Below are 72,089 nucleotides of genomic sequence, written 5' to 3' on the forward strand. Positions count from 1 at the left end.
ACCAAATCCTAAAAAATGATAAAAAAAATCCCAAATTATCCCCTCTCTCCACCACTCACCCATCTTGCTGATACAAGGATTTTTGTCGGTTCGGAATTTAACAAAATAATTTTGCTGTGAGCACAGCCCAAATCAACAATCGATCCTCAAATCAAAGTTTAGTTTTGGTTGTCACAAGTCCAACCCAATAAAAGTAATCGAGAGTATTAGTCCCGGGTCGTTCTCCCTAAAAATTACAATCGAGTACTCAATTATTGGTTATGAGGTTTCAAGGGTTGGGTTGATAAAAGTGCAAGAAATTAAAATAACAAGAAAATTAACTCAAACAACTAAAGAAAGCAAATAATAAAGAGAGACATTCATGGTAAGGATTGAGAATATAGGCTTTCTATCCTTGTCATTAATTATCATACAATGATTAATAAGAGCTAATCCTATTAAGTCATCTTCTACATCGGAAGAAGGTACCATATTATCTTCATCATAGGAAGAAAGTCAAATAGGACTAGTTAATCCCAATCCAAAAGTCCTAATAAACTTACTAATTGAATTAGCAAGATATTAGAGTCAATGGAAACAATATTAACTAACAACTCTAGATCACCAATCTAAATTTGACATTAATGACTAAAGATTGCCTAATTTCTCTTTCCAAGCCAAGAATGCTCAAAAAGCTACTCTAAACCTAAGCCAAGCATTTTGTCAAACACTTGGAAGGCATAAAAGGAAAACATCATAAAAGTGCAATAATAATAAAATCTACAACTACCCAATGCAAGAAATTAACACTAACAACTCAAGAAAGCAACATTAAACATAAAACATAAATTGCATTAAAGAAAAGCCAAATCAACAAGAGTGCATCAACATAAAAGAGGCATAAAATGGAAAATTAACAAGAGAACTAAGAAGAACAAGGATGTAAGAACAAGAAATTATAAAGAAAACAAGATGAAAACAAGAGTTAGACCTAGATATAAGAGGAAAATTAACCTAAGAACCCCAATTCTAGAGAGTAGAGGGAGCTTCTCTCTCTAGAAAACTACCTAAAGCATCATCCTAAGCTAATCTAATTGCTCCTCCCTTGTTCTCTCTTGAATTATGCATCAAATAGTTTCAAAAATGAGTTGGATTTGGGCCTGGAAAGCTCAAAAATCGCCCCCAGCGTATTGACTTTAATGAGGTCACGTGCTCAGCGTCACGCGTGTGCGTGGTCGACGCGTGCGCGTCGCCTTGCAAATTCCTCCTCACGCGTACGCGTGGGGGACGTGTGCACGTTGCCTTCAATCCTCCAAATGCTCATTTCTTCATGAATTCTCCACATTGCATGCTTTTCTCATCACTTCTTCCATCCAATGCTGCCTTATGAACCTGAAATCACTCAAAAATGTATAAAGCTATTGAATGGAATTAAAGTGAATTAAATGTAGCTATTTTTTAAGGGCTAAAAAGCATTTTTTCATTCTTAAGCACAAATTAGGGAGAATTACAAAAAACCATACTATTTTATTGAATAAATGTGAGATAAGTTGATAAAATTCTCTAAATTCAACACAAGATAAACTACAAAATTGGGGTTTATCAAACATCCCCACACTTAAACCAAGCATGTCCTCATGCTAAACTTAAGAAAGAGACAAAGGGTATCAACATTTATTCAATGCAAACTATCTATATGCACCCTATCTAAATGCAATCTATCTAAATGAATACAACTACTTGGTCAAAATAAATCAATTCCCAAGAATACATATATAAACATTAGGGCTAAAGGTATTAACAACCAAGTCAAATCCACAATTGAATTGAGTTATTGAAAAGAATTCATAAACTTGCAAGAAAAGAAATGATCGTAGGTGAAAACATGCAATTGAGCAATCGAACCCTCACCGGATGTGTATCCGCTCTAGTCGCTCAAGTGTATAAGGTTGATTCACTCAATTCTCCTCTAATCATGCTTTCTAAGATTTGTTTTTTATCTAACAATCAACAATTATTTAGTGCATGCATGCAAATATCATGAGGACTTATCTATAGCTTGTAATGGGGTTAGGGTCAAAGTAGGATTGTATTTGATTAAGTGAGCTTGAAATTTGAATCTTTGATTAACCTAAGCTATCACCTAACCTACAACCTATACAATTCAAAGCTAACCTAACTACCCATTCTTCTCTTTTTCACACACTATATTCTATTTTTTCTTTTTTTTCTTTTTCTATATTTTTTTTTCTTTTTCTCTTTCTTTTTGATGAATTATATACAAAGGTACCAATGCACATGGTTTAAACATTTAATGTATGAGTATGTACCCAATTCCCAAAATTTTCAATAAAAATACAAAAATACACTTTTATCTCACCCAATATTCCCAACTCTCCCACAATTAAATGATAAACACTCTCACTAGCCTAAGCTAATCAAAGATCCAAATTAAGGACATTTATTGTTTTTCGCTTTAAGGCTAGTAATATGCTAAAATTAAGAATAAAAGGGGTTTAGCATAGGCTCAAAATTGGCTAACAATGATAGATAAAAGGTAAGGTCATTTGGGTAAGTGAGCTATTTGAAGCGATGGCCTCAATCATATAAGTGCATTCATACACAAAATAATTGACATAAAGAATCAAACAAATCAAAGATTACAATCATAGAAAGAGAATAATACACATAAGAATGAAAATAGTGGTTATATGATGTAACCACACAATGAGGCTCAAAACTCACATGCTTTTGTGTTCTTAGCTCAAAAACATGTTCCACAATATATATAATTCAAGCAAGTTATAAAAAAAGCTTTTTTTTTTTCAAATCAATTGGGGTGCCCTATAGATAAAGTCCTTGGAAAATTTCATTATTTTGACTAAGCTTATTATACATATATATGCAAACTAATAAAATACAACTAAAAATCCTAAAAGACCTAAAAATGAAATGCAAAAGTGTTGGGATTAGAAATTTGTCACCCAAAAATGGCTAATCGGTCAGACGACCTCCCCACACTTAAAAGTTTGCAACGTCCTCGGTGCATTCGGAGATGAGTAAGGGGGTACGACGACTTTCCATATTGCCACCTTCAGCTGGTGGATGAACCGGCTGCTGCATGCTCTTTCTCCCGCTTCCGTTTCAGCTTATGATAACTCACAATGAAAAATGGAAAATAGTACAGTAAGATGAGAAAATGCAAGAGCAAGAAAGCATAAATTGTTGGAATGAGGTAATAATCACTAGAATGAAGTGAGTGAATTAGTGTGACATTGAAGAAAATGGTGTGTGGGTTCTAAGTTGCGCGCAGTTTAGAACACAGACACACTATCATAAAAAGCTATGTCACAATTACACAAAAGAAGTATGCACTTCACTCATCCTAGTGTGCTTGAAACACTTCAAAGAAAACTTGTAGGTTAAGACAACGAACAAGCAATAAAGAGGCATAAAAGTATTCAAGCAATTAATCAAGCAATTGTGAATTGGGTAATGAATGAACATTGATTGATGTGCAAGTAAACTTAGTGAACCAAATGAAATATAGAGCTCACACTTCAAACAATGACACATATTGAAGTTTGTTTGCAACATCTAAGTGATATAAAGGTGGAAGACATGGGTGCTATGGAACTTAGGAAAAAGAAGATATAAGTGAAAATCAATCACATAGCAAGCATGATCCACAAAGTTTAGAAAGCTCAAAAATATGTCACTAGGTAAGCTTACGATCCAATTTCACAATTTCACAATCTCAATGGATGAAGTAGATGATGTCAATAAAGGTCAATCATAAACAAGCGTCACCTAAAAAAAATTGCATCGATTATACACAATTGCCTCATCATAGATAATGAATCAAATCACATGGTGGCCAAAACATGAAATTTAGAAATCTAAAAACATTCTAGAAGGCAATGTTATTAGTACTTGGTGTTCAAAAACATTAAGCATGAAGAACTCAAAACCAAGCAACAAAAAGTAACCTCAATAAGAGAAACCCAACAATGAAAATTAACAATAATGATGTTAAAATAACATCCTATCTGTAATCAGTAGTAATAAACAGCAAACAAGATTAATAATCCAAAATTTATCATGAAAAATAGAAAATTAAACAGAAATTAAACTAACTAAGTAACTAACTAACTAATTAATTAAAGAAAATAATGGTTAATGGTGGTGGTTTATGATGGTTGAAGGATGGAAAGAAAAGAAGAGAAGAGAAGAAAAGAAAAGAAATTGAAAGAAGAGAAGACAAGAAGGTGGGTGAAACAGGGCAGTGAGTCACGCGGACGCGTCAGGTCAAGCATACGCGTGGGTCAAAATTGTGCTAGAGGCACAATTTCAGCACACTACGCGCACAACTCTCTGTTTTTTATACTGCGCCTAAAAATTTTGAGTGTCACGCATACGCGTGGACGAGGCGTATGCGTGAGGTGTTGGAAACTTGGGGATCACGCGTACGCGTGGCTTGGTGCTCTATTTTCAAAATTTTCTAATTTCTTGCACCAAACCAAGCATTCCAAACATCCAAACAGCTACCAAAACACTATCAAACCTTATTTAACACCCTAGACTACTAAATAAACTCAACTAACCAAACAAAACATGAAATTAAACTTATTTTACCAATATATACAAAAGAGAAAAATAAAAATAGTTTACCATGGTGGGGTGTCTCCCACCTAGTACTTTTATTCATTGTCCTTAATTTGGACTTATGGGAAGCTCTCATCAAGGTGGCTTGTGCTTGAAGTCATCTTTGAACTTCTACTAATGCTTGGATCTTCAATAAGCTCCAACATTCCAAATAATTTGCATCAAGGTTTGGTGGAGTTCTTCACCAGCTTGGAGTTCCCAAAGTTGGTCCACGTATTGTAATCCGGGATCTCAAACCTTGCTTTCACACCCATCTTCAAGTTGAGCACTAGTCCAACCCTTGCATCCAATTCTTGAAGCCTCAACCATAATGAGCCTAGACTTACAACGCCAACCACTAAACATTCTTCTCTTACGCTTCATTCCACAAAGCACCCTAAGTTGGCCATCCATTTCAAGCAAACCAAATTCAAGTGGGATAATAAAGGTGAGAGTGATAAGTTTTACCCACTCAAATGAAGGATTAGATGGCGGCCTAGGTAGAGAAGTTTCTAACGGTCTTGATAAAGCACATTCCACTCCCGTCCATCCTCTTCTAGGGGCTTCCACCACCTGACAAGATTCTTCAAGCTCTACCTCTTGCCAAGCTTTCTCAAGTTTACATGCTTCTTTACCAATGTCCTCTAGCTCTTTCCCATCACTCAAATCATATCTTGGAGGTTGAGTGAAATCTACCTCAACATCAATCTCAAATTCAACGGGGAAGGATTCATCAAACTCAAAAGGATCATATGTTGATGTGGAATCATCATAGATAGGAGGATTTGTTGCTTGCTACACTTCTTCCAATTCTTCAATCACATTGTGCCTTGGAGGTTGTGCACTACCCTCCTTAACATCACCTTTAAACTCTATGGAAGAAGGTTTTTCAACTTGAGATTCCTCTCTGCATCCAACATCTCCTAAATCTTCAACCACTTCCTTTGGTTCAATTATCTCTACTTCCTCCTCTTGTTGCACTTCTTGCCTCAACTCCTCTTCTTCACCTTAAAGCTCCAAATTCTCCTTCTCATTGTGCTCCTCAACTAATCCTCCACATTTAACAATAAGGGTGTCTTGGATAGTTGAGCACAATGATGCCAACTAGCTCATCACTTCGGTTAAGCTAGCCATGATTTCCCCTTGATTTTGGCAACGAGTTAGAAGTTCTTGTTGTTCTTGCATTAGGGGTTGGAGAGATTAGTCCAATGAAGGTGGTGGTCGAAGAGAGGGTTCATTGTTTGAGAGAAAGGTATTATAGTTGGAAGGTGGTTCATATTGGTGAAAGTCTTGAGGTGGTGTATATAGAATTGGTGGTTCTTGGGAGTATTGGTGTTGGAATGGTGGTGGCTCTAAGTATGGTTCATATGGTGGTTGGAATGCTGGATATGGATTAGGATCATATGGTGGTGAATGGTGGTATGAGACTTGTGAGTAGGGTTGTTGGGAGTTAGGTTGAGGGAAAGGGTCATATGCATATGGTGATTGTGGTTGACAACCACAATGAGGGTCACCACATCCATTAGGTTGATATGCATTAGGAGTTGGATTGTACCCATAAGAAACCGGAGGAGGTTGTTGCCATGAAGGTTGTCTATATGCTTGAGGCTTCTCCCACCTTTGATTCCCAAATCCTTGATACACATCCTCATTGAAGCTTCCATTTCCTACAACATAGTTTGAACCAAACTCATAGCCAAAAAGGTGAGAATTCATGGTGAAAGGGAAAACAAAAGAAAAAACTAACAAGAAACAAAGAAAGCAAAGTCCTACAACTAGAAAAACTAGCAAACAAATCAAAAATCAAGGTATTCACAATATTGACATATATACAATAACCAATAACGGCGTCAAAAACTTGATATGAGGACTTTTACCGGTTCGGAATTTAACAAAATAATTTCGTTGTAAGCGTAGCCCCAATCGGCAATCGATCCTCAATCAAAGTTTAGTTTTGGTTGACACAAGTCCAACCCAATAAAAGTAACTGAGAGTATTAGTCCCGGGTCGTTCTCCCTAGGAATTGTAATCGAGTGCTCAATTATTGGTTATGAGGTTTCAAGGGTTGGGTTGATAAAAGTGCAAAAAATTAAAATAACAAGAAAAGTAACTCAAACAACTAAAGAAAGCAAATAATAAAGAGAGACATTCATGGCAAGGATTGAGAATATAGGCTTTCTATCCTTGTCATTAATTATCATACAATGATTAACAAGAGCTAATCCTATTAAGTCATCTTCTACATCGGAAGAAGGTACCATATTATCTTCAACATAGGAAGAAAATCAAATAGGACTAGTTAATCTCAATCCAAAAGTCCTAATCAACTTACTAATTGAATTAGCAAGAGATTAGAGTCAATGGAAACAATATTAACTAACTTCTCTAGATCACCAATCTAAATTGGGCATTAATGACTCAAGATTGCCTAATTTCTCTTTCCAAGCCAAGAATGCTCAAAAAGCTACTCTAAACCTAAGCTAAGCATTTTGTCAAACACTTGGAAGGCATAAAAAGAAAGCATCATAAAAGTGTAATAATAATAAAATCTACAATTATCCAATGCAAGAAATTAACACTAACAACTCAAGAAAGCAACATTAAACACGAAACATAAATTGCATTAAAGAAAAGCCAAATCCAACAAGAGTGCATCAACATAAAAGAGGCATAAAAAGGGAAATTAACAAGAGAACTAAGAAGAACAAGGATGTAAGAATAAGAAATTATAAAGAAAACAAGATGAAAACAAGAATTAAACCTAGATCTAAGAGGAAAATTAACCTAAGAACCCTAATTCTATAGAGAAGAGGGAGTTTCTCTCTCTAGAAAACTACCTAAAGCATCATTCTAAGCTAATTTAATTGCTCCCCCTTGTTCTCTCTTGAATTCTGCATCAAATAGCTTCAGAAATGAGTTAGATTTGGGCCTGGAAAGCTTAGAAATCGCCCCCAGCATATTCACTTTAATGAGGTCACGTGCTCAGCGTCATGCGTGCTCGTAGTCGACTCGTGCGCGTCGCCTTGCAAATTCCTCCTCACGCATACGCGTGGGTGACGCGTGCACGTGGCCTTCAATCCTCCAAATACTCATTTCTTCATGAATTCTCCACTTTGCATGCTTTTCTCTTCACTTCTTTCATCCAATACATGCCTTATGAACCTGAAATCACTTAACAAACATATCAAAGCATCGAATGGAATTAAAGTGAATTAAATTTAGGTATTTTAAGGGCTAAAAAGTATGTTTTCACTCTTAAGCACAAATTAGGAAGAATTACAAAAACCATGCTATTTCATTGAATAAATGTGAGATAAGTTGATAAAATCCCCTAAATTCCACACAAGATAAACCACAAAATTGGGGTTTATCACCTACCATCAACATCATCATCATATTATTCTATTTTTCTCTGTAAATCTCACTCACGTTGCATAATCTCCTCCTTGCTTCTTCCCACCTAACCAATGGTATGATAAAGAATCCTGTTAGTTCCATAGTCATTGGAGTTATGTCCACCAACTATATATGCATATCAATGTAAGTTCTCACTGTAAGCTCCAGCTATGGCATTTATCACACTAAGCCCTCCAACAGTGTACGTAACAACGCATACGCTAACTCCACGCGACCACGCATAGTCATCTGCGGCGTACTCTACGTTGAGCTCGTTGCATCAACTAAGAAGGTAGAGGCTTGGCTCGGCTGTGAGGTGAGAAGAGTGAGACTGAAGTCACTGGGGACGAAGCAGACGTCGGTGATGCCAATTTGAACGAGGCAGCGGGCTAGGTGGCGGCCAAGTATGGCTTCTGATAAGGCGATGACGGTGGCGGAGATGGTGGTGGAGTTGTTGTTGGCACAGGAGATGATATCGTTGCTTGGGGGTTTGTGCGAGTCCACAGATCCAATCTTTGTGTCTATGGCGGTGGTTAAAGACGGTGGCAGTTTGGTAAGATGGAATGAGAATTGGAAAGAGAATAATGTGATGATGATGCTGATGTTTTGATGGGTGAGTGGTGGAGAGAGAGGGGATTTTTTGAGATTTTTTTTATCGTTTTTTAGGGTTTGATCATTTTTGTAGAAAAAAATATATCTTGTATGAATAAAACTTTTGTTTTAATTTTTCATAGTCAATTTTGTCAGCATTCGAATCTTTCTTGGATAGAAATGGTTATTTACTCATTTTATTTATATACTGAAATCGAATGTTATTGGCTATTCAATATGCAAATTGTTTGTGTCAATATCAATGGTAAAACAACATTGAATCAACTTAAAACTTTTTTGGGATTGAAATAAAATGTTTGAAAGTTTTTGAAATTGAAATAGGATATTTGAAACGTTAAAAACCAAATTAAGTAGGCCGGTTAAAACGAACTCAATAATTTTGTGCATATTAGATGCGCCACTTTTTATGAACCATTAGATTTTATTGAATGAAAATCAAAGAATGTTTTAGAAGGAAAATATTGATAGACTTTATAAAAATAGAACATATTAATGCATACATATATAAATATATTTTAATATATAATATATTAAAAATGGCAAGTGTAATTTTTTTTAAAATAAATAAATATAAAGTATATAAATGCATACAAAAATATTTTTATTTGTTAAGATTAATTGTTATGAAGTTTTATTTTTAATTACATTTACTTGTTAATAAGAGTGGCAATGGGTATGATAGGATAGGGTTTGGAGCCAACCTTAACTTTACCTGCGAATTGGAATTTTTATATAAACTCAACCCTATCTTATCCGTGGGTTATAAAAAAGATGCAACATTATTATATGACTTGATGATAATTTAAAATAGAACTGATTTTTATGAAAAAGAAAAAGTATTAAATTATCAATTAATATTTTTTTAATAATTAAGGATCTTTTGCATTTAATGAGAGGTCCTTTATTTAACATCCACTTGAAACATATATAAGTATATAATATATACATATATAGGGTGCGGGTTAGTCGGATAGGGTTGAATCTCAACTTGTACCCTACCTGACCTGCACAAAAACTCTACCTGTTACAAATTGGTTGGCAACCCTATCCAACTTAATGGAGTCAGATTGGATACCCACAGATAAAATCCATATTGCCACCCTTACTTGTTAATCTATTCTAACTTACATAATCCATCATTATAAACGTTAAAATAAAGTGGCGAGTATTTCAATGTCGGATCCAATACTAATACCAGTGAATCACTGATTAATTGATTATAGACTAATTAAATTTAAAATTCACATAACTATTTAAAATAATAATATATCATCTTGAATCATCTTTCTAACTTTAAAATAAAAACTACTACATATATCTGGGTCCTGCACAGAATAATAAACTATGATATATAAAATATTTTTTTAAAAAAATTTAAAAGAAAAATACGCACAATATTTTTGTTAAAAAATTATAAAATTAATTAAATTTAAAATTTAGCTATTTTTAACATTAAAAATAATAAAATAAATGAATAATATTTTTGTTATTTTAGTTATTCTTATATCTATGTATATTATATTTTTTAAAATTTTAAAAATTATTGTTCTTCTGCTTATTGGAAAAATTTTTATTTATTTTTAGTTTAATTTACCTAATTTAAGTGCTACAACTTTTGAAAAAATATATTTTCTAAAAGTCCAATTTAATAAATTATTTTCAATAATTAAAAATTTTAACAAATTGATAATTAACAAATTTCAATAATATTTGATTGGAATTCCTATTCAAGTATGAAAATAATCATTGAATTTAAAAAGTAATATAATTATTAAATTATATATTTTATAATATATTATTTTAATATAAAATAAAGATAGTAAAAATAAACTAATATTAGAGTTAGAGGTGATAAAAGGGCTAAACCTGCTGGGTCAATCCGTTAAAACTGCCAAAAAAGATGGATTAGGGTGAGATTTTGAATTCACCAATCTAAAAAAGCCTGTCAAATTTGCACTATTAAATTTGCTGGTTTTGACAGGACAGGCTTTCAATCCTATTTTTTAAAGATATTTTGATAATTTTATCAATAATATACCTAAAAAAAAGATTAGGATATCAGTTTTCTTCCCTCATAGCGATACACACCCACACTCTCTTTGTCTCTCTCACAAGAAAGGAGAAGAAAAAAGGAGCAGGGAGTGGAGTGTGAGAGAGACGGAGAGAGTGTGTAAGAACTGTGAATTAATTAACCGATTATTTAACTTTAAATAATAATAATTTAATTGCCCGAATCAGGCTAAAAATTTAGAATATTAATTAGAAAAAAATAAATACGATATTTGGACTGAATAGATTTTTTTGAGTCGGAAAATGTAATTTTCTGCGAAAAATTGCATAAAAATATGTACCGGTAAATTAACAAGCAGTACCGGCTTAAATCTGTCCGGTACTATGCGAGAGTAAGTAAAAACAGTAGAAAAACTTAGGAAAATAATTAAAATTAAAAACCGGATATTAATTTTAAAGTTTAGCCCGAAATTAGATCAAATGGGCCAAAAACGCTAACGGGTTGGACTGGGCCCAAGCCCAACATTATATAAGTGCATTAAGTAGCCATTTCAGCCACTTTCAAACACAACAAGCAGCAACAACGTTGAGTGAGAGAAGAGAGGTGAGGGTTACAAGAAGCACTATTCACATTCATCTTCTTCCTCTTGTAACTTGAGCTACGGTGTTCCGATTCGCATGCCGTCAGTGGCTACGCGAAGCTCTCGTCAAGCTCTTCGATTTTATCTAAACAAAGTGGTAAGAAACTTTCAATTTCTTGCCCAATTCTTCCTTCCATAACAGATTTGGTTTTGGCTATGGTGCATGAGTGGTTCTTGTGATTTTGATTAATTAGGTACACTCTAGCACTTGATTATTATTGGATTTTGTCCTAATCAACTGTGGGTAAGGCAAGTTTACTTTTAACCCTTGTAAACTTGTGATTATAATGAAACCTAGGTTAATTAGTTATGAATTATGTGTATATATAGCTTGAAGTTGTGATTATTGGCATTTACATGGAGCTTTGGAGTTGAATTGGTGGCTTGGTTGTGTTTGGAAGCTTGGTTGAACTCAAATTGGTTTTAGTGCATATTAGAAATCGGCCAAGGTATGGTTTCGGTTTCTTCTATGTAATATATAATATTTTTGGACACTTAGGCTAGTGACCCATAAGATAGGTTTGGATTATATTGGTTGTTGACTTGTTGAATGATGATGTGATGATTTTGGCTATTTAAGAATTATGGTGTGGATGTTAATAAAATAATGTTAAAGCTTGAGATTGGGGTTGAATGAGGTTAATAATGATGATTATTGGTGATATAATGATGATGGATGATTGTGTTGGTTGAGAAAAGGGTTTTAGTGTGATACATTTGATAATTGAAGTTGAGGATTATGTAATGTGAGTGGAAATTTGTATGAATGGTGAGTTTGTGGTACAAAGGGGTAAGTTATGGGGTAAATTGGAGTTTTCTATGGTTTTGATGTGATTTTGATTATGAATTTTAAGAAATTGAGAAAGTAATGAACTTTGGTAAAAATATATTTTTGTGAACTTTGACAGATCATAACTTGAGTCTCAAAGTTTAAAATTGAATGAAACTTATTTTAAATTAAAGATGGCTTTGAGATCTTTAAATTGATATAAAATTTGTAGAAAATAGATTTTTGTAAGGGAAGTTATGATCATTCAAAGTTTGGTGTCAAAATTTAAATTCTGTGATGTTGTAGAATTTTTATGATTTCTGGTTCGTGTGTGCACGCACAGCCCTGTGCACCCGCATACCCTATGTATTTTTTAAACTGTGTGCACGCACACTCTTGTGCGCATACACACATGGGGATGTGGCTGCTGTGCGCATGCACACGTTGGAAGGTGCAATCTGTTGAGGGCGTTCGCACTCATTGTGCAAGCGAACAGAATTGGAAAATTTTACCCTGTGTGTATGCACATCTCTATGCGTACGCACACATCTTGAAAACCTCCTGGGTGTTGGTGCACGAAATTGTGATCATCAACAATGGCGCCAAAGACTTGGAGCTCTCAAACGTGAATCACACTTTGTCACAATTCCGCACAACTAACCAGCAAGTGCACTGAGTCATCCAAGTAATACCTTACGTGAGTAAGGGTCGATCCCATGGAGACTGTCGGCTTGAAGCAAGCTATGGTCACCTTGTAAATATCAGTCAGGTAGATTCAAATGGTTATGGAGAATTGATAATTAAAAGATGAATAAAACATAAAATAAGATAGAGATACTTATGTAATTCATTGGTAGGAATTTCAGATAAGCGTATGAAGATGCTTTGTTCCTCTTGAACCTCTGCTTTCCTATTGCCTTCTTCCAATCATTCATACTCCTTTCCATGGCAAGCTTTATGTTGGGCATCACCGTTGTCAATGGCTACTTCCCATCCTCTCAGTAAAAATGTTCCAAATGTGCTGTCACCGCACGGCTAATCATCTGTCGGTTCTCGATCATGTTGGAATAGGATCCATTGATCCTTTTGCGTCTGTCACACGCCCAACACTCGCGAGTTTGAAGCTCATCACAGTCATCCCTTCCCAGATTCTACTCGGAATACTACAGACAAGGTTTAGACTTTCCGGATCTCAAGAATAACCACCAATAATTCAAGCCTATACCACGATGGTTCCAATCTTAGATTAGAAACCCAAGAGATACGCATTCAAGCCATTGCTAGTAGAACAGAGGTGGTTATCAGGCATATATTCATAGGTGAGAATGGTGATGAGTGTCACAGATCATCACATTCATCAAGTTGAAGAATGAATGAATATCTTAGAGAAGAAGTATGCATGAATTGAATAGAAGAACAATAGTAATTGTATTAATTCATGAAGAACAGGAGAGCTCCACACCTTAATTTATGGTATGTAGAAAATCCACCGTTGAAAATACATAAGAACAAAAAGTCCAGGCATGGCCGAATGGCCAGCCCCCGAACATGAACATAAAGATCAAAAGGTATCAAAAGTCCATAAATACAATAGCAAAAGGTCCTATTTATAGAAAACTAGTGGCCTAGGGTTACAGAAATAGGTAATTAATGCAGAAATCTTCTTCTGGGCCCACTTGGTGTGTGCTTGGGCTGAGCATTGAAGCTTCCATGTGTAGAGACTTTTCTTGGAGTTAAACGCCAGCTTTTGTGCCAGTTTGGGCGTTTAACTCCAGCTTTTATGCCAGTTCTGGCGTTTTGATGCCAGAATTTCTATGCTGTCTTGGAACGCCGGTTTGGGCCATCAAATCTTGGGCAAAGTATGGACTATTATATATTGCTGGAAAGCCCAGGATGTCTACTTTTTAACGCAGTTGAGAGTGTGCCGATTGGGCTTCTATAGCTCCAGATAATCCACTTCGAGTGCAGGGAGATCAGAATCCAACAGCATCTGCAGTCCTTTTTCAGCCTCTGAATCAGATTTTTGCTCAGGTCCCTCAATTTCAGCCAGAAAATACTTGAAATCACAAAAAAAAAAAACACAAACTCATAGTAAAGTCCAGAATTTTTATTTAAAAACTAATAAAAACATAATAAAAACTAACTAAAATATACTAAAAATATACTAAAAACAATGCCAAAAAGTGTATAAATTATCCGCTCATCACAACAGCAAACTTAAATTGTTGCTTGTCCCCAAGCAACTGAAAATCAAATTAGGATAAAAAGAAGAGAATATACAATGAATTCCAAAAACATCTATGAAGATCAGTCTTAATTAGATGAGCGGGGCTATTAGCTTTTTTGCTTCTGAACAGTTTTGGCATCTCACTCTATCCTTTGAAGTTCAGAATGATTGGCTTCTATAGGAACTCAGAATCCAGATAGTGTTATTGATTCTCCTAGTTAAGTATGTTGATTCTTGAACACAGCTACTTTATGAGTCTTGGCCGTGACCCAAAGCATTTTGTTTTCCAGTATTACCACCGGATACATAAATGCCACAGACACATAACTGGGTGAACCTTTTCAGATTGTGACTCAGCTTTGCTAGAGTTCCCAATTAGAGGTGTCCAGAGCTCTTAAGCACACTCTTTTTGCTTTTGGACCACGACTTTAATTGTTCAGTCTCAAGTTTTCACTTGACACCTTCACGCCACAAGCACATGGTTAGGGATAGCTTGGTTTAGCCGCTTAGGCTAGGATTTTATTCCTGTTGGCCTTCCTATCCACTGATGCTCAAAGCCTTGGATCCTTTTTATTTTACCCTTGCCTTTTGGTTTAAAGGGCTATTGGCTTTTTCTACTTGCTTTTTTTCTTTTTCTTTCTTTTTCTTTTTTTTTTTCGCACTTTTTTTTGCATATTTTTTCCTGTAAGCTTTTCACTGCTTTTTCTTGCTTCAAGAATCAATTTTATGATTTTTCAGATTATCAAATAACATTTCTCCTTTTCCATCATTCTTTCAAGAGCCAACAATTTTAACATTCATGAACAATAAATTCAAAAAATGTGCACTGTTCAAGCATTCATTCAGAAAGACAAAAGTATTGCCACCACATCAAAATAATTAAACTGTTTTAAAAGTTCAAAATTCATGTACTTCTTTTTCTTTTTCAATTAAAAACATTTTTCATTTAAGAAAGGTGATGGACTCATTTTCATAGCTTTAAGGCATAGACACTTAGACACTAGTGATCATGTAATAAAGACACAAACATAAATAAACATGAAGCATAAAAATTCGAAAAATAGAAAATAAAGAACAAGGAAATTAAAGAACGGGTCCACCTTAGTGATGGCGGCTTGTTCTTCCTCTTGAAGATCTAATGGAGTGCTTGAGCTCCTCAATATCTCTTCCTTGCCTTTGTTGCTCCTCTCTCATAACCCTTTGATCTTTTCTAATTTCATGGAGGAGGATGGAATGCTCTTGGTGCTCCACCCTTAGTTGTCCCATATTGGAACTTAATTCTCCTAGGGAGGTGTTAATTTGCTCCCAATAGTTTTGTGGAGGAAAATGCATCCCTTGAGGCATCTCAGGGATTTTATGATGAGTAATTTCCTCACGCTCTTGTCCATTAGTGGGATCTCTTGTCTGCTCCATCCTTTTCTTAGTGATGGGTTTGTCCTCATCAATAAGGATGTCTTCCTCTATGTCAATTTCAGCTGAATTGCAAAGGTGACAAATGAGATGAGGGAAGGCTAACCTTGCCAAAGTAGAGGACTTGTCCACCACCTTGTAGAGTTCTTGGGATATAACCTCATGAACTTCTACTTCCTCTCCAATCATGATGCTATGGATCATGATAGCCCGGTCTATAGTAACTTCAGATCAGTTGCTAATGGGAATGATTGAGTGTTGGATGAACTCCAACCATCCCCTAGCCACGGGCTTGAGGTCATGCCTTCTTAGTTGAACCGGCTTCCCTCTTGAATCTCTCTTCCATTGAGTGCCCTCTTCACAAATGTCTATGAGGACTTGGTCCAACTTTTGATCAAAGTTGACCCTTCTAGTGTAGGGGTGTGCATCTCCTTGCATCATGGGCAAGTTGAATGCCAACCTTACATTTTCTGGACTGAAATCTAAGTATTTCTCTCGAACCATTGTAAGCCAATTCTTTGGATCCGGGTTCACACTTTGATCATGGTTCTTGGTGATCCATGCATTGGCATAGAACTCTTGAACCATTAAGATTCTGACTTGTTGAATGGGGTTGGTAAGAACTTCCCAACCTCTTCTTCGAATCTCATGTCAGATCTCCGGATATTCACCCTTTTTGAGTTTGAAAGGGACCTCGGGGATCACCTTCTTCTTGGCCACAACTTCATAGAAGTGGTCTTGATGCACCTTTGAGATGAATCTCTCCATCTCCCATGACTCGGAGGTGGAAGCTTTTGCCTTCCCTTTCCTCTTTCTAGAGGTTTCTCCGGTCTTTGGTGCCATAAATGGTAATGGAGAAACAAAAAGCAATGCTTTTACCACACCAAACTTAGAAGATTTGCTCGTCCTCGAGCAAAAGAAGAAAGAAGAGAGTAGAAGAAGAAGAAATAGAGGAGATAGAGGAAGGTTGGTGTTTCGGCCAAGGGGGAGAAGTAGGGTTTATTATTTGTGAAAATGAAGGAGTGAAGATGGGTTTATATAGGGGTAGAGAGAGGGTTAGGGTTCGGCCATATAGGGTGGGTTTGGGAGGAAAAGTGGTTTGAATTTGAATGGTGAAGTAGGTGGGGTTTTATGATGGATGGATGTGGATTGGTGAAGGGTTTATGGAGAAGAGGGTAGGATTTGATAGGTGAGGGGTTTTTTGGGGAAGAGGTAATGAGGTGATTGGTGAATGGGTGAAGAAGAGAGAGAGAGAGGTGGGATAGGTGGGGATCCTGTGGGGTCCACAGATCCTGAGGTGTCAAGAATTTTTCATCCCTGCACCAAGTGGAGTACAAAACACCCTTTTCTACCAATCCTGGCGTTAAACGCCAGCTTTGTGCCCCTTTCTGGCGTTAAATGCCCAGAATGGTGCCAGACTGGGCGTTTAACGCCCATTCTGCTACCCTTACTGGCGTTTAAATGCCAGTAAGTTTCTCCTCCAGGGTGGTCTATTTTTAATACTATTTTTCATTCTGTTTTTACTTTTTCAGTTGTTTTTGTGACTTCACATGATCATCAACCTACAGAAAACATAAAATAACAATAGAAAATAGAAATTTAACATAGATAAGTAAAAATTGGGTTGCCTCCCAACAAGCACTTTAGCTTGACAATGGGCTCTCATGGAGCCTCACAGATACTCAGAGCATGGCCTCCTAACACCAAACTTAGAGTTTGAATGTGGGGGCTCTGTTTGACTCTGCATTGAGAGAAATTTTTCATGCTTCTTCTCCATGATTATAGAGGGAGATCCTTGAGCTTTAAACACAAGGGAGTCCTCATTCACTTGAAGGACCAATTCTCCTCTGTCAACATCAATCATAGCTTTTGTTGTGGCTAGGAAGGGTCTGCCAAGGATGATGGATTCATCCATACACTTCTCAGTCTTTAGGATTATGAAATTAGCAGGGATGTAATGGTCTTCAACCTTTACCAAGACATCCTCTACAAGTCCATAAGCCTGTTTCCTTGAATTGTCTGCCATCTCTAATGAGATTCTTGCAGCTTGTACCTCAATGATCCCTAGCTTCTCCATTACAGAGAGAGGCATGAGGTTTATGCTTGACCCTAGGTCACACAGAGCCTTCTCAAAGGTCATGGTGCCTATGGTACAAGGTATTGAGAACTTTTCAGGATCTTGTCTCTTTAGAGGTAACTTTTGCCTAGTCAAGTCATCCAGTTCTTTGGTGAACAAGGGGAGGTTCATCCTCCCAAGTCTCATTAGCAAATAGCTTGGCATTTAACTTCATGATTGCTCCAAGGTACTTAGCAACTTGCTCTTCAGTAACATCTTCATCCTCTTCAGAGGAAGAATACTCATCAGAGCTCATGAATGGCAAAAGTAAATTCAATGAAATCTCAATGGTCTCTGTATGAGCCTCATATTCCCATGGTTCCTCTTTAGGGAACTCCATGGAGAACAGTGGACGTCTATTGAGGTCTTCCTCAGTGGAAATCACTGCCTCTTCCTCCTCTCCGGGTTCGGCCGTGTGGGGTATGTTGATAGCCTTGCACTCTCCTTTTGGATTCTCTTCTGTATTGCTTGGAAGAGTACTAGGAGGAAGTTCAGTAACTTTCTTGCTCAACTGACCCACTTGTGCCTCCAAATTTCTAATGGAGGACCTTGTTTCAGTCATAAAGCTTTGAGTGATTTTAATTAGATCAGAGACTATGGTTGCTAAGTCAGAATGACTTTGCTTAGAATTCTCTGTCTGTTGCTGAGAAGATGATGGAAAAGGCTTACTATTGCTAAACCTATTTCTTCCACCATTATTGTTGTTGAAACCTTGTTGAGGCCTCTGTTGATCCTTCCATGAGAGGTTTGGATGATTCCTCCATGAAGGATTATAGGTGTTTCTATAGGGTTCTCCCATGTAATTCACCTCTTCCATTGCTGGGTTCTCAGGATCATAAGCTTCTTCTTCAGATGAAGCTTCTTTGGTACTGCCTGTTGCTGCTTGCATTCCAGACAGACTCTGAGAAATCATATTGACTTGTTGAGTCAATATTTTATTCTGAGCCAGTATGGCATTCAGAGTATCAATCTCAAGAACTCCGTTCTTCTGATTTGTCCTATTATTCACAGGATTTCTTTCAGAGGTGTACATGAATTGGTTATTTGCAACCATTTCAATGAGTTCCTGAGCTTCTGCAGACTTCTTCTTCAGATGAAGAGATCCTCCAGCAGAGCTATCCAATGACATCTTGGACAGTTCAGATAGACCATCATAGAAGATACCTATGATGCTCCATTCTGAAAGCATGCCAGAAGGACACCTTCTGATCAATTGCTTGTATCTTTTCCAAGCTTCATAGAGGGATTCACCTTCCTTCTGTCTGAAGGTTTGGAATTCCACTCTAAGCTTGCTCAATTTTTGAGGTGGAAAGAACTTTGCCAAGAAGGCATTGACTAGCTTTTCCCAAGAGTTCAGGCTTTCTTTAGGTTGTGAATCCAACCATGTTCTAGCTCTGTCTCTTACAGCAAAGGGAAAAAGCATAAGCTTGTAGACCTCGGGATCAATCCCATTGGTCTTGACAGTATCACAGATTTGCAAGAATTCAGCTAAGAACTGATGAGGATCTTCTAATGGAATCCATGAAACTTGCAATTCTGTTGCATCAGAGAGACTAATTGAGGCTTAAGCTCAAAGTTGTTTGCTCCAATGGCAGGGATTGAGATGCTTCTCCCATAGAAGTCAGGAGTAGGTGCAGTAAAGTCACCAAGCACTTTCTTTGTGTTGCTGGCATTGTTGTTGTTTTTGGCTGCCATGGCTTCTTCTTGTTTGAAAAGTTCTGTTAGGTCCTCTATAGAGATTTGTACTTTAGCTTCTCTTAGCTTTCTCTTCAAGGGCCTTTCAGGTTCAGGATCAGCTTCATCAAAAATGCCCTTGTCCTTACTCCTGCTCATATGAAAAGAGAGAAGAAGAAAATATGGAATCCTCTATGTCATAGTATAGAGATTCCTTGAGATGTCAAAGGAAAAGAAGAATGGAAGGAGGAGGTAGAGAAGAGAGAATTCGAACTTATCAAGGGAGATAGAGTTCGAATTGCATATTGAGGAGGAGTGTTAGTCCTTAAATAGAAGGGTGTGAGAAGAGGGGAAGAATTTTCGAAATTAAATTAAAAGATTTTGAAATAATTAAAAGAAATTTTGAAAATTTGGTAAAGGATTTTCGAAAATTAAGATTGGGAAAGAAATTAAGTGATTTTTGAAAAAAATTTTGAAATTAGAAATCAAAAAGATATGATTGAAAATTAAGTTTGAAAAAGATGTGATTGAAAAGATATGATTGAGAAGATATGATTGAAAATCAAATAAAAAAAGGAAAGTTTTAAAATTAAAGTTGATTACTTGACTAACAAGAAATTAGAAGATATGCTTCTAGAATTAAAACTTTTTCTCCTTTCTTAATAGGCAAGTAATAACTTGAAAATCACTAATTGTAGCAAGGATTTTCGAAAATAGTAATAAATAAAAAAAATTGAAAAGAAATTGATTTTGAAAAGATATGATTGAAATGATATGATTTGAAAAAAAAATTGATTTTGAAAAATTATGAAAACTTGAAAAAGATTTGAATTAAAAACAAAATCTTCCCTCTAGTGTCATCCTGGCGTTAAACGCCCAGAATGGCATCCATTCTGGCGTTTAACGCCCAAAATCCTATCTTTTTGGGCGTTTAAACGCCAGTTTTCCTTCTTCACTGGGCGTTTTGAACGCCCAGCTTTTTCTGTGTAATTCTTCTGCTGAATGTTCTGAATCTTCAATTCTCTGTGTTATTGACTTGAAAAGACACAATTTTGAAATTTTTTGAATTTTTAATGATGAGAAACAATAGAAATGCAACTAAGATCAAATAAACAATGCATGCAAGACACCAAACTTAGAAGTTTGTATACTAAGGACTATAACAATTTGAAAATGCATGTAAGAAACATCAAAAGACACAAAATAAGAGAAATTAAAGATCAGAGCACTGAAATCATCAAGAACAACTTGAAGATCAATGAAGAACATAATGCATATATTCAAAAAATGCAAGAAGAATAAAGACATGCAATTGACACCAAACTTAAAAATTGATATTAGACTCAAACATAAAATATTTTTTATTTTTATGGTTTTATAAATTTTTTTTTGTGATTTTTCGAAAATTGAGTGGAAAAGAAAATAAAGGGATTCAAAATTTTTAATAAGAGTTCCAGGAATCATTGCAATGCTAGTCTAAGACTCCGGTCCGAGAATTAGACATGGCTTACTAGCCAGCCAAGCTTTCAATGAAAGCTCCGGTCCAAAACACTAGACATGGCCAATGGCCAGCCAAACTTTAGCAGATCATTGCTAACAACAGCGAAATTGATAGAAATCAACAAGTTCTTGTGATGATAAGCTGAAACCTCGGTCCAATAAGATTACACATGGCTTCACAGCCAGCCAAACTTCAACAGATCATCATGAAACTCTAGAATTCATTCTTAAAAACTCTGAAGAACAAAATAGAAAATTTTTTTTGTATTAAAAAAAATTTTCGAAAATAAAAAGTAAAATTACCTAATCTAAGCAACAAGATGAACCGTCAGTTGTCCGAACTCGAACAGTCCCCGGCAACGGCGCTAAAAACTTGGTGCACGAAATTGTGATCATCAACAATGGCGCCAAAGACTTGGAGCTCTCAAACGTGAATCACACTTTGTCACAATTCCGCACAACTAACCAGCAAGTGCACTGGGTCGTCCAAGTAATACCTTACGTGAGTAAGGGTCGATCCCACGGAGACTATCGGCTTGAAGCAAGCTATGGTCACCTTGTAAATCTCAGTCAGGCAGATTCAAATGATTATGGAGAATTGATAATTAAAAGATGAATAAAACATAAAATAAGATAGAAATACTTATGTAATTCATTGGTAGGAATTTCAGATAAGCGTATGAAGATGCTTTGTTCCTCTTGAACCTCTGCTTTCCTATTGCCTTCTTCCAATCATTCATACTCCTTTCCATGGCAAGCTTTATGTTGGGCATCACCGTTGTCAATGGCTATTTCCCGTCCTCTCAGTGAAAATGTTCCAAATGTGCTGTCACCGCACGGCTAATCATCTGTCGGTTCTCGATCATGTTGGAATAGGATCCTTTGATCCTTTTGCGTCTGTCACACACCCAACACTCGTGAGTTTGAAGCTCGTCACAATCATCCCTTCCCAGATCCTACTCGGAATATCACAGACAAGGTTTAGACTTTCCGGATCTCAAGAATGCCCGCTAATAATTCTAGCCTATACCACGAAGGTTCCAATCTTAGATTATAAACCCAAGAGATACGCATTCAAGCCATTGCTAGTAGAACAGAGGTGGTTGTCAGGCACATATTCATAGGTGAGAATGATGATGAGTGTCACGGATCATCACATTCATCAAGTTGAAGAATAAATGAATATCTTAGAGAAGAAGTAGGCGTGAATTGAATAGAAGAACAATAGTAATTGTATTAATTCATGAAGAACAGGAGAGCTCCACACCTTAATCTATGGTGTGTAGAAACTCCATCATTGAAAATACATAAGAACAAAAGGTCCAGGCATGGCGGAATGGCCAGCCCCCGAACGTGAACATAAAGATCAAAAGGTATCAAAAGTCCATAAATACAATAGCTAAAGGTCCTATTTATAGAAAACTAGTGGCCTAGGGTTACAGAAATAGGTAATTAATGCAGAAATCTTTTTCCGGGCCCACTTGGTGTGTGCTTGGGCTGAGCATTGAAGCTTCCATATGTAGAGACTTTTCTTGGAGTTAAACGCCAGCTTTTGTACCAGTTTGGGCGTTTAACTCCAGCTTTTATGCCAGTTCTGGCGTTTTGACGCTATAATTTCTATGCTGTCTTGGAACGCCAGTTTGGGCCATCAAATCTTGAGCAAAGTATGGACTATTATATATTGCTGGAAATCCCAGGATGTCTACTTTCCAACGCATTTGAGAGCGCACCAATTGGGCCTCTGTAACTCCAGAAAATCCACTTCGAGTGCAGGGAGGTCAGAATCCAACAGCATCTGCAGTCCTTTTTCAGCCTCTGAATTAGATTTTTGCTTAGGTCCCTCAATTTCAGCCAGAAAATACCTGAAATCCCAAAAAAAATACACAAACTCATAGTAAAGTTCAGAAATGTGATTTTTATTTAAAAACTAATAAAAACATAATAAAAACTAACTAAAATATACTAAAAACATACTAAAAATAATGCCAAAAATCGTATAAATTATCCGCTCATCAGGCATGCGCACACACACCCCTGTGCATATGCACACTGCCCTGTTTTTCAATAAAAATCTTGTTTTTTAACTGTTTCAGCATTCTGGCAAGCTTGTAAACTTCTGTGACACCTATCTAAGTATTTTTGGCTTGTTTTTGGATGTTAAAACATAGAGAAGGTCCTAGGTGAATCCAATTCGGTAATTCTGGTAAAAAATTAGTGAATGGAGGCTTAGGTTTCTGGAGTACTGAGGATGATTTTGGTTGAGTAAGAAAACGTCGTATGGTATTGGTGATTATTGATAAGGAATTGTGAAAGTGGTGAACTGATGAGTTCAGAATGAATTGTGAAAGAGGTGAACTAATAAGTTCGGAATGGAAATTATGAATTGACAGTGGTTGAGATGAGTTTGGGACTCGGAATACAATGATGAATTTTTGATATACTGAAAAATGATTTATCTGAAAACCACAGGATTACTGTTATATGCTGAGAATTATGAGACGCTATGCGCCTGGCAGGGATGGTGGTTAATTGATGGAGTAAGGCGTAAGTCGGCTAATTAAGAAATCAAATTAGAAATTATGTTGCGAGTATAGCTCTTAACCAGCTAAAATCCACCTCATCAATTTAGAAAGGTTGTCACAAAATTTAGAATAAAAATACTGGGAGTATGAGTCCCAGGTCGTCTCCCAACAAGTTGCTAAAAAGGGTGCTAATGTATTAATCAGGAGTTTCCAAGAGAATCTGAGTCGGGCAATGAACAATTAAACAATTGTAAATTAAAGCAATAAAAACTAAAAGAGGTTTATAATATTCTAAATAAAAAGCCTTGACTGGGGGAATGATAAATTGGAAGTTCTATCCTTGTTGGGATCTCTTAAGTGTAGTATAAAAAGGTTGTTGTTTTCACTTAGTTAACCCTTACTAAATAAAGGAAAGTCAAGTGATTGAGCTAACTCTTATTCGCAAATCCTAGTCCTCTCCCTTAGGAAGGTCTAGCATTAGTAAATACAGAACTAGCCAACTACTTCCAGTTTAACCATCACTTAGGCCTTCTAACTCAAGTGTCTCTTCTTAATCAACTCCCATGTCAAGTAGGGGATCTACTCCATTGACATGAATATAACGCTCATAGAAATATAAGAAGAAGACATGATAAATTAAATAAAATAGGGATTGAAAATTAATTAAAAATAAAAGTAATTCTTTGCATTAATAAATCCAAAATAATCCAATTACCACTCTAAACAATAATTAAGAACATGGAACAAATAAATAGGAAGTAGGAAAACAAACTAGAATAGTATCTTTAACGGAGGCGATGACTCTTCATTATCCAAAGCAAAAGTATAAAACTAATAAACTATGAATGTAAAGAAAACTAGAGGAAGAGTAATTCCTCTCTAGATTCAGATCTAAACCTAAAAACTATCCTAATAAGAATGTGTGTTGAGTCTCTGCTTGTTTCCTGGCTTTAGTCTGTGTTTCTGGGCCAAAAACTGGGTCAAAACGCGGCCCAAAATCACCCCCAGCATTTTCTATTAATTCTGCAGATCGCGTATGTCAGCTTATGTGTCGCTGGTCATTTTGGCGTGTCAAGCGTTTGCGTCAAGCATGCGTACGCGTCAGGCATGCGCACGCGTCACTGCAAATTTCTTCATATCGCGCGCACGCGTGAGCCAGGCATGCGCGTCGATACTCGCTGGTCATCTCCTTAGTTTCTTGTGTTCCTTCCATTTTTTCAAGCTTTCTCTCTATTTTCTAAGCCATTCCTGCCCTATAAAGCCTGAAACACTTAACACACGGATCACGACATTGAATGGTATAAAGGAGAATTAAATTACACAAATTAAAGATCTCTAGGAAGCAAGTTTTCAACCATAAAACAAAACTAGGAAGGAATTGTAAAATCATGCAATTCATGTGAATAAGTGGGTAAATACTTGATGAAACCACTCAATTAAACACAAGATAAACCATAAAATAGTGGTTTATCAACTTCCCCACACTTAAACATTAGCATGTCCTCATGCTTAGCTTAAAGAGATAAAATAAATGAGTAGGGAAAAGTAAGACTCATGCAATGCAATACAACCTATGTATATGAATGCAACTATATGCTAAAATTATTTTTCCTACTTGGTTAAAATTAAATAAGTTCTTCCAACATGAATCAAATTCCACTAATTCAAATTATACAGTAAAAACAAGTAAACTTGTAGGAAGACAGCTCATGAAAGCAAGGAACATAGAATTAAGCATTGAACCCTCACTAATGGTGTATATGCACTCTAGTCACTCTAGTGTATAGGGTAATCACTCTACTCTTTTCTAATCATGCTTTCTAAACCTTGTTCTTCACCTAACCAATCAACAAGTATTTAATGTACCAATGCAAACTTCATGAGGTCTTTTCAAGGTTGTAATGGGGCCAAGGTAAATGTGAGGGTATATATATGGCTAAGTGAGCCATAAATTGAATCCTTGATTAACCTATGCTCTTACCTATACATACTCTATATTCTTCTTAAATCATGCCTAGTTACCAAAAATTTTTCCACTTTTGTATTACATACTCATGCATCAACTTTTCTCTTAACTTGTATCACATATGCATTGATTTTTCATTAAACTTAACATTGGGGTAATTTTATCCCTTTATTCATTTATTTAATTACTTAATTATTTGAATATTTTTGGATTTTTTTTTCAAAAGTCAAAGTAAAAATAACTTTATCAATGCACCTGAATTTTTTAATTTTTCTAGTTTCACATGACTAGGTACCCAAATTTCCAATATCTTATCAGTTGTAAAAACATAACACATTCCCTTGTTAACCCATGTTTTCACAGCTTTCCCACACTTTATTGACACACAATTTCTATCTTAAGTTAACCAAAGATTCAATTTGGGGTAGTTAATTTGTTTTTCCGCTTAAGGCTAGTGATGTGGTAAAATATAGAACAAATGGGATTAAAAGGCTCAAAGTGGCTAACAAAGGTAAATGAAAGGGTAGGCTATTTGGGATAAGTGAGTTAATAATTAATTAATGGCCTCAATCATATGCATGCATATAACACATTAAATATTGGACATATAGGATGGAACAAAATATAGATTACAATAATAGAGAAGTAAACACACAAGAATGAAATATTATGGTTAAATACTGTAACCATGTAATTAAGCTCAAGTCTCACAGGTTGTATGTTCTAGCTTTTGAACCATATTCCAATTTACAATCTTCAAACAAGTTTAACAAAAAAAGTTTTGATTTAAATTAGTGAAATTATTTTTTTTCAAAAATAGGGTCTTAAAAAGAAACTTATTATTTTTCAACCAAATAGAACATGCATGCAAATAACCTATTACTATGCAATCTATCCTATCCTAACAAAAGCAAAATAAATAAATAATTTTTTGGTGCTAAGAAGAGAAATTAACTCCGGAAGTCAGGTACTGACCGACCTCCCCACACTTAAAGCTTGGAACCGTCCTCGGTGCCATCAGTCAGGAATAAAGGGGGGCTGGTAGCAGCATCTCCACAATCGGGACCGTCATGGCTCCCTGTGCTGGTAAATGAAGTGGAGTCTGGGGTGTCTGGTTTGTCTTCAGGTGGGTGGTTACCAACAAGCAGCTCCTTGAGGTATTTAAATCGGCGCTTGTTACTGTGCTCCCTTTGCTTTCCTTTCCAGTTAAACCGGTCCAACCTCTCAAGTATCTGATGGAGCAGTTGGTTTGTTGAAGGTGCTTGTGATATGGAAGGAAAAGGAATATCTTCGGCCGGTTCTGCAGGCTGGCTAGTAGTGGCTGCTGGAGGTCTGATATACTTCCCGTTAGGGACGATCTAATCATCCCGCGAAATCATGGCCTTGGTGTCCCCAGCTCTGTAGGATACTCCGGCTGCTGAGACTACATCTGAAACCAAGGCGGAAAAAGGTAAGTTGCCCGCAATCTGTACGTGTCCCATAGCATGCTGAATGTGTCTTGGTAAATTGAGAGGCTTGTCTGTAAGGATACACCAGAGTAGAACAGCCATGTCTGCGATGAAGGAGGACTCGTGAGTGCTCAGAAAGACGTAATGAGACATAATCTGGGCCCATACTCGAGCCTCCAAGGTGAGTGCTGAAGCCAATATGCCTTTACGTCTGGATCGATGGTATCCATAGATCCATCTGCTGCCAGCTTGTGCTATAACTCTGAGAACGGCGTCCCAGTCAAATTGGTATGTCTGGAGCTTGAATGAGGCTTTTTGGAATGCGTCCAATCCTTCTGGAGTAGGGGAAAGATCTAAAGCTCGCTGAATGGCCTCTTTAGTTATGGGAACTTGCTTCTGACGGACATAGACAGACTGCATGGTTGGCATGTAAAAATTAGAGTAGAATTCAACTACCCATGAAAGGTTAACCTGCCGTGGCTATCTCCGTAGAAATCCTCATTGTCTTCGCTCAATGCGGGGCTCAACAAATTCAATAATTTGGGTCGGGAGGATGAGTAGGTACTCATTGTTATAGTTTCTCTCAGTCAGGATGGGGAACATCTGCTCACAGTAGCGGTTAGTGAATCGCGTAGTGTCCTTTGCTGGAAAGGCTTTCTCTTTTTCATCGACCTTGATGATCCTCTTGATTCGTTTTGTTGAGGGCTTTACTGCTGTTGAAGATGGCTCTGCCACTAGTGCTCTTTTTATTCCTTTCCTTGCCGGTGGTTTGGGAGTAGCTTTCTCTTTACCCTTCTTGGTGGCCATCCTGAAAAGGGAAAAGGTAAGTATATGTAAAGCTAAAGGTTAGAGCAAGGAAGAGAACGGGGCAAGTGATAATCAATGCCAAGGTAAAGAAGGATGACTTTTATCACATGGTCATGACTACATGTGATCAGTTCATCACAAGAAATATAGCAAGTGCATGTTATGGCAAGTAGATGTAAGATGTTTATTGGCATGCCGGCAAGGGCATGAGTAGCATAGATCAAGCATTAAATGCCCAATTTGATTATCAAGTCTTTCAAACGAACAATCTGTTTGTATTGACAATTATATTCAATCAATAATATATAAAAAGGGTTTTGTGAAAAAACAGGTATTAGAGTAGTAGAATAGAATAATTTACAAATAATGCACAATGTCATATGGGCTTTTTCACAAACACTTAGTATGCATGATAAATATGTTATTAAAAGTAGTAAATTGAACATGTAAGCAACCCTTTAAGAAGTAATATTAATTGTCAAACAATTCCTTAATAACTCACAAGCAAAAATATAGAAGAAAACAATCACCAAATTAAATTTCTAACACCAATTAGAAGAATAAAAAGGAAAAGAAAGAAAAAGGAAACACAGATAATGAAAGTAAAAAGAAAAAAGAAGAAGAAAATATTAATAAAAAATAATAAAAAGTAAAGAGGGAAGAAAAACAGAAAATAACCTTGATGATGAATGTGAAAAAGAAGGAGGGAGAAAGTAAAAAATGAGAAAGAATAAAGAAGAAAGAAGGAAGAAGAAAGAATTAAGAAGGGAAAAGAAAAAATTAGGATTGGGGAAGAAAAGATAAGAATTCTGGCATAGGTATAGTAAAACTATGCGTCACATGCGACACGTGCGCGTGGAGCACGCGTTCGCGTGGTTGGCGCTATTTTCAAGTGACGCGTGTGCGTGACCTGAATTGTGCTATTGGCGTGAGAGCAGCCTTGCGTACGCACAACTCTCTGTTTCGTTCGCATATTGCAAAAATTTTCGGTGACGCGTGCACGTAAGTGACGCGTACGCGTGAATGGCCTCTTTTTTAAAAATGACGAGGACGCGTGGGGCACACATTTGTGTGATAGGGCTTGTGTTTCCAGCACCATTCCAGCCCCACTCCATCATAACTCTCTGCCATACACCTATTTACGTCGAGTTCACAGGGTCACGCGTGCGCGTGGATGATGCGCATGCGTGGATGATGCGTGTGCGTGTTTATGCCTATGGCACGCCTTCAGCCACGCTCCTGCGTAACTCTCTGCTTCTTTTCTTCTTGTTTCGAAAGCACCTATGACACGGACGCGTCAGCGACGCTTGCGCGTCGTGTGCCTTCTTTTTTTTTTATGCAGAATGTAAAAGCAAATACAGACTATATGCAGAGATTATGAGAAGAGTCATTAAGAAAAATAAGTAAGGTAAAATAAAACAAAATTAAGACTGAAACGGAACGATCATACCATGGTGGGTTGTCTCCTACCTAACACTTTGCTTTTACGTCCTTAAGTTGGACGGTCTTCAGGCTCATTCTGCTTTTGTTGGTGGGTCTTCCAGGAGGAAAACCTCTAGTTCTTTATGATCCTTCATCTTTTCTCCATGATAAAGCTTTAGGCGATGTCCATTGACCTTTATAAATTTGGAGCTAGAAGGATGACGCAGGTGAAAAACTCCGTATGGCTCTGTCTTTTCTACTCTGTAGGGACCTTTCCATCTTGATCTTAGTTTGCCTGGCATAAGCCTCAGTCTGGAGTTATAAAGAAGAACTAATTCTCCTGGTCTGAACTCTCTCTTTTTATGTGCTTGTCATGGACAGCCTTCATCTTCTCTTTGTATCGCCTGGAGTTGTCATATACTTCTAGGCGAAGGTTTTCTAATTCTGCTAGTTGCATATTCCTTTCAGCACCAGCTTTTTCAAAATTCATGTTGCATTCCCTCACAGCCCAGAAAGCCTTATGTTCCACCTCTACTGGAAGGTGGCAAGCCTTTCTGTACACTAGGCAGAAGGAGCTCATCCCAATGGGTGTCTTGTACGCTGTTCTATATGCCCAGAGTGCATCTTATAGCCTGGCACTCCAGTCCTTCCTATGAGGCTTCACTATCTTCTCCAGAATACACTTTATTTCTCTATTAGACACTTCTTCTTGTCCATTGGTCTGGGGATGATAAGTTGTTGCTACTTTGTGAACTATCCCATGCTTCTTCAGTAATCCTGTTAGTCTTCTGTTACAAAAGTGAGTGCCTTCATCACTCACGATTGCTCATGGTGATCCAAAGTGACAAATAATATGGTAGGAGTTGCTTCCACCCGTTTAGAAACATAATCTATAGCTAACAGTATATAAAGGTAACCATTAGAGTTTGGAAATGGACCTATGAAGTCAATGCCCCAAACATCAAAAATTTCACAGAAAGGCATAATCTGTTGAGGCATCTCATCCCTCTTGGATATATTACCAAACCTTTGGCATGGGGAAAAAGATTTACAAAATTCAGCAGCATCTTTAAAAAGAGTAGGCCACTAGAATCCATAGTCTAAGATTTTTCTAGCTGTTCTTTGAGGGCCAAAATGTCCTCCACTCTCAGAAGAGTGGTAGGCCTCTAAAATGGACTAGAATTCTATTTGAGGTACACACCTTCTAATTACCTGCTCAGCACCACACCTCCATAAATATGGATCATCCTATATATAATATTTGGACTCACTTTTCAGCTTGTTTCTCTGATACTTAGTAAAATTGAGAGGGAAAGTATGACTAACTAGATAATTAGCTACAGGTGCATACCAAGGAACTACTTCAGATACTGCATGCAAGCTATCATTGATAGGAGCGGAGTCATCCTTAATGTGCTCAAGGCTACTCAAGTGGTCTGCCACTAAATTCTGGTTACCACTCCTATCCTTAATTTCTAAATCAAATTCTTGCAGCAGCAGTATCCAACGTATCAACCTTGGTTTGGACTCTTTTTTAGCTAATAAATATTTTAGAGCTGCATGGTCTGAGTACACTACCACCTTAGTACCAAGTAAATAGGCTCGGAATTTATCCAGAGCAAAAACAATAGCAATAAGCTCTTTTTCAGTAGTAGTGTAATTAGACTGAGCAGCGTCTAAGGTCTTAGATGCATAAGCAATTACGAAAGGATCCTTACCTTCACGCTGAGCCAGCGCCGTTCCTACTGCATGGTTGGAGGCATCACACATAATCTCAAATGGCTGGCTCCATTCTGGTCCTCTTACAATTGGAGCTTGAGTCAGGGCGATCTTCAGCTTATCAAATGCTTGCATGCAATCCTCACTGAACTCGAACTCAATATCTTTCTGCAGCAGTCTGGATAAAGGTAATGCTACCTTACTGAAGTCCTTAATGAATCTCCTGTATAAACCTGCATGGCCGAGGAACGAATGGACTTTCCTCACGGAGGAGGGGTAAGGTAAACTAGAAATGACATCTACCTTTACTAGATCTACGGAAATACCAGTTTTGGAGACAACATGTCCTAGAACAATCCCTTGTTTTACCATAAAATGACACTTTTCAAAATTCAATACAAGGTTTGAACTAATACACCTGTCTAATACTCTAGCTAAACTATCCAAGCAAAGGCTAAATGAATCACCATAAACGCTAAAATCATCCATAAATACTTCCATACAGTTCTTAATAAGATCTAAAAAGATACTCATCATGCATCTTTGGAAAGTAGCAGGTGCATTACATAAGCCAAAAGGCATTCTCTTATATGCATACGTTCCAAAGGGAGATGTAAAAGTAGTCTTCTCCTGATCTTCAGGAACTATATGAATTTGAAAGTAACCTGTATAACCATCTAAAAAGCAATAATGGGATTTGGTGCACAAAATTGTGATATCAATGGCGCCAAAAACTTGGTACGCACTATCATAATCTCAATTCTTCTTCAGAACTTCGCACAACTAACCAGCAAGTGCACTGGGTAGTCCAAGTAATAAACCTTACGTGAGTAAGGGTCGATCCCACGGAGATTGTCGGATTGAAGCAAGCTATGATCATCCTTGTAAATCTCAGTCAGGTGGATTCAAATAGTTATGGGATTTTGATAATTAAAATATAAATAAAATATAAAATAAGATAGAGATACTTATGCAATTCATTGGTAAGAATTTCAGATAAGCACATGGAGATGCTTTGTTCCTTATGAATCTCTGCTTTCTTACTGCCTTCATCCAATCATTCATACTCCTTTCCATGGCAAGCTGTATGTTGGGCATCACCGTCGTCAATGGCTACCTCCCGTCCTCTCAGTGAAAATGGTCCAAATGCACTGTCACCGCACGGCTAATCATCTGTCGGTTCTCACTCATATTGGAATAGGATCCGTTGATCCTTTTACGTCTGTCACTACGCCCAGCACTCGTGAGTTTGATGCCATCACAGTCATCCCATCCTGGATCCTACTTGGAATACCACAGACAAGGTTTATACTTTTCGGATCTCAAGAATGGCCACCAATAATTCTAGCTTATACCATGAAGACTCTGATCTGAACCAGGAGCCAAAGAGATAAACGCTCAAGCTATTGCAGATAGAATAGAAGTGGTTGTCAGGCACACGTTCATAGGCGAGAATGATGATGAGTGTCACGGATCATCACATTCATCAGGTTGAAGTACGAGTGAATATCTTGGAATAAGAATAAGCTTAAATTGAATAGAAAAATAATAGTACTTTGCATTAATTCATGAGGAACAGTAGAGCTCCACACCTTAATCTATGGGGTGTAGAAACTCCACCGTTGAAACTACATAAGTGAAAAAGGTCTAGGCATGGCCGTGAGGCCAGCCTCCAAACATGTACAATGGTCTCAGTTTCGAAATATGAAAACTGGATCTCAAAATAAATCTCTGAAAGTAGTTTTTATACTAAACTAGTAGCTAGGGTTACAGAAAATAAGTAACTAAGTGCAGATAGTGCAGAAATCCACTTTCGGGGCCCACTTGATGTGTGCATGGGCTGAGCATTGAAGCTTTCACGTGTAGAGACTCTTCTTGGAGTTAAACGCCAGGTTGTAGCCTGTTTCTGGCGTTTAACTCTGATTTCTAACCTATTTTTGGCGTTTAACTCCAGAATAGGGCAGGAAGTTGGCGTTTAAACGCTAGTTTGCGTCATCAAAACTCGGCAAAGTATGGACTATTATATATTGCTGGAAAGCCCTAGATGTCTACTTTCCAACGCAATTAAGAGCGTGCCAATTGGGTTTTTGTAGCTCCAGAAAATCCATTTCGAGTGCAGGGAGGTCAGAATCCAACAGCATCTGCAGTCCTTCTTCAGCCTCTGAATCAGATTTTTGCTCAAGTCCCTCAATTTCAGCCAGAAATTACCTGAAATCATAGAAAAACAAACAAACTCATAGTGAAGTCCAGAAATATGATTTTTATTTAAAAACTAATAAAAATATACTAAAAACTAACTAAATCATACTAAAAACTATGTAAAAACAATGCCAAAAAGCGTATAAATTATCCGCTCATCACAACACCAAACTTAAATTGTTGCTTGTCCTCAAGCAACTGAAAATCAAATAGGATAAAAAGAAGAGAATATACTATAAATTCCAAAATATCAATGAAACTCAGCTCCAATTTAGATGAGCGGGGCTAGTAGCTTTTTGCCTCTGAACAGTTTTGGCATCTCACTTTATCCTTTGAAGTTCAGAATGATTGGCATTTATAAGAACTTAGAATTCAGATAGTGTTATTGATTTTCCTAGTTCAGTATGTTGATTCTTGAACACAGCTACTTTATGAGTCTTGGCCGTGGCCCTAAGCACTTTGTTTTCCAGTATTACCACCGGATACATAAATGCCACAGACACATAACTGGGTGAACCTTTTCAGATTGTGACTCAGCTTTGCTAAAGTCCCCAATCAGAGGTGTCCAGGGTTCTTAAGCACACTCTTTTTTTGCTTTGGACCTCGACTTTAACTGCTCAGTCTCAAGCTTTTCACTTGACACCTTCACGCCATAAGCACATGGTTAGGGACAGCTTGGTTTAGCCGTTTAGACCAGGATTTTATTCCTTGGGGCCCTCCTATCCATTAATGCTCAAAGCCTTGGATCTTTTTTACCCTTTCCTTTTGGTTTAAAGGGTTACTGGCTTTTTGCTCTTGCCTTTTGGTTTAAGGAGCTATTGGCTTTTTCTACTTGCTTTTTCTTTTTCTTTCTTTTTCTTTTATTTTCGCCATTTCATTTTTTTTCGCAAGCCTTGTTATTCACTGCTTTTTCTTGCTTCAAGAATCAATTTTTTGATTTTTTAGATTATCAATAACATTTTTCCTTTTCATCATTCTTTCAAGAGCCAACAAATTTAACATTCATAAACAACAAATTCAAAAAAATATGCACTGTTCAAGCATTCATTCAGAAAACAAAAAGTGTTGCCACCACATCAAAATAATTAAACTAAGCTCAATGATGAATTCGAAATCATGTACTTCTTGTTCTTTTATTTTTAGAACATTTTTCATTTAAGAAAGGTGATGGATTCATAGGACATTCATAGCTTTAAGCCATAGACACTAGACACTAATGATCATGTAATAAGACACAAACATAAATAAAAATAAAGCATAGAGAACGAAAACAGAAAAAATTAACTAGATAAGGAGATTAAGGAATGGGTCCACCTTAGTGAGGGTGGCGTCTTTTTCCTCTTGAAGAACCAATGGTGTTCTTGAGCTCCTCTATGTCTCTTCCTTGCCTTTGTTGCTCCTCCCTCATAGCTCTTTGATCTTCTCTAATCTCATAGAGGATGATGGAGTGCTCTTGGTGCTCCATCCTTAGTTGTCCCATGTTGGAACTTAATTCTCCTAGGGAGGTGTTGATTTTCTCCCAATATTTTTGTGGAGAAAAGTGCATCCCTTAAGGCATCTCAGGGATTTCATGATGAGAAATTTCCTCATGCTCTTGTTGAGGTCCATGAGTGGGCTCTCTTGTTTGCTCCATCCTTTTCTTAGTGATGGGCTTGTCCTCATCAATGAGGATGTCTCCCTCTATGTCAATTCCAGCTGAATTGCAGAGGTGACAAATGAGGTGAGGAAAGGCTAACCTTGCCAAAGTGGAGGACTTGTCAGCCACCTTGTAGAGTTCTTGAGGTATAATCTCATGAACTTCCACTTCGGATCATGATGGCCCGATCCACAGTTACTTCGGATCGGTTGCTAGTAGGAATGATAGAGCGTTGGATGAACTCCAACCATATGTCCATGAGGACTTGGTCCAACCTTTGATCAAAGTTGACACTTCTAGTGTAAGGGCGTGAATTTTCTTGCATCATTGGCAAGTTGAATACCAACCTTACATTTCCCGGACTGAAATCTAAGTATTTCCCCTGAACCATGTAAGCCAATTCTTTGGATTCGGGTTCATACTTTGATCATGGTTCCTAGTGATCCATGCGTTTGCATAGAACTCTTGAACCATTAGGATTCCGACTTGTTGTATAGGATTGGAGAGTACTTCCCATCCTCTTCTTCTAATCTCTTGTCGGATCTTCGGGTATTCGCCCTTTTTGAGCTTAAAAGGGACCTCAGGGATCACCTTTTTCTTGGTCACAACTTCATAGAAGTAGTCTTGATGGACCTTTGAGATGAATCTCTCCATCTCCCATGACTCAGAGGTGGAAGCAATTGCCTTCCCTTTCCTCTTTCTTGAGGTTTCTCTGGCCTTAGGTGCCATTAATGGTTATGGAAAAATAAAAAGCAACACTTTTACCACACCAAACTTAAAATGTTTGCTCATCCTCGAGCAAAAGAAGAAGGAAAATAGTAGAAGAAGAAGAAAATGGAGGAGATGGAGGGGAAGAGTGTATTCGACCAAGGGAGGAAGAAGTGTTTGTAATGTGTGAAAATGAGGTAGTGTTGAGGGGTATATATAGGGGTGGGGGAAGGGTTAGGTTTCGTGTATTAGGGTTGGGTTTGTGAGGAAAAGGATTTTGAATTTGGAGGTAGGTGGGGTTTTGGGGAAGAGTTGATTGATGTGAGTGGTGAATAGTATTTGGGGAAGAGGTATGGAGGTGATTGGTGAAGGGTATTTAGGGAAGAGTGTTATGAAAGGGTGTGAAGAGGAGAGAAGAAGAGGTAGGGTAGGTGGAGATCCTGTGGGGTCCACAGATCCTGAGGGGTCAAGGATTTAGCATTCTTGCTCCATTTAGGCGTGCGAAATGCCCTTAGAGTGCACTTCTGGCATTAAACGCCAGGTTGCTGCTTGTTTTTGGCGTTTAACGCCAGCTTTTCTCCCATTCTTGGCATTAAACGCCAATTAGATGCTCTGTTCTGGCGTTAAATGCCGGTCTGGTGCCTGTTTCTGGCGTTAAACGCCCAGAATGGTGCCAGACTGGGCGTTTAACGCCCATTCTGCTACTCTTACTGGCGTTTAAACTCCAGTAAGCTCTTCCTCCAGGGTGAGCTATTTGGTAAAAAAATAGAAAAGATTACTTGAGAGATGTAAAAAAGAATAGGAAAAACATCTTTAAAATAATGAATCTTTTTCCTATTTTTTTTTACTAAACTAAAAAGAATCTTTGTTTTCAATTTTTTTCAATAACTTTTTGGTTTAACCATGATTGCAAATAAATGAGTTCAATAAAGAACTTAGAAATCCAACTTTGAAAAAAGAAAAGGGGAAAAAAGGGAAACGGGGTGTTAAAGGGAGTTCCGCGGTTACTCATTTTCGATATATAACTTTGGTAAGAGCCAGTTCATCTAAATAGAAATCTTAGGAAGAATTAGGTTGGAATAGGAAAAAATTTCCTATCTTTTTTTCATCCCCTTAACAAGAATAAGGTAATAATTTCACTATTTGGGTGATTGACAGAGTATTTTGTATTTATTATGCATAGAATACCTTACACCACTCAAATAAAATAGACTTCCGAAATGCGGATATATTTGAATTAAAGAAATTGGTATGGTATTAATTAAAAGGAAATGAAATAAAAAATATTTAATAGAAAAATTTAATAACCCAGCTAGAAAACAATTGATACAGTTGGATCCCCCACCCCAATTAGTCGTACTTTTAAAGTCCACTTCTTCCCCATACTACGAGAGAAAGGGAAAATGTAAAAACTACCATTAAAGCAGCCCAAGCAAGATTTACTATATCCATGTGAATTTTTTCTCCTATCTCTATAAAAAATATCACTATGAAGGAATTATTTTACTATTGTTCACTAATTCTTGTTGTTTTTTTTGGTATTAATCTAATCACTGAGAATACTAGAAACTATAATAACTATATATATTTATTTAAATCGCTGGTACAAAGTCAAAGGGGGGATTCGATTTTGCACTAAAACTATTATATTAACACGAAACAATTCAATAAATTCTATTAGAACATCAAACAAGTTTTGATCAGATTTCTAGTAGAGTCGAAAAACATTACAGATAAATTCTTTTTTTCTCTCATTTTTTAATTAAAAAGTCAAAATTCAATTCTCTTGTCGATCAGGCGACACCCGGATTTGAACTGGGGAAAAAGGATTTGCAGTCCCCCGCCTTACCGCTCGGCCATGCCGCCAAAACGATATATATATGAGAATACCCTTTTTTTATTGAAAAAGAGATATGCACTTTGATCGACAAACGCAATAATGGAAGGACAAAATGGAACCGTTAACTATACAATTCCTGAACAATTCTTGAAATCGAAATGAGAAGATGGTTTTGTCGTTATGAGAAAAAAAGAAATGAAATTTGATACATAATTTATCAATATTGCTTTTTTTATTCAAAAAACCTTCTCCATTTTAATTATAACAGTAACTGTCAGTATATTTAAACCCTAGAATATAACTAGAAATTGTTACAGAGATAATATCTATCGGGTATCTTATCCGTATTCTGCATATGATACGTATATACCAGAATTTGAAATAAGATTCTCGTGCTTCCATAATTGAAAGAAGTTTTCCTTGAAAAAATAAATTCAATAGAAATTGAAAATTGACTACGACATGCTCTGTACCGAATAAATAGGACTGCTATAAAAGGAATTCGTTAACGGAATTAACCAGACAAATCGCTCCACCAACTAAGAACGGCCATGCACCACCACCTATAGAATCAAGAAAGAGTTCTCAGTCTGTCAATCCTTACTATGTCTGGACCTGGTATGTTTCCCCGTGTTGAGTCAAATTAAGCCGCAGGCTCCACTCTTGGTGGTGCCCTTCCGTCAATTCCTTTAAGTTTTAGCCTTGCGACCATACTCCCCCCGGAACCGAAAGACTTTGATTTCTCATAAGGTGCCAGCGGAGTCCTAAAAGCAACATCCGCTGATCCCTGGTCGGCATCGTTTATGGTTGAGACTAGGACGGTATCTGATCGTCTTCGAGCCCCAAACTTTCGTTCTTAATTAATGAAAACATCCTTGGCAAATGCTTTTGCAGTTGTTCGTCTTTCATAAATCCAAGAATTTCACCTCTGACTATGAAATACGAATGCCCCCGACTGTCCCTCTTAATCATTACTCCGATCCCGAAGGCCAACACAATAGGATCGGAATCCTATGATGTTATCCCATGCTAATGTATACAGAGCGTAGGCTTGCTTTGAGCACTCTAATTTCTTTAAAGTAACAGCACCAGAGGCACGACCCGGGCAGTTAAGGCCAGGAGTGCATCACTGGCAGAAGGGACGAGCCGACCGGTGCACACCGATGGCGGACCGATTGGCCCAACCCAATTTTTTCATTCTGTTTTTCATTCTGTTTTTGATTTTTCAGTTATTTTTATGATTTCACATGATCATCAACCTAAAAAGAACATAAAATAACAATGGAAAATAGATAGATATAATTAAATAACATTGGGTTGCCTCCCAATAAGCGCTTCTTTAATATCAATAGCTTGACAGTGAGCTCTCATGGAGCCTCACAGATAATCAGAGCAGGGTTGGGGTCTCTCATCACCAAACTTAGAGTTTGGTTGTGGCCTCCCAACACCAAACTTAGAGTTTGAATGTGGGGGTTTTGTTTGACTCTGTATTGAGAGAAGCTTTTCATGCTTCCTCTCCATGGTTACAGAAGGAGACCCTTGAGTCTTAAATACAAGGTAGTCCTCATTCAACTGAAGGACCAACTCTCCTCTGTCAACATCAATCACAGCTTTTTCTGTGGCTAGGAAGGGTTTGCGAAGGATGATGGATTCATCCTCATCCTTCCCAGTGTCGAGGATTATGAAATCAGCAGGGATGTAAAGGCCTTCAACCTTTACCAGCACGTCCTCTACTAGTTCATAAGCCTGTTTCATTGATTTGTCTGCCATCTCTAGTGAGATTCTTGCAGCTTGTACCTCAAAGATTCCCAGTTTCTCCATTACAGAGAGTGGCATGAGGTTTATCCCTGACCCCAGGTCACACAGAGCCTTCTCAAAGGTCATGGTGCCTATGGTACAAGGTATGAAGAATTTTCCGGGATCCGGTTTCTTCTGAGGTAATGTCTGCCTCATTAATGCACTCAGTTCATTGGTGAACAAGAGGGGTTCATCCTCCCAAGTCTCATTACCAAATAACTTGGCATTCAGCTTCATGATTGCTCCTAGATACTTAGCAACTTGCTCTTCAATGATGTCTTCATCCTCTTCAGAGGAAGAATATTCATCAGAGCTCATGAATGGCAGAAGGAAGTTCAATGGAATCTCTATGGTCTCTGTTTGAGCCTCTGATTCCTTTGGTTCCTCAAAGGGAAATTTCTTTCTGTCCAGAGGACGTCCCATGAGGCTTTTCTCACTGGGACTTACATCCTCCTCACTCTCTCCAGGTTCGACCATATTGGTCATGGTTATGGCCTTGCACTCTCTCTTGGGGTTTTCTTTTGTATTGCTTGGGAGAGTACTGGGAGGAGTTTCAGTAATCTTCTTACTCAGCTGACCCACCTGTGCCTCCAAATTTCTAATGGAGGACCTTATTTCATTCATGAAACTTAGTGTGGTCTTGGATAGATCAGAGACTATGGTTGCCAGGCCAGAATAGCTCTGTTCAGAATTCTCTGTTTGTTGCTGAGAAGATGTTGGAAAAGGCTTGCTATTGCTAAACCTATTTCTTCCACCATTATTATTGAAGCCTTGTTGAGGCTTCTGTTGGTCCTTCCATGAGAAATTTGGATGATTTCTCCATGAAGGATTATAGGTGTTTCCATAGGGTTCTCCCATGTAATTCACCTCTGCCATTGCAGGATTCTCAGGATCATAAGCTTCTTCTTCAGAAGATGCTTCTTCAATACTGTTGGATGCAGCTTGCAATCCATTCAGACTCTGAGAAATCATATTGACTTGCTGAGTCAATATTTTGTTCTGAGCCAATATGGCATTTAGAGTATCAATTTCAAGAACTCCCTTCTTCTGAGGTGTCCCATTGTTCACAGGATTCCTCTCAGAGGTGTACATGAACTGGTTATTTGCAACTATTTCAATGAGTTCCTGAGCTTCTGCAGGGGTTTTTAGATGAAGAGATCCTCCTGTAGAATGGTCCAATGACATTTTTGACAACTCAGACAGAGCATCATAGAATATACTTATGATGCTCCATTTTGGACGCATGTCAGTAGGACACCTTTTGATCAGTTGCTTGTATCTTTCCCAAGCTTCATAGAGGGATTCTCCTTCCTTCTGTCTGAAGGTTTGGATTTCCACTCTAAGCTTGCTCATCTTTTGAGGTGGAAAGAATTTAGCCAGGAAAGCACTGACCAGCTTGTCCCAAGAGTTCAGGCTATCCTTAGGTTGTGAATCCAACCATGTTCTAGCTCTGTCTCTTACAGCAAAAGGGAAAAGCATAAGCCTGTAGACCTTGGAATCAACTCCATTGGTCTTGACAGTGTCACAGATTTACAAGAATTTAGCTAAAAACTGATGAAGATCTTCCATTGAAAGTCCATGAAACTTGCAGTTCTGCTGCATTAGAGAAACTAATTGAGGTTTAAGCTCAAAGTTGTTTGCTCCAATTGCAGGAAGTGAGATGCTTCTTCCATAGAAGTTAGAAGAGGGTGCAATAAAGTCACCAAGCATCTTCCTTGTATCTCCACCATTGTTGTTAGGTTCGGCCATGTCTTCCTCTTTTTTCAAAACTTTCTGTCAGGTTCTCTCCAGAGAGTTGTGCTTTAGCTTCCCTTAGCTTCCTCTTCAGAGTCCTTTCAGGTTCAGGATCAACTTCAACAAGAATATTCTTATCCTTGTTCCTGCTCATATGAAAAAGAAGAGAACAGAAAAGAAAATATGGAATCCTCTATGTCACAGTATAGAGATTCCTTATGTGAGTATAAGAAGAGAAGAATAGAAGAAGGAGAAGAGAAAAATTTGAACACAGAGAAGAAGAGGGGGTTCAAATTATGAGTAGAAGAAAAGTGTTAGTAGATAAATAAATAAATAGATAGAGATGAGAGGGGTAAGAATTCGAAAATTAAAATTAAAATAAAAGGAAAATATTTTTGTTTTTATTTTAATTATTGGTTATAATTCGAAAATTAAGAGAAGAAATAAAATAAAATTAAAATTTGAAACAATTAGTTAATTAAAAAGAATTTGGAAAAAATGGGGAGGAGTTTTCAAAAATTATAGAGAGAAAATTAGTTAGGTGGGTTTTGAAAAAGACAAGAAATAGTAAAACAAACAAAAAGTCAAGTAGTTAATTGAAAAAGATTTGAAAATCAATTTTGAAAAGATAAGAAGTTAGAAAAGATTTTAAAATTGATTTTGAAAAAGATATGATTGAAAATCATTTTGAAAAAGATTTGAAAAAGAAATTTAAAAAGATTTGATTTCTAAAATTAAAGTTGATTACTTGACTAACAAGAAACAAAAAGATACGATTTAAAATTTAAAGATTAAGCCTTTCTTAATAGGCAAGTAACAACTTGAGATCTTTGAATCAATCACATCAAATATTTTGTATTAATTTCAAAAAAAATAAGAAAAAGATTTTGAAGTCATTTTGGAATTTTCGAAAATATGAAAGAAAAAATGAAAAAGATTTAATTTCTGAAAAAGATAGAAATTTTTAAATTGAAAATTTGACTTGACTCATAAGAAACAACTAGATTTTTAAAACTTTTGACCAAATCAAACCAAATTTTCGAAAATTATGAGCAAAATAAGGAAAAGATATTTTTTGATTTTTTTATTTTTAATAAAGAGAGAGAAAAACACCAAATTGAAACAAAACATAGAAATTATGAATCAAAATAAGAAAAATATGCAAGAACACTTTGAATGTCAAGATGAACAATGATAAACCACTATTTTATGGTTTATCTTGTGCTCAATTGAGTGGATTTTATCAATTCTTTACCCACTTATTCATACTATTTGCATGGTTTTACATTTGCCTTCCTAATTATGTGCTTTGATTGAAAACATGCTTCTTTGGCCTTAAGTTCCCTATGTTTGATCCTCTCTTATTACCATTAGATGCCTTGATATGTGTGTTAAGTATTTTCGGAGATTACAGGGCAGGAATGGCTCAGAGGATGGAAAGGAAGCATGCAAAAGTGGAAGGAATACAAGAAGTTGGAGAAATTGCTAAGCTGTCTAGCCTGACCTCTTCGCACTCAAACGGCTATAACTTTAGCTATAGAGGTCCAAATGACGCGGTTTTAGTTGCGTTAGAAAGCTAACATTTGAGACTTCGATTTGATATATAATATTTTATATTTGCCTTGAAGCTAAGTGACATGAATGCGTGCTCCACACGGACGCGTCGCAGTGACGAAAATCAGCGTGGCAGATTTCTTCTCCAGCGATTTCTGGTCTGTTTTCGACCCAGTTTGCGGCCCAAAAAACACAGATTAGAGGCTATAAGGTGGGGGAATCCATTCATTCATAATCATCAGCTCATAATTCATAATTTTTAGTTTTAGATGTAGTTTTTAGAGAGAGAGGTTCTCTCTTCTCTCTTAGGATTATGATTTAGGATTTCTTTGCTTTCAGGATTGTTTCTTTTTATCAGGTTCAATTTTTCTTTTATTTATTTTCCCAATTTAATTTATGAACATCCATGTTAGATTTGATTTCCTTTATTAATGCAATTTGAGGTATTTTCAGATTTAATTTTGTTTTGCTTTATTTATATGGTTGTTGTTAATTTAATTTAGATATTTTCTTCCTTTTGGCTTTGGTTAAGTAATTGGTAACGCTTGAGTTGTCAAATAAAGCAGTGGTTGAAATTGGAAGTTGCTCCAATAACTCTAGTCTTTTCATAGGAATTGACTAGGACCTGAGGATCAAGCTAATTAGTCCACTTGATTTACCTTCATAGTTAGAGATTAACAAAGTGGGATTAAAATCCAATTCTCATCACAATTGATAAGGATAGGACTTCCAGCTCTATTACCTTGCCAAGAGTTTATTTTATTATTTCTATTTTATTTTTCTTATCATTTAACATACTGGTTTCTTACTTTCAAAACCCCCAATTTATAAGACTCATAACCAATAATAAGAACATACTTCCCTGCAATTCCTTGAGAAGACGACCCGAGGTTTAAATACTCGGTTATCAATTTTAAAGGGGTTTGTTACTTGTGACAACCAAAACGTTTGTAAGAAGGGTTGATTGCTTGGTTTAGTAACTATACTTGCAACGAGAGTTTACTATAACTTCTAAACCATCAATCTTCACTTCTTCAAAATGGCACCGTTGCCGGGGAGTTGCAAACGTGTGCCTTATTATTGATTATTGTAAATATTTGCTTTTTGGTTATTTATTTATTTTTATTTTTGTTTTTATTTTTTTCTTTTTCATAAATTAAGAGGTTATTGGTTTTTATTTAGTTATTAAAAATTTTTCAAAAAGTTGTTCTTCGTGTTCATCTTGTCCTTCAAGTTGTTCTTAGTTGTTTTCTTCGTTTTGATCTAAATTTTAAGTTTGGTGTCATTTTATTGTTTTTCTCTTTCCTCATTTAATTCAAAAATATATTTTCTCTTTATTTTTAATTGAATTTTCGAATTTTCCATAAAAAAAATTTTCAGATTTTGATTTTAAAATTTTTATCTTATCTTATCTTAGTTTTAAAATTTCAAAATTCAAATATTTTTCAAAAATCATATCTTTTTCAAAATCTTATCTTATCTTATTTCAAAAATCAAATTTCAAATTTCAATATTTAATTTCCAAAATTCAAAATTCAAAATTCAAAATTTTAATTTCAAAATTTTAAAATTCAAAAATCAAAATTCAAAATTTAAAAATTCAAATTTCATGTTTCAAAATTTTAAATTTTAAAATTCAAAATCCAAAATTTAAAAACTCAAAATTCAAAATTTAATTTTTCAAATTCAAAAATTTTAATTTCAATAACCTTTTAATTTAAATTTGTTTTTATTTTCATTTTTAATTTTTATTAGCTACCATGAATTCTCACCCCTCTCGCTTTGAGTTTGGTTCTAAATCCGTTGAAAGGAGTGGAAGCTATAACAGGAATATGCATCAAGGTCTAAGCAATCAATGATGGATGGAGCCAAGAGGATCTGATCAACCCTTTAGGCAACAACACCCTCCAAGATATCATGGGCAAGGACCACTCTACAATGCATACCAAGCTGATAGATATGGTGGACCCCTTGTAATTACCAACAAGCCCCACCCTATGCTTATGAACCACCTCCCCAACATACCTTTGAACCACCAAACTCACAAGCCTCTTTACACCATTTACCTCCATATGACCCTAACCCACATCCACCATACCAACCACCCCATGAACCGAATGAGCCATACATAGATCCACCCCAATCTCCATTGGATAACAATACACTCATCTCTAACATCATTGGTCTCACCTCTACACTCCAAAATCTTATATCCCGCATGAACCAACCCTCTACCTCTAATATTCAACCCTCAAGCTCTAGTACACTTCCTTTTCAACCACATAATGATCTTTTCATCCCATCACCACCCTCCATGGAACATCCATCAATCCAAGAGCAAGATGATCCCAATTATGCTATTGATATGGAACAGGAAAGAAGGAATCATCTTCGCGAATCCATACTTCATAAAGAGCTAGAGGAGGCCCTACGGGTAAAGGTAGGAGAGACCCTTGAAGATGAAGGAGTAGTTGAAAGGAGTTGTCATGGAAAGAAAATCATCGAGGATGAGTATGATTTTATACTTAAACAACTGGACAAAGCAGCAATTATTAAAAAGGAAGAAGTGGTTGCAAACTTAAGAGATGCTGTACCTCCATTGGAAAGTCCAGTCACAGAGCCTCCTTCCACGGTGTTTGATGTTGATGTTGAGGAGAGTGTACAACCTCCAAGGTATACCATGGTTGAACACTTGGAAGAGGTTGATCAAGAAATAGAGACTAAAGAAGCAGAAGCACAGCCTCCCATGCCCTTGGTGAGTAATGAAGAAGAGATTGAATTGGAAGAAAGCTACCAAGAGGAAGAGGTTGAAATTAAAGAAGTTTACAAAGAGGTGGAAATTGTCAAAGAGCACAAGGGAGTGGAGCTTGAAATCACCTTGCCAAAGTTATTGGAGACCCCTCCCCCTAAGTTGCCATCATCCTTCACAACATTCAAGTGGGTAAAATTCATATCCTTTAGCTTTCTAATCCCACTTGAATATGGGATACTGGAGACGGATGGTCAACTTAGAGCTCTTTGTGGCATTAAGAGTAAGAGGAAAATAGTCATTGGTAAGAATTGTCCTGCAAGGTTCATTATGGTTGGAAGCTTTAAGTTTAAATGCAAAGGTTGGTGTAAAGCTCAATTGAATAGGTCTAGGAAGCTGTTTGGTAGCTGCAGTGAGAATTCAAATTACTTATCACCCAGCTAGAAAAATACAGATCCCGACAAAAATGGGTGTAAAAGCAAGATTTGGGATCCTGGAATCTGCTCTGACATTTGTCACCCCGGGAGCCTAAGAATTTGTTTGAAGCTTCTTAAGGGCTTTACATGCCTAGTTTGGGACCCCGGAGGTTACTGGAAGTACAAACATTGGTGGAGATTCCTGGATGAGTTCAAGCCAAGCCACCATAATAAAGGACTCTCCAAATGTCCAACTTAAGGACAATAACTAAAGTGCTAGGTGGGAGACAACCCACCATGGTATGATCGTTCCTTTTTAACATTTTTTTATTTAGTTTTATTTTTTTCGAGTTTTATTTTATTTTATTGTATTGAACCTGGAGTTTTGCATAACATTCATATTAGCATTGCATTCTGCATACTGCATTAAAAAAAAAAAAGCACGCATGCGACGCGACCACGTCACCAGTGCGTTGGGAAGAAAAGAATTGAACAGAGAGTCACGCGAGAGCGTGGCTGGAGGCGTTCCTTTAGGATAATTTGACCCACACGACCGCATCACTGACGCGTCCGCGTCATGTGGCAAAAGAGCCTCCCACGCGTCCGCGTCACTCACGCGGACGCGCGTGACCAGGAAATCGACGTGAAAAGGATATATAGCCGAAAGTTGTGCTGGAGTAGCGCTGGACTGGTGCTAAACACACAAGCCTTACGACGCGACTGCGTGCCCCATGCGTCCGTGTCATACCCCCATAATGGCCACTCACGCGATCGCGTCGATCACGCGACCGCGTCACCCTGGATTTTGGCAATACTAAGTTTCGAACAGAGAGTTGTGCGAGCGCGAGGCTGCCCTCGCGCCAGTAGCATAAACTGTGTCACGCGACCGCGTGACGGACGCGACCGCGTCGATCCGTATAAGTGCAAGTCACGCGACCGCGTGCCCCACGCGTCCACGTCGCTTGCGCTGCACAGCTTATCCTAATTTGCCAAATATCTTATATTTTCTTCCCCAATCCTAATTTTTCCTCCCTCCTTTCTTACTTACTTCTTCTTCCCTTCTTTCCCTTCTCATTCTTCTTATCTTTTATTTTATTTTACTTAATTTATTTGCATATTTTGTTCATTGCATCTTAATTTTGTGCATATTTTTATTTTCTTTTCTAAATTCATTATTTTTCCTTTGGTGTTAAATGTTCTTATTCAACTGTTGCATCCTTTCTTGAATTTACTTTGGTGCTTAGTAACTTGTTTTACACTGTGGGATGATATTAATTATCTGCTAATGCTAATCTTTTATGATACTTGCACTTCATTTGCATTGACATAAACTTATATTGATATTTTCATTACCCACACTCCTCCCCTTTGTTGCAATTTCTGCACCACTGATATGCCATGTGCTTCTATTATTTTCTCACGAACATGTTGAAGCTTTCATGTAAATGAGACCCTTATCATCTGGCATTAATACCCATATTTTATTTATTTTCTATCTTTTGGGTTACTTTTCCTCTTTTTCTCTTCTTTCAGGCTGGCCACCGAAGACGGAAAAAGGGAGAAACTTCTAAAAGGGGAGACAAACAAGTTCATCTGCACAATCCTTAAAGAAAAGCATCATTTGGAACAACCCGTCCACCTGCACATCTCAGCATACACCGAGGATGGTGCAATCTTTAAGTGTGGGGAGGTCGATACCGATCTCCATGGGTTAGTTATTTTCTTCTCAACACCAATATTTTATTTAGTACATTATTACATTTGCATGTTTCATTGCATGATTTTTTTTATTTTATGTATTTAGCTACTACTTGGTTGAGAAATAATAAGTTTCTTTTTAAGATCCTATTTTTTGAAAAATTTCACTAATTTAAAATCAAAATTTTTGTGTTAAATTTGTTTGAAGTTGTATTTGGAACATAGTTTAAAAAGCTAAGAACACACAACCTGTGAGATTTTGAGCTTATTTATATGGTTATATTACTTAACCATAAATATTTCATTCTTGTGTGTTTTCTTCCCTATGATTGCAATCTTTGCTTTGTTCCATTCTATATGTCCATTATTTAGTGTATTTATATGCTTACATATGATTGAGGCCATTGTTTAAATTGCTCACTTATCCCAAATTAGCCTACCTTTTACATCACCTTTGTTAGCCCCTTGAGCTTTTAATCCCCTCTTGTTCTATAACCACATCACTAACCTTAAGCAGAAAAACAAATTAATTATCCCAAATTGAATCTTTGGTTAGCTTAAGTTAGAGATTGTGCATCAACTAAGTGTGGGGAAATTGTGGGAACATGGGTTAATAAGGGAATGTATCATGTTTTTAATTTATTTGAATTTTGGGAATTTGGGAACTTACTCATGTAAAACCGGAAAAAATTAAAAATCCATGTGCATTGATAAGTTATGTTTGCTTTTATGATTAAAAAAAATCCAAAAAAAAAATATATATATATATATATTCAATAAATATTTAAATAAATAAAGGGAACAAAATTACCCCAATATTAAGTTAATGAAAGATCAATGCACATGTGATAAATTAAAAAAAAAAAAAGAAAAGTTGATACATGAGTATGTGATGCAAAAGTGGAAATTTTGGGTAGCTAGGCATGAATTAGAATTATATAGAGTATATGTATGTTAGGTGAAAGTTTAGGTTAATTAAAGATTCAATTTATAGCTCACTTAGCCATATATATACCCTCACCCTTACCTTAGCCCCATTACAACCTTGAAAAGACCTCATGATGTTTGCATTGGTACATTAAATTTTTGTTGATTGGTTAGATGAAAAACAAAGTTTAGAAAGCATGACTAAAGGAGAGTAGAGTGATTAACCCTAGACACTTGAGAGTTAGAGTGATATACACTACTAGTGAGGGTTCAGTGCTTAATTCTATGTTCCCTGCTTTCATGAGCTATCTTCTTACAAGTTTATTTGATCTTTATTTTATGATTTGAATTAGTGAAATCTGATTTATGTTTATCTTGAAGAGCTTATTTACTTTTAACTAAGTAGGTAGAAACATTTTGCATGTAGTTGCATTCATATAGATAGGTTGCATTTCATATTAATCTACCATTCCTCTTCATCTTTATAGCTTCTCTTGAGCTTAGCATGAGGACATGCTATTGTTTAAGTGTGGGGAGATTAATAAACCACTATTTTATAGTTTATCTTGTGCTCAATTGAGTGAATTTTATCAATTCTTTACCCACTTATTCATACTATTTGCATGGTTTTACATTTGCCTTCCTAATTATGTGCTTTGATTGAAAACATGCTTCTTTGGCCTTAAGTTCCCTATGTTTGATCCTCTTTTACTACCATTAGATGCCTTGATATGTGTGTTAAGTGTTTTCAGAGATTACAGGACAGGAATGGCTCAGAGGATGGAAAGGAAGCATGCAAAAGTGGAAGGAATACAAGAAATTGGAGAAATTGCTAAGCTGTCTAGCCTGACCTCTTCGCACTCAAACAGCTATAACTTTAGTTACAGAGGTCCAAATGACGCGGTTTTAGTTGCGTTGGAAAGCTAACGTCCGGAACTTTGATTTGATATATAATATGCTATATTTTCCTTGACGCTAGGTGACGCGAATGCGTGCTCCACGCGGACGCGTCGCAGTGACAAAAATCAGCGTGGCAGATTTCTTCTCCAGCGATTTCTGGGCTGTTTTCGACCCAGTTTGCAGCCCAGAAAACACAGATTAGAGGCTATAAGGTGGGGGAATCCATTCATTCATAATTATCAGCTCATAATTCATAATTTTTAGTTTTAGATGTAGTTTTTAGAGAGAGAGATTCTCTCCTCTCTCTTAGGATTATGATTTAGGATTTCTTTGCTTTCAGGATTGTTTCTTTTTATCAGGTTCAATTTTCCTTTTATTTATTTTCCCAATTTAATTTATGAACATCCATGTTAGATTTGATTTCCTTTATTAATGTAATTTGAGGTATTTTCAGATTTAATTTTGTTTTGCTTTATTTATATGGATGCTGTTAATTTAATTTAGATATTTTCTTCCTTTTGGCTTTGGTTAAGTAATTGGTAACGCTTGAGTTGTCAAATAAAGCAGTGGTTGAAATTGGGAGTTGCTCCAATAACTCTAGTCTTTCCATAGGAATTGACTAGGGCCTGAGGATCAAGCTAATTAGTCCACTTGATTTACCTTTATAGTTAGAGGTTAACAAAGTGGGATTAAAATCCAATTCTCATCACAATTGATAAGGATAGGACTTCTAGTTCTAATACCTTGCCAAGAGTTTATTTTATTATTTCTATTTTATTTTTCTTATCATTTAACATACTGGTTTCTTACTTTCAAAATCCCCAATTTACAAGACTCATAACCAATAATAAGAACATACTTCCCTGCAATTCCTTGAGAAGATGACCCGAGGTTTAAATACTCGGTTATCAATTTTAAAGGAGTTTGTTACTTGTGACAACCAAAACGTTTGTAAGAAAAGTTGATTGCTTGGTTTAGTAACTATACTTGCAACGAGAGTTTACTATAACTTCTAAACCATCAATCTTCAGTTCTTCAAACACCAAGAACTTATTTTTGAAAGTTTTTTAAGAAAAGAAAAACATGCAAGACACCAAACTTAAAAATTTTCAAACTTTAGACACTAACAAATTAAAAATGCATATGAAAAACAAGAAAAGACACAAAACATGAAAATGCAAAGATCAAACAAAGAAAATCATCAAGAACAACTTGAAGATCATGAAGAACATCATGCATGAGTTTTCGAAAACTTTAAGAAAAGTTAAAAAGATGCAATTGACACCAAACTTACAATTTGACACTAGACTCAAACAAAAACACAAAATTTTTGGTTTTTATGATTTATTGAAATTTTTTTTTTGTTTTTTTGAAAATTATTTGGAAAAAGAAAAATAAGGATTTCAAAATTTTTAATAAGAATTCCAGGAATCATGCAATGTTAGTCTAAAACTCCGGTCCAAGAATTAGACATGGCTTACTAGCCAGCCAAGCTTTTAGTGAAAGCTCCGGTCCAAAACACTAGACATGGCCAATGGCCAGCCAAGCTTTAGCATACAAATCAGGCATACAACAGATGAATTGATAAGAATCAAAAAGCTCTTATGATGATGAGTTAAAACCTCGGTCCAAAAGATTAGACATGGCTTCACAGCCAGCCAGACTTCAACAGATCATCATGAAACTCTAGAATTCATTCTTAAAAATTCTGAAGTCATAGAATAATTTATATTTTTTTTTGTATTTTTCGAAAATAAAATTAAAAATAAAATGCTTAAACATAAAATTACCTAATCTGAGCAACAAGATGAACCGTCAGTTGTCCAAACTCGAACAATCCCCGGTAACGGCTCCAAAAACTTGGTGCACGAAATTGTGATCTCAATTGCGCCAAAAACTTGGTACGCACTATCATAATCTCAATTCTTCTTCACAACTTCGCACAACTAACCAGCAAGTGCACTGGGTCGTCCAAGTAATAAACCTTACGTGAGTAAGGGTCGATCCCACGGAGATTGTCGGCTTGAAGCAAGCTATGGTCATCCTTGTAAATCTCAGTTAGGCGGATTCAAATGGTTATGGGATTTTGATAATTAAAATATAAATAAAATATAAAATAAGATAGAGATACTTATGCAATTCATTGGTAAGAATTTCAGATAAGCGCATGGAGATGCTTTGTTCCTTCTGAATCTCTGCTTTCCTACTGCTTTCATCCAATCATTCATACTCCTTTCCATGGCAAGCTGTATGTTGGGCATCACCGTCGTCAATGGCTACCTCCCTTCCTCTCAGTGAAAATGGTCCAAATGCACTATCACCGCACGGCTAATCATCTGTTGGTTCTCACTCATGTTGGAATAGGATCTGTTGATCCTTATATGTCTGTCACTATGCCCAGCACTCGTGAGTTTGAAGCTCGTAACAGTCATCCCATCCTGGATCCTACTCGGAATATCACAAGGTTTAGACTTTCTGGATCTCAAGAATGGCCGCCAATAATTCTAGCTTATACCACGAAGACTCTGATCTGAACCAGGAGCCCAAGAGATAAACACTCAAGCTATGCAGATAGAACGGAAGTGGTTGTCAGGCACGCGTTCATAGGCGAGAATGATGATGAGTGTCACGGATCATCACATTCATCAGGTTGAAGTACGAGTGAATATCTTGGAATAAGAATAAGCTTGAATTGAATAGAAAAATAATAGTACTTTGCATTAATTCATGAGGAATAGCAGAGCTCCACACCTTAATCTATGGGGTGTAGAAACTCCACCGTTGAAACTACATAAGTGAAAAAGGTCTAGGCATGGCCGTGAGGCCAGCCTCCAAACGTGTACAATGGTCTCAGTTTTGAAATATGAAAACTAGATCTCAAAATAAATCTCTAAAAGTAGTTTTTATACTAAACTAGTAGCTAGGGTTACAGAAAATAAGTAACCAAGTGCTGATAGTGCAGAAATCCACTTCCGGGGCCCAGTTGGTGTGTACTTGGGTTGAGCATTGAAGCTTTCACGTGTATAGACTCTTCTTGGAGTTAAACACCAGGTTGTAGCCTGTTTCTGGCGTTTAACTCTGATTTCCAACCTGTTTCTGGCGTTTCACTCCAGAATAGGGCAGGAAATTGGCGTTTAAATGCCAGTTTGCATCGTCAAAACTCGGGCAAAGTATCGACTATTATATATTGCTGGAAATCCCTAGATGTCTACTTTCCAATGCAATTGAGAGCGCATCAATTGGGTTTCTGTAGCTCCAGAAAATCCATTTTGAGTGCAGGGAGGTCAGAATCCAACAACATCTGCAGTTCTTCTTCAGCCTCTGAATCAGATTTTCGCTCAAGTCCCTCAATTTCAGCCAGAAATTAGCTGAAATCACAGAAAAACACACAAACTCATAGTAAAGTCCAAAAATGTGATTTTTATTTAAAAACTAATAAAAATATACTAAAAACTAACGAAATCATACTAAAAACTATGTAAAAACAATGCCAAAAAGCGTATAAATTATTCGCTCATCAGGATTTACCTGACAGGCGATCAAGCATTTGATCAATAAATGGCAAGGGATAATGATCCTTGCGAGTAGCTTGGTTGAGATGCCTATAGTCAATGCAAACCCTCCATGAATTCTGCACTCTAGTTGTTAGGAGCTCTCCATGCTCATTCTTTATTGTTGTGACTCCAGACTTCTTGGGCACCACTTATACTAGATTGACCTATTCACTGTCTGAGATAGGATAAATGATATCTGCTTCAAGTAGCCTGATCACTTCTTTCTTGACAACTTCTAAGATGGTGGGATTCAATCTTCTTTGGGGTTGACGGACATGCTTTGATTCCTCTTCTAAATATATTCTGTGCTCACAAACTTGAGGGTTGATGCCTACTATATCTGTCAAGCTCCACCCAATTGCTTTCTTGTGCTTTCTCAGCACACTGAGCAGTTGCTCCTCCTGTTGTAAAGTGAGTTCCCTTGCAATGATAACTGGAAACTTCTGATTATCCTCAAGGTAAGCATACTTGAGGTGTGGAGGAAGGGGTTTCAATTCCAATTTCTGCTCATGGCTAGGATCTGGATCATCTTGGGCTTGTGATAATGGCAAAGTGTCCTTATTGTGTTTAGAGGGTGTCCCCACACTTGGACCTTGCTCCATGTGCTTCTCTTCTACTTCTTCTTGGTAAACTTCAACTACAGTTTCATCAATGATGTCGCACTGGAAGATAGAATGATCTTTCGGAGGGTGCTTCATAGCTTCATTTAAACTAAAACTCACTGTTCTGCCATCTATCTCAAAAGAGTAAGTTCCTGAGAATGCATCCAGCTTGAACTTCGAAGTCTTCAGGAATGGTCTTCCAAGCAAGATTGATGATGGTCTTCCTGAGTCATTAGGGGGCATTTCCAGGATATAGAAGTCAATGGGAAATGTGAGCCCCTTAATGCTCACTAATACATCTTCAGCAATTCCAACTACTGTAATAATGCTTTTATCTGCTAACACAAAATGAGCTGCCGACCTTTTTAAGGGAGGGAGCCTCAAGGTATCATATATAGACAATGACATTATACTAACACACGCTCCTAAGTCACACATGCAATCAGAAAATATTACACCTCCAATGGTACAGTTTACCATACATGGACCTAGGTCACTACATTTTTCAGGTATACCTCCCATTAAAGCAGATATAGAACTACCTAAAGGAATAGTTTCTAATTCATTAATTTTATCTTTATGTATGCATAAATCTTTCAGAAACTTTGCATATTTAGGTACTTGCTGAATAACATCAAAAAGGGGAACAGTTACCTCAACCTTTTTGAAAATTTCTACCATTTTGGGATCAAGTTCCATCTGCTTTCTGGACTTCCTTGTAAGGTGCAGAAATGGGATAGGAATGGCGCCACTTGCAGCTTCTGCATCCTTTGGTGCTCCATTCCTTTGCTGAGCTACGTCTTCTTCAACCTTGTCTTGTACTTCCTCTTCCTCTTCAGCATCTTCCACTTCTACCATATCCTCAGCTGGGCGTGTACCTATGGGCTTGGCTCCTCTTGGTTCCTCTCTTGCAGTGTGGTTCTGGACCTCAAAGTGATGGCATTGATGCCACCCTTGGGGTTAAGTAAGGGTTGAGAAGAAATTCTACTAGAGCTTAAAGGTTGGTTAGTGGAAGTAGGTAATGAATCTATCCGGGCGGCGAGAGCTTGTAAAGTGGCATTCAGACCATTTAGAGTAGAGTTCAGTGTAGTCTACATGTCTTGTTGTCCTTGTGCAAGAGAATGAAGCATCTCGTCATTTGATGAGGAAGGAGGATAAGTGATTTGAGGGACCTGTTGTTGGTTGTGCTGGGGTCCTTGTGACTGTCTTAGGTGAGGAGCTCTGTAAGGTTGGTTCTGATTTTGCTGTCTGTTGTTGTTATTTCACCTTTGATTTCCATTATTGTCTCTGCCTCCTCTGTTATAGTTATCCCTCCAGCCATGGTTAGAAATATCTCTCCAGTCCTGGTTGGAGTTGTCTTGCCACCCTTGGTTATAGTTTCTGCCTTGGTTGTAGTTGCCGCCTTCTTGATTGTATCCTTGATTCGGGCGGTCATAGAAGTTGTGAGTAGCTGCCACAGTGTTGTCTTCTTGTTGGAGCTACGGACATTCATCAGTATAATGACTATAATCAGCATATATTCCGCATACTCTTTGGGGAACTAACTGTTGGCCTTGTTGTGGTGGGGAAGACTGAGTTTGTTGTTGATTCAACTATACCTGCTTCAGTAGGTTGGTCATTTCACATATACTCTGTGTAACAACAGAAGTCTCAGTGCTAGAAAAAACTTCTGCAATAGCTTTTGAGTGACTGCTCCTGTGCCTGTGATTCCTAGTGGACTCAGCTAAGTCGTTGATCAGTTGCCATGCTTCATCTGCGGTCTTGTACTTCTTCAGAGAACCATTACTAGCACCATCTAGTGTAGTTTTATCCCGAGGATTCATGCCTTGAGTGAAATAGCTGATCAATACTAGCCTGTTAATCATGTGATGGGGACATGCGTCCAGAAGGTTCTTAAAGCGCTCCCAGTACTCATAGAGAGTTTCTGATTCACCTTGAACAATGCAGGAGATCTCTTTCCACAGTCTGTCTGTAACTTCAGCTGGAAAGTATTTTTCCAAGAATTCTCTCCTGAGCATATCCTAGTTGGTAACAGTCCCTTCAGGTTGGGAGTAGTACCACTCCCTTGCCTTTCCCTCAAGAGAAAATGGGAAGGCAGTTAAAAGAATAAAAGTTTCATTTGTACCATGACGCCTAACAGTAGAATAGGCTGTCTAAAAATCCTGAGGTGCTTGATGGGCTCCTGAGCAGGTAAGCCATGAAACTTGGGCATCAAGTTGATTAGTGCAGTATTTAGCTCAAAATCTACAGCCAGAGTTGGATGATGCACTTGATACGGCTGCAGTGTAAAATCTGGGGCTCCAGCTTCCTGGAGAGTCTAGGTGCTGCCATGTTATCTGCACGTGAATCAACTGAAGTAGTAGTAAATGAGCTTGTTTTGCTCTCAGATGGCGGTTCAGATTCGCCCTCAGATGAGACTGGTGAATCGATAACAATCACTTCACCACCCTCAGAGGCTAACCGACATCGAGATCGACTAATACGTGAAATAGTTCTTTCAATTTCAGGATCAAATGCGGCTAAGCTCGGATCAGGCAATGAACGCGTCATTCAATGAGAGAAACATATAGCTCATGGTAATAAAGTAAAATAAAATACGCAAATGAAATAAAAATATGTACACTAATTAATAATTTAGCACACAGTTGCAACTACCCGGCAACGACGCCAAAAATTGATGGAGTAAGGCGTAAGTCGGCTAATTAAGAAATCAAATTAGAAATTACGTTGCGAGTATAGCTCTTAACCAGCTAAAATCTGCCTCATCAATTTAGAAAGGTTGTCACAAAATTTAGAATAAAAATACTGGGAGTATGAGTCCCATGTCGTCTCCCAACGAGTTGCTAAAAAGGGTGCTAATTTATTAATCAGGAGTTTCTAAGAGAATCTGAGTCGGGCAATGAACAATTATTTGTAAATTAAAGCAATAAAAACTAAAAGAGGTTTATAATATTCTAAATAAAAAGCCTTGACTGGGGAAATGATTAATTGGAAGTTCTATCCTTGTTGGAATCTCTTAAGTGTAGTATCAAAAAGATTGTTGTTTTCACTTAGTTAACCCTTACTAAATAAAGAAAAGTCAAGTGATTGAGCTAACTCTTATTCACAAATCCTAGTCCTCTCCCTTGGGAAGGTCTAGCATTAGTAAATACAGAACTAGCCAATAACTTCCAGTTTAACCATCACTTAATCCTTCCAACTCAAGTGTCTCTTCTTAATCAACCTCCATGTCAAGTAAGGGATCTACTCCATTGACATGAATATAACGCTCATAGAAATATAAGAAGAAGACATGATAAATTAAATAAAATAGGGATTGAAAATTAATTAAAAATAAAAGTAATCCTTTGCATTAATAAATCCAAAATAATCTAATTACCACTCTAAACAAGAATTAAGAATATGGAATAAATAAATAGGAAGTAATAAATCAAACTAGAATAGTATCTTCAACAGAGGCGATGACTCTTCAATATCCAAAGCAAAAGCATAAAACTAATAAACTATGAATGTAAAGAAAACTAGAGGAAGAGTAATTCCTCTCTAGATTCATATCTAAACCTAAAAATTATCCTAATGAGAATGTGTGTTGAGTCTCTGCTTGTTCCCTGGCTTTAGTCTGTGTTTCTGGGCCAAAACTGGGTCAAAATGCGGCCCAAAATTGCCCCCAGCGTTTTCTGTTAATTCTGTAGATCGCGCATATCACGCGTACGCGTCAGTCACGCGTACGCGTCGCTGGTCGTTTTGGCGTGTCACGCGTTTGCGTCGAGCACGCGCAAGAACTCCAATCCACGCGTACGCGTCAGGCACGCACACGCGTCGCTGCAAATTTCTTCATATCGCGCGCATGCGTGAGCCTTGCGTGCGCGTCGATGCTCGCTGGTCATCTCCTTAGTTTCTTGTGTTCCTTCCATTTTTGCAAGCTTCTTCTCCATTTTCTAAGCCATTCCTGCCCTATAAAGCCTGAAACACTTAACATACGGATCACGACATCGAATGGTATAAAGGAGGATTAAAATACACAAATTAAAGATCTCTAGGAAGCAAGTTTTCAACCATAGAACAAAACTAGGAAGGAATTGTAAAATCACGCAATTCATGTGAATAAATGGGTAAAGACTTGATGAAACCACTCAATTAAACACAAGATAAACCATAAAATAGTGGTTTATCATTAATCCTGCCTATTGAGGTCGTGGTGACGGCAGCGTAAGGACGGTGGTTAATCCCGCTTACGTTGAGATGTGAGATCTGTGGCAAGAGTATCCCGCTCGCATCCCTTCGGATCACTAGAGTGTGCAGGCACAAAATCTTGGACGGTGTTTTGTGCACCATATTTCGGGGGTTCCCATTATGATTCCGAAGGGCGACATCTCAATGGAGATGTGTCGGGTTGGCAGTTGAACTGACAATGTGATATCACAGCCAGTAGGACAGGCATTCATCATATGCATATTCTATCTATTTGTTTGCTTTGGCGACTTGAATTTGCTTGCCTAATTGTATAACATGCCTAATTGCCTATTTGAATTACTTGACATATATGCTTATACTTGTGTTTTACTTGTATTGTATTAATTGTGTATTCTACTGGGATTGAGGAGGTTCAGAAGGTGGTGGTGATGGGATTGCATGGAGGATAGGCTGGTGCAGGCTGTGGGACAAGGGAGAGTTGTTAGATTAGAAATCCACTAAGTTAGAATAGCTCTTTAATATTATGGTTTCAAGTTATGTTTTAATGTTTTAGTTATGCTCTAAGATGAATCTTGTGATGGATATGAAGTTCTAGGATTGCCTCTGGCGTCCCAGAGTCTCATATCTTACTTCACTGGACACTGCTACCATACTGAGAACCTCCGGTTCTCATACCATATTCTGTTCTTGTTTTTCAGATGTAGGTCGCAATCCACCTCGGTGAGTTGCTTTGGTGGTGATAGAGCGGAGGATCTCTATCTTGTTTTGAAGTCTTTTGAGTATTTTGTTTAAGCTCTCTCACTTTTGTATTTATTTTGCCTAGAGGCTCACTTTGAGAGAAAGTTTGTATAAGCTATTTTATCTGTTTAAACTCTGTATGTATATATATATATATAAACTCCGCGAGCGGCAGCTAGATCTTTATAGCTATTATCCGTCGATATCTTTATATATGTGTTAATATCTGTACATTTATCTTGTGCCTCGTTTAGTGTAGCTTCGTGTGAACATTTTGCGTTTTTTAAACTCCATTTTTGAGCTGTATTTTTCGTCGGGCTTCTAGAATTATTATTCTTTCTATATATATTTATGTATAAGCCTTAGGATTGTCATGACCTCTGATTAACCCTTGCTTTACGGCATGAGGTAAGGTTTAGGGTAATTAGGGTGTTACATGATGACAAGTCATCTTGGCCTAGTTTCACTAGTCTTTTTCCTTTGTTTTCATTTAGTTTTATGCACTTTCTTAAGCCATAAGTAAGCCAATTGGGTTGAATTTCATGTTTCCTTTGATTCAATCAACTATGGATAAATTGATGCATTTTCATGAGTTTTTGTGCCATAATTGCTCATGTGACACGAAGAAGAACAACTCTCATGATTATGGCATAGCTTTGATACAATTGTTGATTGATGATAGGTGGAATAAAGCTTGGAAGAAGGTAGCAAGAATGGGCTTGAAAAGAGGGATTCACGTTTGAGCTAACGTTTGCCTCAAACGTTAACTCAAACGTGAGAAGCAGATGAAAAAAACACCCCTGGAGCAAACCAACATTTGCGCCAACGTTTGCTTCAAACGTGAGGTCAAACGTTGGTGCCAATTTAGCATGAAGAAGAGTCCCTGATTGATGATTTAATTGAGCCACGTTTGCGCCAACGTTTACCCCAAACGTTGGGCCAAACGTTGCGCCAAACGTTTACCTCAAATGTTGGCTCAAACGTGGGTGACAGCAACTTGGCCGAGCTGCATAGTGCCACACACGAAGACGTTTGAGTCAACGTTTTCCTCAAACGTTGACTCAAACGTGAATGGTTCATGGCCCGGTTCACAAGTGGATTTCTTCCCAACACCAAGAGCAATCAACGGAGGCTATTGTCAACCCAATTCCATCAATACTAAAGGCCCAATTCAAGGCTTAATGATCATTTGAAGAAAGTGTATAAATAGCTTAGGATTTGAAGTTTTAAGGGAGCTTTTTCTTTTAGTTTTGCTGAGTAGTTTTTGGAGAGCTTTTGGTTTTGAGTTGTTTTGAGTTTCTGAGTCTCGGGGAAGGAGAATTGAATTCTCTTCCTCTTAGTTTTCTTATTTTCAATTTTATTTACTCTTTGTTTGAATCTTGGGTGTTGGAGTATTGAAAGAATTCTGTTTCAATCTCACCTTGAGATCTCTCTGTTTTCTTTACTGCACTTTTTGAGAAATCAATATTTGAATTCCTTTCTTCTACTGCTTGATCTTTACTTTTCTTGCAATTGAATTCTAAATTTGGATCTAGGAAGGCATTGAGATCTAGACTTGGTTATCTAGTCTCTTGGGTCCTGAGATCTACATCTTTCAATTTCAATTTCCTTGTTTCGTTGCTACACCAAGCTTATTGTTATTGTCATTTGAGATCCGGTTTAATTGAATCCATCTTTTATATTTCTGTTTGTTGAATTTTACCTTGCCTTCTTTAAATTCTGCAAATCCACTTCCCAATTCCCTTTATAATTCAAGTAATTTACATCTCTTGCACTTTAAGATTCTGCAATTTACATTTCTTGCATTCTAAGTTTCTGCCATTTAATTTCTTATTCTTTAAGATTCAGCACTTTTATATTTTTTGTTCACTTTAATTTCCTGCGAATCACCCACTCCCCTTTACATTCTATGCAATTTAATTCCTACCAACACAATTTCACACAATCAACACTTGTTTGCTTGACTAATTCAACCACTAAACTAAAGTTGCTCAATCCTTCAATCCTTGTGGGATCGACCTCACTCCTGTGAGTTTTATTACTTGATGCGACCCGGTGCACTTGCCGGTGAGTTTTGTGTCGGATCGTTTTCCGCACATCAAGTTTTTGGCGCCGTTGCCAGGGATTGAAATAGATTGACAATGATTAAGTGAAGTGGAGATCTAGATCAAGCACTTTTTCCTTTCTGTTTCTTTATTTTTTTACTAACCCACTAACTGTTTGAATTTTTGCCCGAGCTAACTGAAACCTCACTTTAGCAATAGAGTGAAGTTTTCTTGGTATTTTCTGGCTTTGTGTGATTCTCATGCTTGTGCTTATTGAATATATGAGAGAAGCAATTTTCTTCTATCTATCTTTCAAGTTTATCAACTGTTTGACACATAGTGTCAACTAACTCTCCAATCATATTCTGGCATGAATATACTCTATCTTCATCTGGACCGTTTGTGATTGTGCAGATCATGGAGGGGAACTCAACTAATTCCAGTAATCATGGAAGTAATATCCCCACCTTAGATGATAATAAAACCCATAATTTGAAGCACCCATTCATCACCATGAACGATGTTGCTCAATGGTTTGAAGCTTTCCCACAAGGAAGCATCATCGGATGGGAAGAACTAATGAGTGAACTCCTAGTCAAGTTGAAACCACCTCAGGGAATTGTTAAACCAGAGGCAGAAGTACAACCATTCATGCAAGAGAAGGAAATTGAAGGTGTCCGTGCAGTCATGAATCAACACAAGCAGATGCATCAGCAGACTCTACAACAACTAGATGTGATGGTCAGAAAAATCAATGAGCTGCAAACTGCTATAGTAAATGCATACAACCTAACTCAAAACTCACACGGTTGGAATCAACCTGAACAAGGTTTTGGAGCAATTGACCATGAGCAACAAAGTTATGAGCAGTCACACTCTCCAAGCAATACCTCTAGCATGCTCCAACACAGGTCTCAGAATGATGTGTACAACTCACCCTGGAGAACTCATTCCAACTGGAGAAGAAGTGAGCATCAACATCAGGAACAAAGGGACTTCAACTACAACAACCCCAATTTCCCAAACCTGCAAAAACACCACTATACCAACAACAATCACTACATATCACCACACTACCCACCCTTCCAACCCCCAACACCCCACAACCAACCAATCTCACAAGACTCTCAGAGGATTACCAATCTGGAGATCTTAATAGAGAGAATGATGAAACACCAAGAGGTGACAATGAAGAACCAGGAAGCCTCAGTCAGAAGAATTGAGAAGCAAATGCAACAATTGGCTAAGAACCTCACAGAAATGGGTGAGAAGAGGGCTAAAGGAAAAGAATCACTCATCCAGGATGAGCATCATAGAGCAAAGCCTCACTTAGGAGGACAATGGGACAAGGAGAAGGAAGCCCAGAATCTAAGCTGAGCAAGCATAGAGGATGTCAAGCTAATGACAATAAAGAAGCGCTTGTTGGGAGGCAACCCAACCTGATGTAGTTCTCTTTTCATAGCTATTTTAATAAAAAGGTTAATTAACTTCATCTATATTGCAAGAAGCTAAGTTTGGTTTACACACCAAAACAATATAAAGGAGAATGAAGGGTTCTAAGTTTGGTGTTCCACCAAAATTTCATCATAAAATATATTCTCACCTGCTGCATAATGCTAGCTTCAAGCATCTAGACGAACTAGTTAACTATTCTGCTGTTTCCTAGTTTTTAGTTCTACTGCTTTTGAAAAAGAAAAAGAGTTTCACACATGGTTAATCTGATGCATGAGAACCATTGGCAAGGTACTAAGTTTGGTGTTCCCACACCAAAGTAAGTTCAAAGGCCCACAAATAATTCATGCATGCTAACCATTTTTCGAGTGCTTGGGGAACAAGCAACTCTCAATATCACTGCAGAGCACCATACAAACTTTTGGAAGATTTAGCATCATCAATCAAAGAGGTGAAAGAGGAATGTGAAGACCAGCAATGATGATAAGGAAGAGGACATCAAGTAAACTCCAAAAGGTTGTATTGTTCATTATCAGATATTGCTATGATTGAAAGTGATATTATACCCCCTATCTGTCCTTCTGTCTACTATAGTTTTTCTGCAATTCAATAATCAAGATGCTTGATCATTTACAACACCATACTCTCCAAACTTGTTTGCACTCAATATTTCAAAAATGCATCACATGAAAGTTCTTTGAAAAGAAGGATTGAGGAATTAAACAATTTTGAGGCAAGCAAAAGATTAGGAAAAGTGGTGGTTCTAGTTGTATGATTATGTATTGAGGTTGCATGCTTATGAAAACTTGCATGGGAGCTCATAGGCGGGACATAGAGTTCAAAGAAGTGTTGTGGAGATTCTCAAACATTTATTAATCCAAGAAGCAGCAAACAAAACAAAAGAAAATAAAGAAAATACAAAAACAAAAAGAACATGGCCCAAGGCTCTGAGCATCAATTACTAGGCAGAAAAGAAGAAAGAAACAAGAACTCAAAGAGTTGTTATCCTAGTAAATGCTTGTGGTCGAATTGTGTCAAAGAGAGAGGCTTGAGTAAGTAAATCCTTAGGGGTGCTTTAACACCTAATACCTTAAAACCAACTGGTTTAGGAGTATTGATTGAAAGCTTATCTAAAGAGCCGCTTTGAGACATGACACTTAGAGTCAAGGCCAAAGCACAGCAACTATAAGCTGCTTCAAGGTGATTACCTATAGAGAGATCTCCATGATATCATTTGGGTGAAAGTCCTAGGACCTAAGACTTCCAATATGTAAGGACTAGTAAGCACTGAAACCCTTGCATGAACATATAATTTAGAGTTCACCCCACTGTCACTTAATCACTTCACTCACAGGACATTACAAGTTATTCTTCAATCCATCTGAGTCAAAAGAACCTTTGAACATAATTCTGTTCTTGCTTGGGGACAAGCAAGTTTTAAGTTTGGTGTTGTGATGACAAGTCATCTTGGCCTAGTTTCACTAGTCTTTTTCCTTTGTTTTCATTTAGTTTTATGCACTTTCTTAAGCCATAACTAAGCCAATTGGGTTGAATTTCATGTTTCCTTTGATTCAATCAACTATGGATAAATTGATGCATTTTCATGAGTTTTTGTGCCATAATTGCTCATGTGACAAGAAGAAGAACAACTCTCATGATTATGGCATAGCTTTGATATAATTGTTGATTGATGATAGGTGGAATAAAGCTTGGAAGAAGGTTGCAAGAATGGGCTTGAAAAGAGGGATTCACGTTTGAGCTAACGTTTGCCTCAAACGTTAACTCAAACGTGAGAAGCAAATGAAAAAAACACCCCTGGAGCAAACCAACGTTTGTGCCAACGTTTGCCTCAAACGTGAGGTCAAACGTTGGCGCCAATTTAGCATGAAGAAGAGTCCCTGATTGATGATTTAATTGAGCCACGTTTGTGCCAACGTTTGCCTCAAACGTTGGGCCAAACGTTGGCCAAAGGAGTAGCATGGGAGAACCACGTTTGAGCTCACGTTTGACCTCAAACGTTGGCTCAAACGTGGGTGACAGCAACTTGGCCGAGCTGCATAGTGCCACACACGAAGACGTTTGAGTCAACGTTTGCCTCAAACGTTGACTCAAACGTGAATGGTTCATGGCCCGGTTCACAAGTAGATTTCTTCCCAACACCAAGAGCAATCAACGGAGGCTATTGTCAACCCAATTCCATCAAGACTAAAGGCCCAATTCAAGGCTTAATGATCATTTGAAGAAAGTGTATAAATAGCTTAGGATTTGAAGTTTTAAGGGAGCTTTTTCTTTTAGTTTTGCTGAGTAGTTTTTGGAGAGCTTTTGGTTTTGAGTTGTTTTGAATTTCTGAGTCTCGGGGAAGGAGAATTGAATTCTCTTCCTCTTAGTTTTCTTATTTTCAATTTCATTTACTCTTTGTTTGAATCTTGGGTGTTGGAGTATTGAAGGAATTATGTTTCAATCTCACCATGAGATCTCTCTGTTTTCTTTACTGCACTTTTTGAGAAATCAATATTTGAATTCCTTTCTTCTACTGCTTGATCTTTACTTTTCTTGCAATTGAATTCTAAATTTGGATCTAGGAAGGCATTGAGATCTAGACTTGGTTATCTAGTCTCTTGGGTCCTGAGATCTACATCTTTCAATTTCAATTTCCTTGTTTCGTTGCTACACCAAGCTTATTGTTATTGTCATTTGAGATCCGGTTTAATTGAATCCATCTTTTATATTTCTGTTTGTTGAATTTTACCTTGCCTTGTTTAAATTCTGCAAATCCACTTCCCAATTCCCTTTATAATTCAAGTAATTTACATCTCTTGCACTTTAAGATTCTGCAATTTACATTTCTTGCATTCTAAGTTTCTGCCATTTAATTTCTTGTTCTTTAAGATTCAGCACTTTTATATTTTTTGTTCACTTTAATTTCCTGCGAATCACCCACTCCCCTTTACATTCTATGCAATTTAATTCCTGCCAACACAATTTCACACAATCAACACTTGTTTGCTTGACTAATTCAACCACTAAACTAAAGTTGCTCAATCCTTCAATCCTTGTGGGATCGACCTCACTCCCGTGAGTTTTATTACTTGATGCGACCCGGTGCATTTGCCGGTGAGTTTTGTGTCGGATCGTTTTCCGCACATCATTACATTTAGTGGTATCAAAGTAGTTTGTCCTCATGATCCTGAGGGATGGACCGATTGTGCTTCATTGCATACTCTAGGTCATTTTTTCTATGCTATTTAGGTTATCTGCTTGATATATGTATAGCATGCTTGTTTGTGAGTGACTTTTTGGGATAATTGAAGCACTAGGCTTTTGATATTGAGACTGATCACCTTGATATCGATTGTTTGGTGTGGACAGGATCCTAAATGGCAACTCGCGGACAAGGTCAATCACCTATACGGAGAGACTATGAGGGTAACCCGACGATGGACAATCACGCTGAACTCATGGCGGCAATGACTAACTTAGTTAACACGATTCAAGCGAACACTGCTATGACTATTCATGCTATGCGGTGGATGATAAACCACTATTTTATGGTTTATATTGTGCTTAATTGTGCGGTTTTATCAAATCTTTACCCACTTATTCATATGATTAGCATGCATTTATAATTCCTTCCTAAAAATACTTCATGGTTGAAAACTTGCTTCCTAGAGACTTTTAATTTTGTATTTTTAATTCTCCTTTATTCCATTCGATGTCGTGATCTGTGTGTTAAGTGTTTCAGGCTTTAAAGGGCATGAATGACTTGGAGATTAGAAAGGAAGCTTGCAAAAATGGAAGGAACACAAGAAATTGAGGAGATGACCAGCGAGAAGCAACGCGGACGCATGGCTCACGCAACCGCGTGACATAGAGGAAATTGCAGTGACGCGGACGCATGGCTCACGTGACCGCGCGGATTGGAAACTGCACAAGTGACACGAAGGCGTGGACGACGCGCACGCGTGGCAAGGCAAAACGCTGAATGACACGATCACGTGACATGCGCGATCTGCAGAATCTGCAGAATTCGCTGGGGGCGATTTTAGGCCCTGTTTTGACCTAGTTTCGGCCCAGAAAGGCAGATTAGAGCTGGAGAACATGCAGAGACCAGAACATACATTCATTCTGCATAATTTTAGTTTTAGATTTGATTTTACTCCTCCTCTAGGTTTTTCTCTCTACACATTGATAGTTCTTAGGATTTCGTTTTTATTGCTTTTTGGATTGGGATATTGAGAAGAGTTATTACCTCTGCCAAGACTTCATTATTCTAGTTTGTTTTCCTTACTTGTCTCTTACTCTTCCATGTCCTTAATTTATTCAGAATTACTATTGGATTATTTCAAGAATTTATTTATACAAGAACTATTTTTATTTTTAATTGATCTTTTTTATTATTAGTTATTATGTCTTTCAGTATTTCTCTTCCTTATTTTGTGAAATTTACATTCATAATGAGCGAGTAGTTCCATAACTTGATTGGGAGATGATTGAAAGAAAACCTTGAGTTGGATTACTCAAGAGAAAAATTGTGATTGGGTTTATTGTTGGATTGTCCTCTAGTCACTGACACTAATCCTTTCCAAGGGGGAGGATTGGAACTTGTGAATAGAAATAGCTTTCCAACTTGCTTGACTTTCCTCTACCTAGTAAGGGATAACTAAGCAGAACAACCTTCAATTATCAATTAATCTTGAGAGTACTCCATCAAGGATAGGGCTTCCAACTAATCTACTCCCAGTCAAGGCTTTTATTTAAATTACATAATTTCCCTGATTTAATTTCCTGTTACCAACTCAAACCATTTTTGAAAACATCTGATTAATAAAATCGCACATCTTTCTGCAACTCATTGGGAGATGACCTGGGATTCATACTCCCAGTATTTTAATTCTAATTTTTGTGACAACCCTTCTAAATTGATAAACGGAATTTCGGTTGGTTAAGGACTGTACTTGCAACGTATCTCTTATAATAATTTCTTAACTCGCCAATTTCCGCCACGTCAATTTTTGGCACCGTTGTCGGGGAGTTGCAATAGAGTGCTAAGTTATTGATTGGAATTTATTTATTTTCATTTTTTTATTTTATTTTGCTACTATGAGCTGCATGTTTCTTTCGTTAAATGACGCGTTCACTTCTTGATCCAAGCTTGCCAGTATTTGATCCTGAGATTGAAAGAACTATCTCACGAATAAGGCAAGCTCGGCACTGGTTAGTCCTCTCAGAGGGCGAATCTGAAACGTCACTTGAGGAAGAAACAAGCTCCCTTTCTACTGATTCGGTTGATTTACGTGTAGGTGACATGGCAGCACCTAGGAGAGTTACTATCCAAGAGGCTGGAGCCCCTGATTTCACAATGCAACCATTTCAAGCGCATCACCCAGCAGTGGCTACAGACTTTGAAATAAAGACTGCACTGCTCAACTTGATGCCTAAGTTTCATGGCTTACCTGCTCAAGAGCCTATCAAGCACCTTAGAGATTTCCAAGCAGCCTGTTCTACTGTCAGGCGCGATGGTACAGATAAAACTTCTATTCTGTTAAAAGCTTTCTCATTTTTTTTTGAGGGAAAGGCGAGAGAGTGGTACTACACTCAACCCGTAGCAACTGTTTCTGACTAGGATACGCTTAGAAGATAATTTTTGGAAAAATTCTTTCCAGCTGAAGTTACTGATAAACTGAGGAAGGACATTTCCATGATTGTCCAGGACGAATTCGAGACTCTCTATGAATACTGGGAGTGCTTCAACAACCTTCAATTATCAATTAATCTTGAGAGTACTCCATCAAGGATAGGGCTTCCAACTAATCTACTCCCAGTCAAGGCTTTTATTTAAATTACATAATTTCTCTGATTTAATTTCCTGTTACTAACTCAAACCTTTTTTGAAAACATCTGATTAATAAAATAGCACATCTTTCTGCAACTCGTTGGGAGACGACCTGGGATTCATACTCCTAGTATTTTAATTTTAATTTTGTGACAACCCCTTCTAAATTGATAAGTGGATTTTTGGCTAGTTAAGAACTGTACTTGCAACGTATCTCTTATAATAATTTCTTAACTCACCAATTTCTGCCACGTCAGCGGACAATGCAATTAGTCAGAAATGAAAGTGGAGAAGGTGCTAAAGACTGCTTAGATGGTGTTCCGAGAACTCTAGCTGCCTTTCTAAAAGTTGACCTGCCGATTTTCAATAGATCGACAAAGCCTACCGAAGCAGACAACTGGTTCCAAGCTGTGGAGCGTGCATTGCAAACTCAACATGTACCGTATGACCAGTTCGTGGAATATGCGACTTATCAACTAGTGGGAGAAGCTCAGTAATAGTGGCAAGGAGAGTGCCGATAGCTACACCAACAAAATATGGACATTACATGGGTGTTATTCTAGGAAATTTTCTACAAGAAGTACTTTCATGAGTGAACAAGGGAGGCCAGAGAGTTGGAATTCTTACGGTTGAAGCAAGGGTCCATGACTGTACCTGAATACACCAGGAAGTTCGAGAAACTCTGTAGGTTCTCAAGAATAAGTCAGGGTTCCCCTGAGTCCTATGAGGGCTGGAAATCCATCAAATACCGAGTAGGGCTGAGGGAAGATATCATGTATGTTGTGGCTCCATTAGAGATTAAGAGATTCTCAGAATTGGTGAACAAGGCAAGATTCATGGAGGATTGCATTGAAAAGATGAATTTGACGAGAGATATTCGTGGGGGTACTAGTAGCAGAGGTAATAGAAAGTATCTTCCACCAAGAGGCCAGATCTTGAAAAGGAATGGACATGCCACTCAGCATCCTCATGGTCAAAGAAATTTTGGAAGAAACAATAATGCCCAGTTTCATCGGGCGAAAGAAAATGGTCGATGCTACACTTGTGGAATATTTGGACACATTGCCAGGATTGCCGTCGTGGGAAAAACTAGGATGCGAGTCAGAACCAACAATAAAGCCGTGTATTCACTATGAACGCCATATGTGGGGGGCCTGAGATAAGAGGTAGGTGTATAACTGGATATAAAGCTTTAACTGTATTGTGCAATATTAGAAGAACACGTTTATTCATAGCATATAACAGGGATGAGGGTTCGAGACTAAAGATGTTAAACTTAGTATCAAACTTAAGATCAAGCTCACTTGTGTCGTGTAAAGTATTGCCACTAGAACCGACAGAACTTAGGAACATTTTTCATTGGCGTGGGCAAATAATCCAATTCTTAAAGACCAAAGAGTCAGAGTAACACTGTGGAAGCACGGTGATCTTAATGACAGTGTGATGTCTTATATGAATGAAGGCACCAACAAATCCTTGCGACCGGACCTATCTTTTCCTTGTAAATTGTATTAGAGCTCTTTATTTCGGAATCCCTTTTTGATGAATAAATTGAACATTACTAAATCCTATTCCTTGTTTGCACATATCCTTGCGCGAACCTTGTTTTCCTTGATGTGAGCCTGAATGTGTACTGTTGAGGTAAATCGCCTTTATTTAAGGGCTTGTAATATCCTCTTGAAATCAGTATAGACGTATTTTGATTCAATCTGCTTTATTGTATCCTCTAAAGACTCTCAAATTGTAATTCCATTTTGAGGTGCACTCTAATTCTCTTTCTGGCGCATTTTCTAAATTCCTACAACCCTATTATCTGATCCCAAAACAATGCATCTTTTCAATTTTATACTGATACCATTCAAAATTGTTTGCTTTCTTGTGAGCTTGGTATCCCTTCAAATAACATGAGCTTATTTCGACATCGCATGCAATCGTTTGATGCAACCATTGATTTGTTAGTTCCTTAGGACACGAATTATGACCACGAAGAACGAAACTTGTAAGCGTGCGACATTACGAAGAGTTGTGAAGCTTCGATTTTGCAAGTGTCATTACCGAGGATTGAGTCAATACACAAAGGTGCCCATTGGTACGAATGTCAGATTTTGGAAGGAAATTCTTCAAAACTTAAAAGAAAGATTAACTACAACACTAGTATTTGCACTGCTTAAAACCCTTGGACCATTATAGATCTACTGGTGCGTTTCATAGGAAAATCTTGGAGTGCGTTCCGATGTAACATCAGAACGTAGTGGTTTATACATCGCGACAGTTGAGGCCGTACGAAGTGAATTCTTCGACTTATGATCTAGAGCCTGCGGCATTTGTGCTCATGTTGAAAATGTGGAGCAAGGAGGAACTACCTCTATGGAAATGCTAATGATTGTATTGAGCTTAAATTAAGGAAATCTAAGAGTAGAAAGGATAAGTACGATATAGGCTTGAATTCAATCAAAATATGGAGTTATAAATAAGAATAAAAGATGTGATCAGGAAATTGAGCTGACGTGGAGGAACAAAACGATGAATGGTGAGAGGTAGGTTTAAGTTGAGGTAACATTTAAGGATGATGATGGGTAAGCCAAATTTTGAGGGCAAAATTTCTTATTTGGTGGGGAGAATGCAAGAACCATGAATTAATTAACCGATTATTTAACTTTAAATAATAATAATTTAATTGCTTAAATTAGGTTCAAAAATTTAGAATATTAATTAGAAAAAAATAAATATGATATTTGGACTCAATAGATTTTTCTGAGTTGGAAAATGTAATTTTCTGCGGAAATTTACATAAAAATGTGTACCGGTAAATTAACCGGCAGTACCGGCTTAAATCTGTTCGGTACTATGCGAGAGTAAGTAAAAACAGTAGAAAGATTTATAAAAATAATTAAAGTTGGAAACCAGGCACTAATTTTAAAGGTTTGACCTGAAATTAGATTAAACGAGCCAAAAATGCTAACGGATTGGACCAGGTCCAAGTTGGCCCAAGTCCAACATTATATAAGTGCATTAAATGGCTATTTCAGCCACTTTCAAACACAACAAGCAGTAGCAACATTGAGTGAGAGAAGAGAGGTGAGGGTTACAAGAAGCATTACATTCATATTCTTCCTCTTGTAACTTGAGCTACGGTGCTCCGATTCGTGTGCCGTCAGCGGCTATGCGAAGCTCTCATTGAGCTCTTCGATTTCATCCAAACAAATGGTAAGGAACTTCTAATTTCTTTCCCAGTTCTTCCTTCCATAACAGATTCGGTTTTGGTTATGGTGAATGAGTGGTTCTTGTGATTTTGATTAATTAGGTACACTCTAGCACTTGATTATTATTGGATTTTTTCCTAATCAACTGTGGGTAAGATAAGTTTACTCTTAACCATTGTGAAACTGTGATTATGATTAACCCTAGGTTAATTAGTTATAAATTATGTGTATATATAGCTTGAAGTTGTGATTATTAGCATTTACATGGAGCTTTGGAGTTGAATTGGTGGCTTGGTTATGTTTGGAAGCCTGGATGCACTCAAATTGGGTTTTACTGCATATTGGGAATCGACCATGGTATGGTTTTAGTTTCTTCTATGTAATATATAATATTTTTGGACACTTAGGCTAGTGACCCATAGGATAGGTTTGGATTATATTGGTTGTTGACTTGTTGAATGATGATGTATGATAATGTGATGATTTTGGCTACTTTAAGAATTGTGGTGTGGATGTTGATAAAATAATATTAAAGCTTGAGATTGGGGTTGAATGAGGTTAATAATTATGATTATTTGTGATATAATGACGATGGATGATTGTGTTAGTTGAGAAAAGGGTTTTAGTGTGATACATTTGATAATTGAGGTTGAGGATTATGTAATGTGAGTGGGAATTTGTATGAATGGTGAATTTGTGGTGCAAAGAAGTAATTTATGGGGTAAATTGGAGTTTGCTATGGTTTTGATGTGATTTTGATTATGAATTTTAAGAAATTGAGAAAGTAGTGAACTTTGGTAAAAATGAATTTTTGTGAACTTTGATGAATCATAACTTGAGCCTCAAAGTATAAAATTGAATGAAACTTATTTAAAATTAAAGATGGATTTGAGAGCTTTAAATTGATATAAAGTTTGTAGAAAATGGATTTTTGTAAGGAAAGTTATGATCATTCAAAGTTTGATGTCGAAATTTGAATTCTGTGATGTTGAAGAATTTTTATGATTTCTGGTTTGTGTGCGCATGCACAGCCCTGTGCACCCGCATACCCTGTGTATTTTTTAAACTATGCGCACGCACACATGGGGATGTGGCTGCAGTTGGGAGCGCTAGCACTCTCTGTGCGCGCACACACCTAACGAAGTATTGCAAGATGTGCTCATGCACACGTTGGAAGGTGCAATCTGTTGAGGGCGTTCGCACGCATTGTGAGAGCAAACAGAATTGGAAAATTTTACCTCTGTGCGTATGCACATCTCTATGCGTATGCACACATCTTGAAAATCTTCCTGGGCGTGTGCACGCACACTGCTATGTTTTTCAATAAAAATCCTGTTTTTTAATTGTTTCACCTTCCTGGCAAGCTTGTAAACTTCTGTGATACCTATCTAAGACTTTTTAGCTTGTTTTTTTTATGTTAAAACATAGAGAAGGTCCTAGGTGAATCC

General features: G+C 37.3%; 3 non-coding genes across 3 annotated transcripts; 2 read left to right on the forward strand and 1 right to left on the reverse strand.

Annotated features, from left to right (window-relative positions):
* The first annotated feature begins 18,991 nt into the window (after window positions 1–18,991).
* Window positions 18,992–19,095, forward strand: LOC148552978 (small nucleolar RNA R71). The gene has a single exon (XR_015893573.1). It is a non-coding gene; the product is annotated as a small nucleolar RNA R71 (small nucleolar RNA).
* Window positions 19,096–37,200: 18,105 nt separating this feature from the next.
* Window positions 37,201–37,271, reverse strand: TRNAC-GCA (transfer RNA cysteine (anticodon GCA)). The gene has a single exon. It is a non-coding gene; the product is annotated as a tRNA-Cys (tRNA).
* Window positions 37,272–40,285: 3,014 nt separating this feature from the next.
* On the forward strand, window positions 40,286–40,389 carry LOC148552979 (small nucleolar RNA R71). Its single transcript, XR_015893953.1, has one exon. It is a non-coding gene; the product is annotated as a small nucleolar RNA R71 (small nucleolar RNA).
* Window positions 40,390–72,089: the final 31,700 nt, after the last annotated feature.

The sequence above is a fragment of the Arachis ipaensis genome, chromosome B7, assembly GCF_059453495.1.
Source record: "Arachis ipaensis isolate K30076 ecotype BB chromosome B7, ASM5945349v1, whole genome shotgun sequence".
NCBI lineage: Eukaryota > Viridiplantae > Streptophyta > Magnoliopsida > Fabales > Fabaceae > Arachis > Arachis ipaensis.